Source organism: Emys orbicularis, chromosome 12, assembly GCF_028017835.1.
Source record: "Emys orbicularis isolate rEmyOrb1 chromosome 12, rEmyOrb1.hap1, whole genome shotgun sequence".
Lineage (NCBI taxonomy): Eukaryota > Metazoa > Chordata > Testudines > Emydidae > Emys > Emys orbicularis.
This window is the reverse complement of record NC_088694.1, coordinates 46,221,148-46,293,236: the sequence shown is the minus strand read 5'-3', so window position 1 is coordinate 46,293,236 and position 72,089 is coordinate 46,221,148. Positions and strand designations below refer to the sequence as shown.

The 72,089-nt window shown below is 49.3% G+C and overlaps 1 protein-coding gene across 1 annotated transcript; it reads left to right on the top strand.

Annotated features, from left to right (window-relative positions):
• Positions 1 to 39,405: 39,405 nt before the first annotated feature.
• On the top strand, positions 39,406 to 50,767 carry LOC135887127 (duodenase-1-like; the record flags this gene model as incomplete). The annotated part of the gene is made up of 5 exons (XM_065414905.1): positions 39,406 to 39,432; positions 47,993 to 48,111; positions 48,767 to 48,902; positions 49,992 to 50,279; positions 50,624 to 50,767. Coding segments are annotated over 5 exons (714 nt in total), but the record flags the coding sequence as incomplete, so codon positions are not given.
• Between the last annotated feature and the right edge of the window lie 21,322 nt (positions 50,768 to 72,089).

The following is a 72,089-nucleotide window of genomic DNA, read 5'->3' as shown; positions in this document are numbered from 1 at the left end:
AGACTCATCCTCCAGCCGGGGTCAGTCTGAGAGAAATTGGCTGGGGTCCCAGTCTCACTCGTCTATCGGGTGCCATTTCCCAGCTGGGTTCCTTACCCCTCTGGTGCAGCAGCAGCTGGTAGAGCCGGTAAACCCCCTCCCTGGCCTGCCGGCTGATGTCCTGGGCTGGGTCACTGATCAACAGAGCCAGCTGTGCCACGTGGTGACCCATCCTGGGGAATTCTGCTGAGTTCTAATGGAAGGGAGAGGGAGAGGGGACTCCATCAGCATTTTCCTGCCAGCTCCCAGTCCCCCGTGGGCCAGGACTCTCTTTTTCCCCTCAGCCCCTCTGCAGGAGATGCTAGAGGATAGAAGCTAGAGCTAGACCCTTAATTTCCTCTGCCCCCAAGGGAGCCTGGAGATTCATAGACTCATAGACTTTACGGTCAGAAGGGACCAATATGGTCATCTAGTCTGACCTCCCGCATGATGCAGGCCACAAAAGCTGACCCACCCACAACAGAATCTTCCAGCCTGCGACCCCTGCCCTATGCTGCGGAGGAAGGCGAAAAACCTCCAGGGCCTCTGCCAATCTACCCTGGAGGAAAATTCCTTCCCGACCCCAAATATGGCGATCAGCAGAACCCCGAGCATACAGGCAAGATTCTACAGCTGGACCCTCATTTTACCCGCGATGGCAAGTTAATGCCTAATTGACCAAAATCACGTTATCCCATCAAACCATTCCCTCCATAAACTTATCAAGCCTAATCTTGAAGCCAGAGAGGTCTTTCACCCCCACCGTTTCCCTCGGAAGGCTGTTCCAAAATTTCACCCCTCTGACGGTTAGAAACCTTCGTCTAATTTCAAGCCTAAACTTCCCCACGGCCAGTTTATATCCATTCGTTCTCGTGTCCACATTACTACTGAGCTGAAATAATTCCTCTCCCTCCTTGGTATTAATCCCTTTGATATATTTAAAGAGAGCAATCATATCCCCCCTCAGCCTTCTTTTGGTTAGGCTAAACAAACCGAGCTCCTCGAGTCTCCTTTCATAGGAAAGGTTTTCCATTCCTCGGATCATCCTGGTGGCCCTTCTCTGTACCCGTTCCAGTTTGAGTTCATCCTTTTTAAACATAGGAGACCAGAACTGCACACAGTACTCCAAATGAGGTCTCACCAGCGCCTTGTATAATGGAAGCAGCACCTCCCTGTCCCTACTAGAAATACCTCGCCTAACGCATCCCAAGATCGCATTAGCTTTTTTCACAGCCACGTCACATTGCCGACTCATAGTCATCCTGCGATCAACCAGGACTCCGAGGTCCTTCTCCTCCTCCGTCACTTCCAACCTATGCGTCCCTAACTTATAACTAAAATTCTTATTAGTCATCCCTAAATGCATCACCTTACACTTCTCACTATTAAATCTCATCCTATTATTGTTACTCCAATTTACAAGGTCATCCAAGTCTCCCTGCAGAATATCCCGATCCTTCTCCGAATTGGCAATACCTCCCAACTTTGTGTCATCCGCAAACTTTATCAGCCCACTCCTACATTCGGTTCCGAGGTCAGTAACGAATAGATTAAATAAAATCGGACCCAAAACCGAACCTTGAGGAACCCCACTGGTGACCTCCCTCCAACCCGACAGTTCACCTTTCAGTACTACCCGCTGCAGTCTCCCCTTTAACCAGTTCTTTATCCACCTCTGGATTTTCATATCGATCCCCATCTTTTCTAATTTAACCAATAATTCCACGTGCGGCACAGTATCAAACGCTTTACTAAAATCTAGGTAAATTAGATCCACCGCATTTCCTTTATCTAGAAGGTCTGTTACTTTCTCAAAGAAGGAGATCAAGTTGGTTTGGCACGATCTTCCTTTCGTAAACCCATGTTGTAATTTGTCCCAATTGCCATTCACCTCAAGGTCCTTAACTACTTTTTCCTTCAAAATTTTTTCCAAGACCTTGCATACTACAGAAGTTAAACTAACAGGCCTGTAGTTACCCGGGTCACTTTTTTTCCCCTTCTTGAAAATAGGAACCACATTAGCTATTTTCCAGTCCATTGGTACCACCCCCGAGTTTACAGATTTATTAAAAATTATCGCCAAAGGGCTTGCAGTTTCTCGCGCCAGCTCCTTCAATATTCTAGGATGAAGATCATCCGGTCCGCCCGATTTAGTCCCATTTAGCTGGTCAAGTTTGGCTTCCACCTCTGATACTGTAATGTCAATCGCCCCTCCTTTATTCCCCTCTGTCCCGCTCCCTCTATTCCTAAGCCCCTCATTAGCCTTATTAAAGACCGATGCAAAATAATCATTTAGATATTGTGCCATGCCTAGATTATCCTTAATCTCCACTCCATCTGCATGCTTCAGCGGCCCCACTTCCTCTTTCTTTGTTTTCTTCCTATTTATATGGCTATAAAACCTCTTACTATTGGATTTAATTCCCCTCACGAGGTCCAACTCTACACGGCTTTTGGCCTTTCTCACCGCATCCCTACATGCTCTGACCTCAATAAGGTAGGTTTCCTTGCCGATCCCTCCCCTCTTCCATTCTTTGTACGCTTTCTGTTTTTTGTTAATCGCCCCTTTGAGACGCCCGCTCATCCAGCTAGGTCTAATTCTCCTGCCCACTAACCGTTTCCCCTTTCTCGGGATACAGGCCTCGGACAGCTCGTGCAACTTCAGCTTGAAATAATCCCAGGCCTCATCTGCCTTTAGCTCTCTAAGTATGCTAGCCCAATCCACTTCCCTAAGTAGTTGCCTTAATTTATTAAAGTTGGCCTTTTTGAAATCGTAAACCTTAGTCACAGTTTTATTTCTGTTAATCCTTCCATTTAGTTTAAACCGAATTAGCTCATGGTCACTCGAGCCAAGGTTGTCACCTACAACCATTTCCTCAATGAGGTCCTCACTACTCACCAGCACCAAATCTAAAATGGCATCCCCCCTCGTCGGATCAGCTACTACTTGATGAAGGAATTCATCTGCTAGCACGTCTAGGAACATCTGAGCCCTATTATTGTTACTAGCATTTGTTCCCCAATCTATGTCTGGGAAGTTAAAGTCCCCCATGATCACACAGCTCTTATTAGTTTTTACTTCCTTAAAAACATTAAATAGTTCTCTGTCCGCATCCAGGCTAGATCCCGGCGGTCTATAGCACACCCCAAGCAGTATCTCAGGGGAGGCTCTAGTAGTTCTTTTACCCAGTGTAATTATTGCCCAGACAGACTCCGTCTTATCCATTCCATCACTTATTATTTCTTTACATTTTAGCTCATTATTGACATACAATGCCACACCCCCACCTTTACCTTTTTTCCGGTCATTCCTAAACAGCACATACCCTTCCATACCTGTACTCCAGTCATGACTACCATTCCACCACGTTTCGGTTATTCCTACAATATCAGGTTTCATTTCTTGGACCAGGAGCTCCAATTCCTCCATTTTGTTACCTAGGCTTCTCGCATTTGTGTATAAACATCTTACCGTATGCTGTCTATCCTTTCTCCCATTAGTTATGCACTTTGGAACGGACCCCGTAGTGTCCATCCGCCCCCTCCTTCTCATGTCCAATTCCCTACCCCTACCTATATCTGTGCTTATCTCTTCGCCCTCTTTTTCAGTGTTGGAATCTGGCGTGGAGATTAACTGGACATCTCCCAACCGTCTCCCCCAAGTTCCTAGTTTAAAGCCCTTTTGATGAGATGAGCCAGCCTCCCTCCCAGAAGTCTATTTCCTTCCCTACTCAGGTGAAGTCCATCCCGCGAGAACAGCTGTCTGTCCCCGAAAGCCTCCCAGTGGCCATACATCCCAAAGCCCTCCTTATAGCACCACTCCCTTAGCCAGCTATTTATCCTCACAATTCTGTCAGCCCTTTGCTGTCCTTCTCTAGGAACAGGCAGAATCCCACTGAAGATAATCTGAGCCTCGACTTCCTTAAGCGTCTTCCCCAGCCTGGCATAATCCCCCTTGATTCTCTCTAGCGAGAACCTAGCCGTGTCATTCGTTCCTACGTGAAGGACAATCAAGGGGTTCTTACCTGCTCCTTTTAGGATCCTTTTCAACCGCAGGTCCACATCCCGTATCTTAGTGCCCGGCAGACAGCACACCCTTCTGTTTTCCGGGTCCGCCCTGGTCACAGGCCTGTCTAACCTCCTCAGTAAGGAGTCCCCAATCACATAAACCTGCCTTTGCCTGGGGGCAGCGCAATCTACCAATCTATCCCCTGTTCCCTGCGGCCATAACTCCTGTCTGTCTCTATTTTCCCTTATAGTCCCCGTATTGCCATCCTGTATCCTCCCGGGGCCGAGTATTGATGCTGCTTCCATCAACTCCTCCCCCCTGTCTATTGGACTAGCCGCCCTTCTTTTCTTCCTCTGCCTCCCACCATCAGTTACCACCTGCTGCGTCCCCTCCTCGTTAGCCAAACATCCAAACCTGTTCCTGAGTTCTATTTCCCCCTCACTAGCCCTCCTTTTCCTTGGCCTGCTTCTCACAGTCACATGCTTCCACTGCTCTTGTTCTCCCCCCGACATTCCCCCCTCACAGACCATAGCCCCCGCTTCCATCTGCACCCCCGAGCATTCCCCTTCAGCCACCCCTTGCCTTTGCTCCATTAGCTGCTCAAACCCCCTTCTAAACTCCACCAGGGTTTCTACCTGCATCTCCAACCCCTGAACCTTTTCCTCTAACAGGGCAATTAGGCGGCATTTCATACAGACATACCTCTGATCAGGTGCACCTGCTAGGACCATATACATACCGCAGCTGCTACATGCTTTCATCTGCATTGTGTCCCCTGCTGCTTGGCTCATGGCTGCTGTGGTCTCTGCCTGCTGCCTCTGGGGAAACAAAGCACACCGACCACCCCACCCTCCTGCCTCCTCCCCCTGTAAACTCCCACTTAAACTCCCCTGTTAGCAGCCCTGTTGGCCGGCTCCTGGGGGCCGCTGCTCAGCCGTCAAAATGCCCTTAGCCTAAGAACGCTGCACTGGGCTTGGAAATGAGAGTTCTGGGCTCAAATATGCCACTGATTGTTTGTGTGCACTTCACAACCCTTAGCAGAGAGCACAGCCAGGTATTGTACAGCAGCAGGGTTAAAGCAGCCCAACTTTTACGTGGAGACAAGCCCTTGGTGACTTGCCCTAACTCACACAGCGAGTCTGTGGTAGAGCCAGGAATTGAGCCATGGTGCACGTCCCAGGCGAGGGTTCTAACCCCTGCCTCTCAGGGCTCTGTCTACGAAGCTGGCCACCCCCTTCCTTAGCTCATCAAGATCTAAGGCAGAGAACCAATGATTAGCTAGTGACCACTTTAAAAATAACACCGGCAATTATTATTTCCCTTCCTGCAGCCTGTCATTATTGACTGTCACCACCCAAACCCTGCTCTGAAGATGGAGCTATTCATTTCCTCATGGGCTTTCCAGTGATGCTCATCACTGCAGTGTCTGAGCCTCACAAATTGCCTGCCAGCTCTGGTAGTGTCAGTCCCATTTCCTCTCCGGTAGCCCGGTTTTTCAAAGAATCTTTTATCTTGCACAGGGGTGAAGCAATGGTGCCCAATCCTATGGGGCTGCAGACGGTCCCTTCCTGACCTGCCAGACAACATGCCAGTCTCTGTCTGTCATGATCTCCTTTCCAGTAATTCTGTATTTTTCTGTACTACCAAGTTCAGTGTGGATAGCCATTCTCAGGGTCTGGCTCCCAGTCAAGCACAGGAGGCTGTTCTCCACAGGAGTATTGAAATGGGCTGTGACCGAAGCCTGGGTAGCTGAGGAGATTTGGTTGTTTTCATGCTGCTGGGCCTAGCTCAGTACCAGTCCACTCCAGCCAAGCTGATCTTTATTCCCCAAGTCAGTTAAGGAGGCTGCACAAGTATGTTCCAGGGTTTAGGTTCCAATTGAACAGGAGAACTTTAACCACAGTCGGGAGAATCGCTATGACAGGCAAGTGCAGGCCCCTGTGATACACAATACAAGGGGGTCAATGGGAACGGTTCTAGTGGAAGTCTGTTGATATAGTTCATTACCAGCCAACCAGTGCTCTGTAGAACGTGCAGCATTTGTACTGGACTCTCCCCGTTTCTAACAAGTCTTTCCTCTTCTCTCATAGCGGCGCATGTTGCAGAGAGAGGTAAGGCTTTTTTATGGGAACTGCAGTGGGGGGTGGGAAGGAGCATCTAGAGCTTTGGAACAAGTTGCTGGTGCCTCCCAGGCAGCTGTTAGGGGATCTGATGAACGAATGCTCATCTTGGTGGTTATTACATGCAAAGCAGAGCGCTGCCCATCCTCCTTCTACCCGGCAAGTCTCTGCAATGCACCCCAGAGAGCGCCAAGGATGGCAGGAGTTTGCCCCACATGGACAGGCATAGGGTGTAGGCAAGTGTACGTTATAGTGACCCTTCACTCTGTCACTCACTGGGATGTCAATGAGGTGAAGGTGTTTTTCACTTCCTCCTAAGTTTATAACATAACCTTTATGTAGATGGTGGCTGGGGCAGTGGCTGGGAAAAGGTCAGTCTCAGAAGCAGAACTGTGAATTTCCAGCCTTTCTGACATCCTAAGCTTGTGTTTTGGTAAATTTTGTCACTAGAACATTATTTTATGGTTTGTTTTAATCACAGCCTCAAGTTCTGTTCTTGTTTTTAGGGAAACTTGTTGTTGACCTTGGTAAGTTTCATAACCCTCTCCCTGTTATAAACCTTGTTCCTTGTTCCATCAGGGGATGGAACCTTCCCTGATCCATGAACCCTCCTGACCTGACACTACACATCCCCCAACTCCCTCTGTCTCCCTCACCCACATCTCCCTCTGCCCTTCAATTTTCAGATGGTCACCACCAGCTGCCTGCCTCTGCCTCTACACTCTTGCTCATGAATCGCATCCTGGCCCATGACTCTTATTTGCCTCTCCACATTGCCATGACCCCCACAATCATTTCCCAGCGCCTCACCAACATTGACCCTTGCCAACTCCATGCACATCCACATCCCCTACACTTACACAAAACAAGGACATTCCAACACAAAACCATTTGTTTCCAGTTAAGCTTGAGCATTTCTATATAAATTCAAAGGCTGAGATCATAACATTCTGGCACTAACACAGATTGAGATCACGGTCATGTTGAAGGATCACATTTAGTATCAGAGACAAGTATGTTGTAGAACCAATGCCAAGATTTCAGTTCTCTAGTCACAAACTTTACTCCTATATTGACTTCTTGCTAGAGTTCAATTTGTTTGGGTGACTTAAGTATGGCTTTCAGTAGTTTTCTTTTTTAATATTTTTAAAAGTGGAACCATAAGTTTTAATTTCCACTATTTTAAAAGTTTGAGAGTTTAAAATACTTTCTTTTTAGGCTTTTTGGGGGGGAAAAGGCTGGTGGCACACCTTCTCAGCCTGGAGTTCAGGCTTACAAAGAGTTTGGGGAAGTTTTGTGTTTGTTGTAATGTTCTTTGAAATGTGCCCTACAGAATGGTATGCAAGATACAAGGAAGGGCATATTTGCATTTTTTGACAAATTGGAGTAAAACAAGCTCATAAGCTGATGGTCTCATAATAATTTTCAAAGAACACATCAAAATTCATCTACTTACAAAAACATAAAATAAAGCAACAAATACCTCTACATTAAGATATTCTAGCTTCTGACTGATTGTATTCTGACCTCCATAGAGAGGTCTATCTGTGTCACACTGTCAGTCAATCTCTTTCATAATCACAGCGCAGTTACATTAATTATCCCCAGGTACCTGGCAGCATGAGATCGCATCTTTTGCCCTTTTCTTTCTTTAAATCAGAAATGGAGATCGAGAGAGGTAAATGTTTCGGGCCAGTGGCAATGTGTTAGCAATTGTATGTAAATGTCTCCAAAGGGGGGGGGGGGGGGGGAATGAGAGTTTGTCTCTTTCTCTCTGGATGATGTGGTTAATGGGATGAGGGATCATTGGAGATCCCTTCTACTGATGCAACAACCTCATGATCCTGCCTAGAAGCTATAGCAGCAGACCTCACTGCCCGGCTGCAGCTGCTGCAAGCCCAGCTCTGTCAGCAGCAGGAGCAGTTCATGGGCTGGCAGCCAGAGGTGCAATTGGCCAAGCAAGAAAGGACTCGCCAGTGGAGAGAAGGTCTCCTGCGGCAGTTCACAGATCTGTCCTGAATGGAAATTTGAAGACCACTGAGGGGGGTCTCTTGGGTGTTTGAGGCCCAACCTGGCCAAACTGGCTTGGAAGATGAGGTGGAGGATTTTCTAAACACACCCAGGAAGGCTGCCAACCTCATTGGGAGGAGAGGGGCTGGGCTAGCTTAGTGATGCCCTTCTCCACCGTTGAGGCCAAGTCATACTCCTCTCTGACTCTGTCAGCAAAGGCACCATGAATGGTCTGGGCCGAACCCTTTCCTCCTGGAGTCTGTCGACAGACAGTAGCCCAGTGATTCCTGGACATAGTTATTTCCTGAGTTAAACCTTGAGTTTAGGACAATGAAAGAGATTATGGACACACAGTCCTGCAACAATTAGGGCTGGTCAAAAAATTTGCAAAAACATTTGCAAATGAAAGATGCCATTTCATTTAAATGTTTTGATGAAATGTTCAATAGGAAAGGGATGAAACGTGACATTTAAACAACATCAAAATGTTTTATTTTGACATCATTGTTTTGATTCGTTTTGTTTTGATTTTTATATTATATTAAAATATTATTTTTAAATTACATTGTATTTATATAATATGTATAGTATTATATCTATGCTCCATATTTAATATTTTAATATAATATACAGGTATAAATGAAATACCTGAACACAATAAACTTGAAATCAAACATTTTAACACTATGAAACAAAATGTGTCTGTATTGTTGAACCAAAATATTTTGATGCTCCTAATAAGAACATAAGAACAGCCTATACTGGGTCAGACCAATGATCCATCTAGCCCAGTATCCTGTCTTTCAACTGTAGCTAGTTCCAGATGCTTCAGAGGGAGTGAAGAGAACAGGGCAATTTATTGAGTGATCCAGCCCCTGTCATCCAGTCCCAGCTTCTAGCAGTCAGAGATTAAGGGACACCCAGAGCATGGGGTTGTGTGCCTGACCATTGATGGACCTGTCCTCCGGGAACTTATCTAAACCAAAATGGAACCAGATTGTTGAGCAGTTTTAAACTAAGGGCTGGGGGAAAGCCGACTGGTGCAGAGGAGCACGTCGATTGGACAGTGACATCCCTTAGGAGAGGATCTTCTAATGGAGATTCTCTATGTCCTAGTAAGGAGGAGAGGATGGAAGATGATAAAATACAGGTAGGATCTGATGAGAAACAGTCAAATGAAAAAAAGTCCCATTCAATTACATCATGTAATGGGAGACAGCTAAAAAGTGACAAGTTTTTAAAGTTCTTATATACCAATGCTAGAAGTCTAAATAATAAGATGGGTGAACTAGAGTGCCTCATATTAAATGAATATATTGATATAATAGGCATCACAGAAACTTGGTGAAATGAGGATAATCAATGGGACACAGTAATACCAGGGTACAAAATATATCGGAAGGACAGAACAGGTCATGCTGGTGGGGGAGTGGCACTATATGTGAAAGAAAGGATACTTCAAGTCTGCAGTACGGTCTACAACATGCTTTTGCCTCCTGTTCTTGTGCTACAGATAACCCCCTGTTTACCCCTTTTTGCAGATAATTTATGAATATGTTAAATAGTACTGGTCCCAGTACAGACCCCTGGGGGACAGCACTATTTACCTCTCTCCATTCTGAAAACTGACCATGTATTCCTACCCTTTGTTTCCTATCTTTTAACCAATTACCGATCCATGAGAAGACCTTCCCTCTTATCCCATGACTACTTACTTTGCTTAAGAGCCTTTGGCGAGGGACCTTGTCAAAGGCTTTCTGAAAATCTAAATACACTTATCCACTGGATTCCCCCTTGTCCACATGCTTGTTGACCCCATCAAAGATTTCTAGTAGATTGGTGAGGCATGATTTCCCTTTACAAAAACCATGTTGACTCTTCCCCAACAAATTATGTTCATCTATGTGTCTGACAATTTTGTTCTTTACTATAGTTTCAAACAGTTTGCCCTGTACTGAAGTCAGACTTACCAGCCTGTAATTGCTGGGGTCACCTCTGGACCCCTTTTCAAAAATTGGCGTCACATTAGCTATCCTCCAGTTATTTGGACACCAGTTCATCAGCCTGAACCCACCCCTGGATACTCTGGCCAACCTCCAGAGGAAAGTCCTGGAGTTCTTCTGGCTGGGGAAGCACTAGGTCTCTGCAGGTATCCTGAGCCTCCCTCTGGAAGAGGGAGGACAGGGCATGGCATGCGTTCTCAACCAGGTCCACACTTTCCATCTTGAGGCCCTGTAGAGTCTCTTTTATACTGAACATGGTCTGACATGGAGCACACCTTCCTCAGCCACCTCCAAGGACTCTGATATGACCGGCAGCTGTTTTATCTCCATTCAAGAGGTCTCCCTCAAGATCTCTCAAGGCTGATGGTCTTTCACAAGGACCTCCTCAGGACCTGGAAGTTGATCTCTGCAGCCAGGTCCATTGCAGTCACCGAGTGCGTAGGTCTCCTTGCTGAACCCCAGTTCATGGACGTATTGCTGATGCGGTTTTCAGACTCCCCTGATGTTTTTTATTGTGGTGAGATGGAGGCCTTGGCACATGAATACCTACAGTGCATCAGGTTGCAGTCCCTTTTCTGCCTCCTCCAGAACCTCTTGTTGAGGTTCTGGTTGCACTTTTCCCTGCACCTTTTTATTTATACATTTTCTATCCATGGCCCCATGAAGTTGTAGGACCTCCTTCTCAACCTCCTGTTGGCCATATATCAATCAGGGAGGAGGGGTTGGATGGAGGAGTTCCCTGCGACCAAGACTGTGGGGCTCAATTTTGTGCACTTGTCCATTCACATCTGCAGGCAGAGTTCCTCTGCATGGTATCAACTAGCTCCCTGGACTGTTTTGAGGACCAGTGTGCACTTTCCAATGTTCTCTGCTCTGTGTCTTCCCTCTGGAACCCTGATTGTAAATCTATGACCCGCACTTCCATTCTTGTTTTTTCGGTTATTGTTCCCCGGAATGAATTGATCCATGTGCTTTTTTCTGGTCCTGGAAGCCCTTTTGGTTTACATGGGGACTGAATAGGCCTGTGTATGGAATGAGACAGAGGTCCTGTGAAAAAGTACTATGTGATCATATAATTAAAGACTGTATGCATATGCAAAAGGGACCTGAATTAAAGTTGTACAAGGAAACTTAATTCTGGCATTTTCTAATTTTGAGTGCTTGACCTGGCAACCTAAATAACATTTCAATATAGTTTGTTAATATAATTTCATAGGTTTTTAGTTTTAAAAAAATCTGTAATTAAGATGTCTTCACCCCACATCATTAAATTTTGCATCCCAACCCTTTAATGCTGTAGTATCTCCTGCTACCATTTGAGCTATAGGACTACCTACATTAGAGGACAGCAGGTGTAAGCTGCTATTCCTCCCATGGAATAGCTATTCGACGAGTTCTACACATCTTCCTGTAATATATATCTATATAGATATAGAGATATACTTCTCTAGTTTGTTTTGAAAATATTAACCTTAACTTAAAGTTAACTAAGTTTTCAGTTTCAGTATCTAAGTAAAGGAATTCTTTATGAGCAAAACCATTATCAAAATATGGACTTACTTGAACAAGAGCTCTTTTGTAATTTATTAGATATTTCTTTTTATTTGCTTTTTAGGAACGCTCGAGGCTGAGCTTAGTAAGTTCCTTTTATCTTTAGTATAAACTCTGTAAGAAGTGTTGTCATACTCAGACTATCTGTGTTCAGGGGTGTTCTCATCTCTATGCTTGTGCTTGTTTTCAGGATGGAGAAAAACTCAAGTATATGGAGGTAAATAAAGCTGATGTTTTACCAATGTCAAAATCTGACCTGACCCCAATAGTTCTCTGCTTCCCCCTCTTTTAAAATGAATGAGTCTCACGTGAAAAGTAAAGGATTAGAAATAGGTAGTAATTTCAGTGGGGATGGGAAGAGACAGATGGTTCCCTAGGTTTTTTATAGACTAGGGATGTGCCCCTTTGGTAAAGTGGTGAGTAGCGAGAGGATATTTTTCCCTAGGCATTATGGGCCCAATTCTCCACTGAATTTGGCCATGTATTTTCAGGTTAGTCCTTGTTTTATGCCTAATATTGACCCTGTATTGACATTATCTAATCATTAAGTTGCTGAATATTCTCTTCCTAGTAGCAAGATTTCTATAACTATAGTTAAGGCCCTACCAAATTCATGGCCATGAAAAACACGTCACAGACCATGAAATCTAGTCTTTCCCTGTGAAATCTGGTCTTTTGTGTGCTTTTACCCTATACTAAACAGGAGATGTTTCTCAAATTGGGGGTCCTGACCAAAAAGGGAGTTGCAGGGGGTCACAAGGTTATTTTAGGGGGATTGCCACCCTTACTTCTGCACTTCTGCCTTCAGAGTTGAGAGGCTGGAGAGTGGCAGCTGCTAACTGAGGGCCCAGCTCTGCAGACAGCAGCACAGAAGTAAGGGTGGCAATACCATACCATGCCATCCTTACCTCTGCGCTGCTGCTGGCGGCGACTCTGCCTTCAGAGCTGGGCTCCCGGTCAGCAGCCACTGCTCTCCAGCTGCCCAGCTCTGAAGACAACACTGCCACCAGCAGAATTAAGGGTGCCAATACTGCACCCCCCAATAACCTTGAGACCCGCTCACAACTCCTTTTTGGGTCAGGACCCCTACAATTACAACACTGTGAAATTTCAGATTTAAATAGCTGAGATCATGAAATTTATTATTTTTAAAATCCTCTGACCGTGAAATTGACCAAAATGAACCGTGAATTTGGTACGGCCCTAACTATAGTGTTTTAAATGCCAGTTTCCGTTCAGGGAAATCTGAAGAAATTAAAACTGCTTCCCCCCCCCCGCTCCATATGGATGGGGAGCTGAATTCTGGTGGATATTGACAAGTTTCAGGCAATGTCATCCTCTCTTTTTATCAGATTATCATATTTTCAAAATTACATGGTAAGGTGAGGAGTAGCAGGACCTGGGGAATGGTGATGATGGGATTTGGAGCCCTTCAGTTGTAGACTTCTTCTCTAAACCCCAGCATCTGAGGGCTGATTTAGGGGTCTCTGTGCCATGAGCTGCTGGGCTGGTGAGAGTTCAGGGTCTAATAGACAGGTGTACACATAGGTCAAAATGATCACAGGTTTTGGGTGTACTCGGATACTAGACTTTGTCACTACCCTAATATTTGTTCTTTTCCTGCTTTGGGACCTGAATCACATGTGCTGACCTTTATACATGTGCAGAGTCCTGTTAACTTCACTGGGACTCCATGTAGATAGTCCACACTGACAGGCCTTTGCATAAAAAACAGATTGTTTTCATGAGAGGAGCTGTACAGAGAGCTGCAAACACAATCCTGCAATGCGCAGAACCTTATGGAGGGGAGATGCACGTCTGCCGGGATGTGCATACATTCACATCAGATGTGCTGACAACAGCTGCACAGTGCAGTTAAAGTTGCACTGTGCTGGGAAGGATGTGCCAGCATCTGCACCCACTACCTGTTCATAAGGATCTGCAACACCCAAAAGGAGGCATGTAAGGGGACACACTGGATGCTTCTATTGCAGTGGTACTAAGCCCTTACACACAGTATGCAAATAGGTACTCAGCACCCATTACCTTGGAGAATGGATATGTCTGCTAGGAGACATAGATAAGGCAGTGCTGTGTTGTTCCCTCCACAACCTCATTGGATGCTAAATTATATTAAATGACCCCCCCCCCAATGCATCATTTTCTGCCCCCAAGCAGAACTGAGCCCTGAGGTACTAAGTGTTTTGACTAAATCACTTAAGCATTTTGAAAACCCCTGGGTTCTTAACTTCATTCTCTGGGCCTAGTAGATTTTGGAGTTTGCCTACATGGTAACTGGAACCAAAATCACTCAGTCAGTTCTATATCACACCGTTAGTTATTCTGATGCAAATCTGTGTGTGTATGCCCATGAAGAAGGCACAACCATAGCTGCAATGTTTTGTGAAGCTTCATGTGTGAAATTTATACAAATTATTTCTTGTGCTAATTTGCATATCTACAAACAATGTGCACCTGGTCAGTACAAGAAATGGCAGCAGAAGGCAGCTCTGGAATGGCGCCAGAACACTCCAGAGTGACATTCAAGCACTTTTTTTGAATGGGGTTTCAGTGCCAGAGAAGCCCCATTCTTCCCCTCAAGCCAGGCAGGGATGCCTTTACCTCTGCACAGCCAAAGGGTCCTGGCAGGAGTGTAGTGATACCCCCACTCCTCTTTTGCTGCCCGTGAGCAAATGCCTGGACCAGTGTCAGCAGAGTACCAAAGGAGAAGATACAGCAAGGGAGGAGGGAGGCAGAGGCAGCTAAGTCACAGGACCTCTTCATCAGCCTCGTCCTGGCGCTGGCCAAGACAGCATCCATCACGTCAGGAGCTGGAAGCTGGACGGGGGCAGTGCTCTGTGACTGTAAGGCCTATTTACACTCCCTTGTCTGATCACGCCTCTGTCCACTGTCCACTGACTCCTGAGATGCCTGTGAGGTGCGGTGGGGGGGGGGGGGGTGCTGGCAGGGGTTCTCTGCTCGGTGTCCGCCTCCAGATCCCTCATTTTTTGCCTCACTCCTGCTCCTGGTTTCTCCTTTGTTGTCCCAGGTACTCAACAGTGGCCTGGGCTTAGTGGTTCCTCTCGGTTAGTTGAGTGGATGGGCCTTAGTCCTGGGTGGGCCTAGACCCGCCCATCCCAGACCTGCAAACAGCACAGCAGCAGCTCCAGGTACCTGGGCGGAGGGAGCTGCAATTAATCCTTACCCAGCCCTAGCAGTGTCCGCTCCTGGCAGCAAGACAGAAAATTAGGGGCTGTCCTGGCCAGAGCAGGGCTGCTAAGTCCTCCCCCAGAGCTGAGCTCTGCCTCTGATGCTTTGATTCTCTCTCTCAGAAGTGAAAGTGACTCTGGATCCATGCACAGCTCATCCTGGGCTCAAGCTGTCTGAGGACCAGAAGCCTGTGACATGGGAATCCAAACATCAGGATCTGCCTGACAATCCCGAGAGATTTGACGAAGTTTTCTGTGTGCTGGGTTCTGAGGGATTCACTTCAGGGAAAATTTACTGGGAAGTGGAGAGGATGGGGAGAATCTGGGCCATATGAGTCGCCAGAGAGTCTGTGAGGAGGAAGGGACAAATCAAATTTACCCCCGAGGAGGGGATCTGGGGGATAGAACAGTCCAGGGGTCGCTACTCAGATCTCACCACCCCTCAGGACCCCCTGCCACTGCGTCAGACACCCAAGAAGTTACGGATCTATGTACACTATAAAAAGGGGCAAGTGGCATTTTTCAACCCAGATAATGGTGATCTGATCGCCAATCTCACAGCTTCTTTCAATGGGGAGAAAATATTCCCCTTTTTCTGGGTCTGTTCCCACCTCACACTAACCACCTGAGACCTTTGGAGATCAGATGGATGGGTGGGTGGGTAGGGGGGTGTAACTTGTTCCATTGGAGCCACAGCTCTGTCTCCAGCATTCGCTGTGGCACTGGGGCTCTCCACTGGCCCCACAGCCACAGAAAGCAGGGAACAGCCCATGTCTCTGCTGCTTCTCTCTATCTCTGTGGGGCCTGCAGAGGCCCCAGGCCCAGGGAGTGACCAATAATCATGCTGGCTGTGTGGGGCAGGGATGGTGCTAAGTAGTGGAAACTGGAGAGAGGAAATTGGGGAGAAGGTGGGGAATTATTCTTAACTCTGACCCATGCTACAAACCATATGCTACAAACATACCAACAAGCTCTTTCAGTACAAATGCAGAACCACAACATTCTCAGCTCTGTCATTGGCAAAGCCTCCCCGTCAGAGTACCCACGTGCTTAGGGTGGGGTCTGGTGATTCCTCACCTTCTCCCTCCCCTTTACTGCTGGGATCCAGTGATTGCTTATCATACTGCAGGGACTTGATCCCAGTCCTAAAAGATGCTCTGTCTCGAAAAGATGCAAAGAGGGAACCAGATGACATTACCGCCTCCATGGCCATGTCCCGAGTTAATGCATGCTGTAGTCAAACCAGCAAAGTTGCCATTTGCACTGCAACCACTGAAGGGCAGTGTTTCTGCATGGTGACTTTACACTGTTATGCTGGAAGGTGTTAGTGACTGCCATCAATCACAGATGAGGGTAATGTCCATAGGTGTGCTAAATAAACTTATTTTTTAATGGTAGGCGTAATTAACCCCCTTTGTGGAGTAAGATAGCGGGAAACCATAGGAGACTAGTAACTGCTGATAGTAAGGGGTTTAAACATAAATTTAAAGTTTATGGTGGTTTCAAGGATTCAAGGCAGGTACTCATGAGACAAAGGAGTTTTGGTTTCTAGCGCTACTTTTCATAGAATCATAGTGGAAGGGACCTCGAGAGGTCATCTAGTCCAGTGCCCTGCACTCAAGGCAGGGCTAAGTATTATCTAGACTATACCTGACAGGTGTTTGTCCAACCTGCTCTTAAAAATCCCCAGTAATGGAGATTCCACAACCTCCCTAGGCAATTTATTCCAGTGCTTAACCACTCTGACAGTTAGGAAGTTTTTCCTAATGTTCAACCTAAACCGCCCTTGCTGCAATTTAAGCCCATTGCTTCTTGTCCTATCCTCAGAGGTTAAGAAGAACAATTTTTCTCCCTTCTCCTTGTAACAACCTTTTATGTACTTGAAAACTGTTATCCATGTTCCCTCTCAGTCTTCTCTTCTCCAGACTAAACAAACCCAATTTTTTCAATCTTCCCTCACAGGTCATGTTTTCTAGACCTTCGATCATTTTTGTTGCTCTTCTCTGGACTTTCTCCAATTTGTCCACATCTTTCCTGAAATGTGGCACCCAGAACTGGACACAATACTCCAGTTGAGGCCTAATCAGCACGGAGTAGAGCAGAAGAATTACTTCTCGTGTCTTGCTTACTGCTAATACATCCCAGAATGATGTTTGCTTTTTTGGGCACAGCGTTACACTGTTGACTCATATTTAGCTTGTGATCCACTATGACCCCCAGATCCCTTTCTGCAGTACTCCTTCCTAGGCAGTCATTTCCCATTTTGTATGTGTGCAACTGATGGTTCCTTCCTAAGTGGAGCACTTTGCATTTGTCCTTATTGAATTTCATCCTATTTACTTCAGACCATTTCTCTTTTTGATGTCATGTTTTACAATACTATGTAATAGCAGATGGAGACTGTTCTAAAACAGAGCTACACATGAAGAAAACTGATTGTATGTTTTGTACATGCATTCAAAATCTTAAAGAAAGTTGTCCTAATATATGGCTAGCATTTAGGCCGATTTGTACGTTGCTGGCTCTGACACTTGAGATTCTTTAAAAAAGAGCACTCACAGAAATTCTTATGCATTCTGTCATTTGCTTCTTTGATGTGCTCACTGCTACCTTAGAATAAAGTGCCAGAATCAGTCTTGTGAATAATATATCCCCAACACAACGCCAACACAACTGCAATACAGCTTTATAATTACAACCAAACCAAGTGAGGTTTTGATAGAAAAATAATAGTCCTATCCCTCATTCACGTTCCCAAGCACTAAGATAACAAATGATTTATATTAGCGCACTAGATGCATATTAATTTCATAGGCAGTGTCAAGGAATTTTCCTGATTCTCCTGGCAAAGATGCAAGCAGATCGTTAAACAGCACGGAATACAAGCATTGCCATTGGGATGAAAGCTCTGAATAATAGTAGCAGCTTAGCCCTCCAACGAGTTTATATTTCCCAGAAAAATTCCTGCAGCTGCTCAGAGATATGGTCGTTCCGCACTTTGTGCTTTAGAGAAATTCAATGGAAGATGGCTGCCAAGAGACATACACTGTCTCGCAGCGTGCAAGCAGGCAGCGAAGTACACTGCTATGCAGAATTTGTCTGGGGAGAGCGCACAGCAAATTGAGCAATAGAATGGGGACTTAGATTAGCAAGGTCTTGCTCAGACAGTGCGCAAAAATGTGTCATTGATTTGCTATCTAGCTGGCTTTGAACCCCTGCTAAAGTGAATGAGAATTATATGCCCTTGAGCTGCTATATCCCCATCAAACCAATGAGACAGCTAATCCACCTTTACTTCTGTATTACTTATTTAAAAAGACCAGCCATGGGCTAAAAATGTAAGAGACTGTTTTCCTGTAAAAGCAGCTATATAAATGGGGATACCAGGCCAAGACCCTTATTTCAGTGATCCATTACTCTGGTCTATTTCAGAGATTTGGGCTTAATTCTCTACTGTGCCCAAGTGGAAAGATCCCCCAAGGACCTTAAGCCAGCTGACAACTGGGTATATCAGAGCCTAGCTTTGCCTCCTCCCCTTCCCTCACATGCTCTGTCTTCTCCTTGCCTCCGAGAAGGCTTTGCTTTCCCTTATGCCATTGTAAGGTGGTTTTGGTTCATGGTTATATTCTGTTAGGAATGTTGCTGCAATTCAAAATGGAGATTAGCAATTCAAGATGGTGCATATGTTAGGGAGGGTTTCAACTCCATCTTGGTGCCCTTCTTCATGGCATTTTCCCACCAAAACTCTGTTTCCAGGCAGAACTTGAGGGACTGAGAACTGGCTGGAACCGGTTGGGGGCAGGGCCTGTCAGAGTGGGCCTGTCAGAGTGGGCCTCAGAAAGGCGCACCTCAGAGAGCGTATAAGGGACTGTTCGTGGTGACGCAGGGGCTGTGCAGCATCGAGGCAGCCACGTCCAGGTTCTTTGCACGGCATCAGATCAAGACTTCGGCTACTAACATCTGTCAAGGACTCGGATACTTACCTGACTCCTGTAATCCACCAAAGGATCCAGTGAAGGCTGTGCTGTCCGCTCAGATCTGTTGATCTCCTGCTTGGGCAGTAGAGAGCCAGATCCTCCGATGTTCCAGAGATCCTGAGACGGACCATCCGTTGCCGGTGTCCTCCACCTGCAGCTAGAAGAGAGACAGTAATTATTTTGGGGCATTTATTAGTTTAGCCAAGGGAGAGTTTCAGGGCCTGGGCTTTATGCCCCCTTGCTGGAATCTATTTGTGGGTATTTGTAGTGTTCCCCATAGTGACTTTTCCCCCAGTTGTATCTATCCCTTAATAAATCTTCTTTCTGTTTAAGGTTATATTCTTTCTATCCTTTATTTCAATGCAACATGTGTGGGAGGCACACAGATTTCTAATTCTCCCAGTTGATAGATGCTGGTAGGAGTCGAATCTGTTGTATATGTCACCTCTTTATTATTCCACACAGAGATTTGGGGTAACACCATGCAGTGGGTTCCAGCACAATAGATGGCTGATGCAGAAGGAAGCAGAACCATCACTGACACTGGGGAGATTCCTTTGGCTGTTTCAGGTTCACTCTGTGCTGCGTAAGCAGACAGCTATCCCTTTGGGTCTGTAATACAAGGGACGGATAATGGTGTGATCGTCTTAGACCAGGTTTACTTCTCCTTTCACCACTGACCTGCTACTTTCCGTTTGGTTTTGAGAGCAGAGCAGATCTATTGCATCTCTCCACCAGACACCAGGTTCCCCTTACCAGCCCCGCTTTTGGTAAACTACAGTACAATCCACACTTCGCTCACTCCCATTGAAAAAAACCAATTTTCTCCCCGCTTTTAGCAGACATCTCACTGTTGCATGCTAGGAGAAGCAGCTTGCGCAGCAGCGGCAGCTTCCCCTACTCTGCAAGCACCAGGGGCGGGGGGGGGGGTTCAATCCTCAGCCCGCCCACTCACCCCTTCCCACAAGCCCCCATCCTTGACCTGCCTCTTCTCCCCACCACCTCCTCCCCCTTTACTTTCCATGCTGCGTCCTCGCTCCTCCCCGCTCCCTCCCCTCCCTTCTAAATGCTGCAAGCCAGCTGATTGCAGCAGGCAGGAGGCAGGGGAGGGAGGGGGAGCCTGCACGCCGAGTCCTCGCTCCTCCCCCCTCCCTCCTGCCTGGGGCAATCAGCTGGCTTGTGGTGTTTAGGGGGCAGGAGGGAGGGGGGAGGAGCGAGGGCTGAGTGTGCAGGCTTCCCCTCCCTCCCCTGCCTCCTGCCCGTGGCAATCAGCTGGATTGCGGCATTCGGGAGGCAGGGGAGGGAGGGGGAGCCTGTGCGCCGAGTCCTTGCTCCTCCCCCCTCCCTCCTGCCCCCGAAACGCTGCAAGCCAGCTGATTGTCGCGGGCAGGAGGAGGGGGAAGGCGCTGATCCGCGGGGTCTGCCGGCAAGTGGGAGGCGCTGTGGGGAGAGGGGGCGTAGGGAGGCTGCCAGCTGTGAAGAAAGCAGGCAGCCAAACAAAGTAAGAGTGGAGCAATGCACAACTTTAAATGAGCATGTTCCCTAATAGATCGGCAACATAACAACAAAACAACGTTAACCAGGACGACTTAAAGTAAGGAGTTACTGTATCATGTTTTTCAATACAACCTATTTCCTAGTCTAGACAGGGTGGGTCAATGTCATATCCCCACATTCCATTCTTCCTTCAGGTGGGCTTTAAACAGGGGAAATTGAACTATTGTATAGCGAGCAGGGCTGTGGGTGTTTTCCAGCAACGTGTCTTTTGGTTTTCATTATTCACCCTCTCTCATAGCCTTGAGACAGAAGCAGTTGATGACCCTAGGCTCCTCAGAGAGCCACAAAGCCCTCTCCTGTTTTTGCTGGGAGTGTGAATTGTATCTAATGCTGGAAGAGCTGTACAGCATGGTTAGCTGATGGCCTCCTTTCACACTATGCCCTTAGCAGCACACTCCGAGGTGACCCCTCATTAGATTGGTTTGCTGTAGATCTACAGCATATGTGCCCTATTCCCAGAGTAGCATTTTGGTGGTCTTGCTATGTAACAAGAGAGCTCACATTGGAAATACAGAAAATAGCATTGATGGCAATGTTTTCACTGCATAGAGCTTGCCAAGAAAGGATAAGGACAAAGTGTTGTTAGCTGCTCTCTCCCACCAGCTGCAAAGTACACAACAGGTGTGCAGCGATCCTGAGTGACACTTTACTGCACCCATCCCTGCAGTGGCTGAATGTTACATGGATACTTCAATATTATTTCTTTACAATACGTGGATACCTCACAGGGGCTTATAAATTACAAGCTCTGAAAATACTGTATACAAAGTGGGATATTAGAAGGTGTGCTATACTGTATTGCATACAGTGAGGTATTGGAAGGTATGGCATATTGTTGCACTTTGAATGCTAGGGGTATAACTAATCCATTGTAATTCCATTGATTCCACTGATTCCAGTGAAATTACACCAGGGGTAAAATTGGCCTAGTAAATTGAATTCTTTGTCTGTACTGCTGCAAGAATATCTTATGGCTTACACTGTTCCAGAAATCCTCAGCAAACAGTTATTGTTTGTTCCCTGCACTTTAGTGTAACAAAAACTAAAATGAAAAGAGAAATTTAAGGCTTAAGCCATAAAGCAAGCAGGTCAAATGTATCATTGAAGTGACTGAGCAATGCAATCCAGGTCCTATTGGAACTGAGCACATGCTGTCCTAACCTTTCCAAAGCACATTTTGAATGTGTCTCTTGAGAAGGTAAAATACAAAGGTATATTTTAAAAATATAAAGGTATATTTTAAAAATATATACCGGGTGTCATTTAATTACACCAAATGGTACCTGGCCGATAGTCAGCAATTGAGCAATCTATCATTGATGAGTGTTATGAAAAAAACAATGCCAAAAACCCTAATAAATAATCCTCATAATAAATAACATGGCACTTTAGCCATATAGCAGTTTATTCATAGGAGTGCAACAGGCAGCGGAAGAAGCGTTGGTAACAGACACTGAGTGGGACAGATCACTGAATCACTCCGTTTAGCAAATTAGCGAGTAAGTGAACCAACAGAATAATCATAATAAACATTCCTGACAAAATGTACTTTATTCATTTATTTGGCGTCATTTTAATTATAGTAACTCCTCACTTTAAGTCGTCCCGGTTAACGTTGTTTCGTTGTTACGTTGCTGATCAATTAGGGAACGTGCTCATTTAAAATTGTGCAGTGCTCCACTCCATTCTAGGAAGCAAGCCGGCTAGACAGTAAAACATCAGAGGTGGGGGTGTAAAGTTGTGCAATGCTCCACTCTTATGTTGTTTGGCTGCCTGCTTTCTCCACAGCTGGCAGCCTACCTATGCCCCCCCCCCCACTCCCCACAGTGCCTCCTGCTCGCCGGCAGGCCCCGCGGATCAGCGCCTTCCCCCTCCTCCCCACCCTCCTGCCTGGGGCAATCAGCTGGCTAGCGGTGTTTAGGGGGCAGGAGGGAGGAGAGAGGACTGGGCGCACGGGCTCCCCCTCCCTCCCCTGCCTCCCAAACGCTGCAAGCCAGCTGATTGCCGCAGGCAGGAGGCGGGGGGGGGGAGGGAGAGGAAGCCTGCATGCCCAGTCCTCACTCCTCCTGCCTCCCTCCTGCCCCCTAAACACCCCAAGCCAGCTGATTGCCCCAGGCAGGAGGGTGGGAAGGAGGGGGAAGGCGCTGATCCACTGCGGGAGGCACTGTGGGGATGGGGGGGCATAGGGAGGCTGCCAGCTGTGGAGAAAGCAGGCAGCCAAACAACTTAAGATTGGAGCATTGCACAACTTTACACGCCCCACCTCTGATGTTTTACTGTCTAGCCGGCTTGCTTCCTAGAATGAACACTCATTGAGTGGGGTGATCCACAAGGAGTAGCTCAAACCTCCAAAGTGTCTGGCCAGTGGCAGGGCATTAGCACTTCAGGGGAGGGGTGGATGTGGCAGTGACATAACAAAGGCGTTTTGCAGGACCTCAGCCTATTGGTCAAAGGTGGTAGGGAGGTGGTGACCTCACAGAGAGATGCTGACATCAGCCAGGCAGGACGGGGCGCAGAGCCAGGGAAACCTCGGAGACCCCTGTGGCTTTGCTTCAGCAAGTCTCCTTCTCGAGGTCTCTCTTTGAGGACTGAGAGAGTATTAGGGTTCACGTATGTGAGCGCGAGGAGGAGCCTTTTTTGAGTTTTCTCCTTTCCTTTTACTAATTTTACTAGAAAACAGACGTCCCTGTTTAGAAGGTAAAAGCCTCCAAAAGGTTTTGGAACCTGCTCAGTCTGATCCATCTGGTGCCACCTGAATTCTAGGCATGGAAAACACTAGTTGAAGGTGGCAGAATTTTATTCCCCACCTGGGATTTTGTCCCGTAGAATCACTGGGGACATTAGGGTTTGTCCTTTTCGTTTTACCTTTTCCTCCATCCCTCCTTCCTTTCTCTTCATCTCTTACTTCTTTTGTCCTTTCTCCTGTTCCCCTCCCACCACCAGGAGGTGTGAGTGTGTGTGTGTGAGTGTGTGTGTTGCGTGTTGCGGGGGGTGCTCTGCATCTCCCACTGTGGGAGGTCCACCCAAGAAAGTGGGGCTGAAATAGTCCTTGGACAGTGATCCCTACCGGTGACCTGGGCCTTCCTTTGGGCTCTCTGGTGAGAACTCTCAGCCTCCCGCCCCTCAGTCTCTGCCCTGATTGGTTGAGCAGGGAGTTATTGAGAGGGAGGAGACTCAGGTCCTTTTTGTTCTCTTTTAAGAACAAGTAAATAAGTCATAACCAGTCATCTGTTTGACGAATTTTGCTGCTTCTCTGCATTAATTGTCTCTGCGCAGTTCATGAACTGTTGTTGGTCTGGAGCTCATTTGAGAGCACTTTATTCAGGCTCTGGCTTCGGCAGGGATGGGGAGGGAGCAAAAAGGCTGGTTAGTGAGAGGCTGCCTTGACCCCAGACTCACGCCTGCTCCCCGCTCGGTTCCAGGCTGTCCAGGCTCCTGAGGAGGTTCAGGAAGAAGGCTCTGCAGGTGGCCCCAGAGCCTGAGGGAAGCAGCTGCCATCTTCCCCAGGAGCAGAGCGGCCTCTCCGTCCCTGCTGGCGGGGAAGGAGCTCCCGGCTGAGCGAGGAGGTGGAAGTGCCCAGCCTTCTGGCAGAGGAAACCCACTCCCGGCACAGGCGCTGAGGTGAGAGAGCCACCAGCCAGGCCGAAATGGAGCTGGCCCCGGATGCGGCTGGGCAGGCAGGACCCAGCCCAGAAGGGGAGCCGGGCAGGGTGGCTCTGGGGCTTGTTGTGTGGGAAGCACCGGCCCCAAGAGCCCAGCCCTGATTCTCAGCAGGAGGCATCGCCCTGCCTAGTCCCTGAGAACCTTCCAGCCTCCCCAGGGAAGGAGGTGGAGGATCCCTGTCACAGCACCAGCAGCTTGGCCCGCTCCCCATGGGACAGCAGCAGCACCTGGGACTCAGGCAGTAGTGAGGCCGATGGGCGCTGCTGCTTTGTTCCAGGTGAGGAGCCAGGCTGGGCTCAGGGAGGGGTGAGGAGGGGGCTGTGAACACACTGGGCCACGCACTCGACCAGTACTATGGGGGCGGGTCCCCAGCCCAGGTGTCTGGTCTGAGCCACGTGAACCCCACTGACACTAGATGCTGCGATCCTGTGGCTTAGCATTAGTGTCTGGGATGACTTGGGGCAAGATCTCAACCTCCCTGCAACCCACTTCACTGCTGCCAGAATCCCTCCTGCCCCCCCTGCAAGAGCCCCCTCCCTGCCCTACCTGGGTGGGGCTGGAGGAGAGGGTTCTGAGAACTTGAGCTGTGGTTTGGAGGTGGATCAGCTGTCAAGGGCACTGAGGGGGAGGTGGCAGGAGCTCACCCTACAAGGAGGGGGTGTTACCAGATGTGCCCATTTCTTTGGGGTATGCTCATTTATTCGGGTTAGTCTTCTGGGGAAGGGGGTTCTGTAATTCTATCAATGTACTGCTTGTGTCACTTGTGTTTTCATATGAAGCTCTACTTCTCCCTTCTGCAAGTCCCCTCCCAATGGAGCTATCCTGCAGGACCTAGGCTCCCTAGGGCTGGGTTACTCCAGCCCCAGAACCGGATGAACACCCACACACCCACACATACATTAACAGAGCAAGTGTGAGCGGACCGGGTCAATCAGCACTGTCAAGCTGACCCCTTATATGTCTCTGGACTCACTGGGCTGGAGGAAGCAGCACTTTCAAGCTACCTCTCCTTATATGCCCCTGGGCTCCATGGACTGGGTCAAGCAGCACTTTCAAGCTGTTACCCTTATGCGTCCCAGATTCAGCACGTCCCTATCCCCACTCCCCCAACACAATTGTACTGGCAGTAACCTACTTGATGAGCAAACCCCACAGTATTTTGGGTGCTGCAGGGATCTTTAGCTTAGGTAAAAGAAGCGTTGCTGTAGAGTGAATGGGGGAAGCTAAAAACACAAACGAGTAAAGTTCAGCAAGAGAGAGAGAAGCAACCAAGTTAACCATAAAAGTTATTTATTGAATAATAGTGATAACTACACAAGGAGAGCTAAACCAACATAACATACATTATTAAAGGTTAATACCTAAGGTAGAAAGGAAAACACAGAGAGAGAAAGAGGGGGGATCTCACCCACTCCATGAGGCATGAACTGGTCGGGGTTCCCAGGTGATGGTGGTAGCTGAGGGTCCTGAATGTAGGAGACAGGCAGAGCCGCCAGCACGATCAGTCAGGAGAAGATGGAGTTCCAGTGGAACTGATGCATAGTGTGGATCTAAGCATCAAACCCTGACTAGAGGGTGAGTAGGGATTTTTGTAGAGAAATTACAATGGTTCAAGGGAGAACACTAGATTTGTTTATAGGTAAGCTGATGACTCAAGGGTTTTCTTTAGACTAGACAATAGGAACTGATCACTCTTGGCTATGGGTGGTGTTTTCTTCCAGGGAGCTCACAATGCAACTAGGCTACTTCAGTATTTGGATCTCAATTAAGGATTCATTACTACAATTGGTCTGATAACTGCTGAGCTGGGTGTGTGCAGCCATAGGTTCATTAGCATCTGGAGCAGAGATTCCCGTGATGCAGTGCTTCCCTGCTTTTTCTGGTCCCAGAATTCAGTGTGGTTCTCTGTTCTCCATTCTGTATGTAAATTGAGATGTCTTCCTGTCTCATCATTCATGCAGATGAGGCTAGGGGAGTTGTCTCTGCTCTCCATTCTGTATGCTAATGGAGATGTCTTAATCTTGTCACCCTTGTCAGGAGGGGTCTAGGTGTGTCACCCAACGCCCTTCACTGCTCTCTGCAAGTTTTTTCCTCTGATGGGTTTTAGTTTAAGCAGAGGTCGGGGGGGGGGGGTGTCTTTCATGAGTCAGGCTGGATACTGCACCCTGGTTCCCCAAGAACACAGAGGTGTCTGGTATCAGGGGGTTGGCACTGGAGGTTACTAGAAAGGACAACAAGACTCCATTCTGGGGGTCAGGAGGTGAATCCATCCCTCAGTGGTGGGCAGGTGCTGGGTGGAAATGCTGCTGGTTCCAGGTGCCCTTAATTCCCCCTGATTCCTCGGGGCGTTTGAGTCTCTGACAGGTTCTCGTTCCCTTGCAGCAGGAGGACGTTACGGCCAAAGTGATGCACCAGCTCCGCATCATCCGGCACTTGCGCCAGGTGCCTGAGGCACTGCAGGGGCTGTGCCTCTGAGGCCACCAGCAACTCCTGCTCCCTGCTGCAGGTACTGCTCTGGCTCACTGTAAATGGGGAGCTAGTGGAAGGGGAAATGGAGCCCCCTGGCACTCACTAAAAGGGAAAGTGGTGGATTCTCCATCTCTTGATGTCATTGAATGAAGACTAGATGCCTTTCTGGAATGTGTGTGCCCAAAAAGTAACTATTGTACTATACAGGAAGCCTATGATATGCAGGGGGTTAGATTAGATGCTCTAAAGGTCTCTTCTGGCCATAAAGTCTACTAATTTTGTTAAAACTGAGTGTAGCATTGGGAGCAGCCTCTGATGTTTTACTGTCTAGCCGGCTTGCTTCCTAGAATGAACACTCATTGAGTGGGGTGATCTGCAGAGAGTAGCTCAAACCTTCAAAGTGCCTGGCCAGCGGCAGGATATTAGTACTTCAGGGGAGGGGTGTGTGTGGCAGTGACATCACAAAGGCCTTTTGCAGGACCTCAGTCTATTGGTCAAAGGTGGTGGGGAGGTGGTGACCTCACAGAGAGATGCTGACATCAGCCAGGCAGGACAGGGGTGCAGGGCCAGGGAAACCTCAGAGACCCCTGTGGCTTTGCTTCAGCAAGTCTCCGTCTCGAGGTCTCTCTTTGAGGAGTGAGAGAGTATTATGGTTCACGTATGTGAGTGCGAGGAGGAGCCCCTTTCGAGTTTTCTCCTTTCCTTTTACTGATTTTACTAGAAAACAGACATCCCTGTTGAGAAGGTAAGAGTCTCCGAGAGGTTTTGGAACCTGTTCAGTCTGATCCATCTGGTGCCAGCTGAATTCTAGGCATGGAAAACACTAGTTTAAGGTGGCAGAATTTTATTCCCCACCTGGGATTTTGTCCCGTAGAATCACTGGGGACATTAGGGTTTGTCTTTTTAATTTTACCTTTTCCTGCATCCCTCCTTCCTTTCTCTTCATCTCTTACTTCTTTTGTCCTTTCTTCTGCTCCCTTCCCACCACCAGGAGGTAGGTGTGTGTGTGTTTTTGTGTGTGTGTGGTGTGTGTGTGTTTGTGTATGTGTATCTGGGGGTGCTCTGCATCTCCCATTGTGGGAGGTCCATCCAAAAATGTGGGGTTGAAATAGTGCTTGGACCCCACTGATATTAGATGCTGCCACTTTGGTCGTTGATGCTCCGGTTGGATGGGGGGTGGGGAAGGCACCTCCTAGGGAGTCCAGGATAGTGTGTGTGGGTCTCTTTGCTATGAGCTGCTGAAGGAGTTGGGGGCTGAAGGCATCACTGAGAGAGGGGAGTGTGGGCCCAATCTGCCCTGGGTCCCGGAGGTGGGAAGGGGGCACATTGCCCCACCATGCTCCTGTCCTTTCCCCAAGTGGCAGCACGCGTCACCCTGTCCCCTTCTCTCCCTGGTGCTGGGACCCCCAGGGACTCAGAGGAGGAGGACGAGGAATGGGTGGACGTGGCCACAGAGGAGTCTGCTCTCAAAAACATCCGAGAGCAGCTCCAGGGCCGAGAAAAGGTGCCAAGGCTTCCCCAGCTGTGCTGGAACCGAGATTGTCCTGCCCCTTCCCAGCACCCTGACCCCCTTCAGAGGGTCTTGTCTCTGATGATCCACCCAGCCCTAATGGGGACCTTTCTCTACCATGATCTGGGACCCCCAAGATGGGGGTATTTGTCACAAACCAGCTGGGTGTCCTCCCCCCACAGGTACTGTCCCAGGTCCTGACCCTGCTTGTGTAGGAGTTGTGGGTGATTTGGACAATGGGCGGGTCCCCACTATCCCCCATTCAGGCCTGAGTCCTGCAGCTGGTGTGGGTGGGGCAGGGAGGTCCCTGGCTAATTGACTCTCTCTCCCCTTACCCCACTCCTGGTGGGCGCAGGATGAGGCCTAGCAGCTCATGTTCCTGCACGCCATCCACCTGAGTGTCTCCCTGCACAGCAGAGAGGGCAGGACACATTGGAGCCGCACTGCTGCAAGGCGGCTGTGGTGGAGAGGATTGTGGTGAGTGAGACGCGGTGCCCAGCAGCTGGAGGGAGGACAGAGACATGGGAGGGGCAGGGGTCTCCCCGGGCCAATGGATGGGGGATGGCTGGTGCTGGAGGGGCAGCTGAGGGCAGGGATTACTGGGGCTGAAGATTGGGGAGAAGAGACAGGAGAAATTCTGAGATTGGTCACTAGTGGGCAGGAATCGGAGGAGCGGGAGGCAGGTGGGGGGATCCTGCTGGCTGTGTGGGGTGCTGCCTGTGTAATCTCCTCACTGGCAAGTGTCAGTGAGGCCCGAATCTCACACGCTCCTTTGTCTCCTTTGGGTCTCACAGGAGCTCATTGAGGCGTTGCCTGATAACTCTCCACCCAGCGGCGTCCTCGCTAACTCCCTGATTGCTGTGGGCAACCTCAGGTACCGAGACCCTCCCACCCGGTTCCCCTAACCCCGGTGCTGCTCAGGCCCAGGGCTGGGAGTCACTGCCCCTCCCACTCCCAGCTCACCTCCCAAGGGTGACACCTGTGGCAGAGGTGGTGGGAAGGTTCACTCTCTCCTGGCTGGGCTGTTCTTTTCACTCCAGTAACATTGCAATGGCTTTGGGGAGAGGCTCCCTCCCAGGATCAGATACAGGAGGGGCAGCAGGGTCCAGGGAACAGGCGCTATTCCTGCCCTGCCACTGACTGTCTGGGAAACCTTGGCCTTGTCATTGGTGCCTCAGTTTCCATTTTCGCCAGCCTCTGCCTAGTTCCCTGCAGCTTCGCGGCCGTGTTGGTGCCAGTCCCACCCCCACACTGCACAGTCTAATACCGGCTCCTCTCTCTTCCCAGCACCATGACACCTGCCCTTGAGCCAGAGCTAGAGACCCATCTCCTTCGAGCTGCCCTCCATGCTGTCTTCACCCTGGGCACGCAGAAGGACACCACCCAAGTCCAGGTAGATCATGCTAAAGTCATGCACTGAAGAGCCAGCTGTCATCCTGCCATGAATCCTGGCTAATTGCCAGCAGTGGGATGTGAATGTGAGAGGCCAAGATATGTTTTGGGGGGGTCTCACCAGTGCTTCCCAGGGACCCTCTTCTCATCCCGTGGCAGGTGTAGCCCCACTTTCCCTAACTCTGACCCATGGCTCTCCCTTGCTTTGCAGGATCTGCATAGGGTCTTGCCACACCTTGTGGATGCCATGCTGGGGAACCTGCTGGCAGAGTCCCCAGACACCGACAGGCTCCACTGCATCTTGGAGGTGAGCCCGATGAGAGGGGTGGGGGCAATTTGACCTTCACTCTTAGATCCATTTTCCAGTCTGTCCTCCTAGCTGGGTCCCCAGTAGCCTGTCCTCGGTTAGGGCAGTCAGTGCAATGCAGTCTCAGGCCCTTCCTCCTTGAAGGTCAGGGGAAGGAGCTGGGACTTCAAGCCAGAGCTCTGCCTGGTTCTGTTGAGCACTAACCACAGGGCCCCTGGCTGGCTTGGGGAGTGAGAGTCTGAACCCCTCCTGTGAGATCCAGAAGATGGTCCTCAGAGAAGAGTCACAGGCTCCTTCCTAGAGAAACAGAAGGACCCCAGAGAATCAGCCCTTCTCTCTGACGGGTCCTGAGATTCCTGGGGGGATTGTGCTGACACTCAGTCCGTTCACCCAACCAAGGACTCGAGAGGCAGGGAGGGGTGGGGATCTGTCTCTTTCCTGTTGAGCTGTTCAGGAATCAGGCATTCAGGGAGGATGGGACCAGCCCCGACACCGAACGTTGTTCCAGTCTACAGAGACAATTAACTCCACCAGAGAGGTCCTTTGGGGCCATCTGCCTGTCCGAAGTCAGGATAAAGGAGGAGGGTTGGGCGTGGGGCTAGCAACTCCACCCCGTAAAAAATCAACTTGCTACAGAAACGCCAACAATAGAGATAACAGAGACTTTTAGCCTGGAAAAAGAAGGGTCTTCAACTCGAAGACGCATGACGCTGGGTGGTGAAAGTCGTGAGGAAGCCACTAAGCCAATTACCCTTCTTGCAACCAGGAGGATTACCATCGGTACATGGAACGTGAGGACCATGTATGAGTCAAGAAAGACGTCGCAGGTCGCAGCAGAGATGAGGAGTAACAACCTGACCCTACTAGGCATTAGCAAGACAAGATGGACGCAAGCTGGACAGATATGGCTGTTGACAGGAGAGCTGTTGCTGTATTCCGGACATGAAGAGAGCGACGCACCCCACACACAGGGAGTAGGCTTCATGTTGTCCAAGCAGGCACAGAGAGCACTGATTGGTTGGGAGGCACATGGTTCCAGGATCATCACAGCATCCTTCAGAACTAAAATGAAGAGGATTAAGATGAATGTTGTACAGTGCTATGCTCCAACCAATGACAGTGAAGAGGGGGACAAAGACTATTTTTACAACAGACTTCAGAAAATATTAGAGATTCTCCCAGACAAAGACATTACCATCCTTATGGGAGATTTTAATGCCAAAATTGGACCTGACAACACAGGATATGAACAAGTCATGGGGACCCACGCTCTGGGAGAGATGAGTGAGAATGGAGAGAGATTTGTGGATCTGTGTGCACTTAACAACCTGGTCATAGGAGGTAGCATCTTTCCTCACAAGCGGATCCACAAGAGTACCTAGGTATCGCCAGCAGGCACGATAGAAAACCAGATCGATCATGTCTGTATTAGCAAGAAGTTCAGAAGATCTTTGCAGGACGTTAGAGTTAGAAGAGGAGCAGACGTAGCGTCCGACCATCACTTAGTGGTGGCCAGATTGAAGCTGAAGCTGAAGAAGAACTGGATAGATGCGTTAGATAGAAGAGCGAAGTACAACGTCAGCCTTTGAAGGATCATAAGATCAAGGAAGATTTTGGACTGACGCTGAAGAATAAGTTTTCAGTACTACAGGATCGGTCTGAGGAAGAGGAAGACAGTGTATACAACAGATGGCAGAAAGTGAGAGAGACACTTAGGTCAGCATGTCAGGAAGTGCTTGGAATTAAGAAATACCAGCAGAAAGAGTGGATCACAGCAGAGACCTTGACTAAGATAGAAGATAGAAAGAAGAAGAAGGCAGTAGTTAATAACAGCAGGACTAGAGCAGCAAAGGCTAAAGCGCAAAAAGAGTATGCTGAAGCCCACAGAGTAGTGAAGAGGAATATTAGGAAGGATAAGAGAGATTATGTGGATGGACTGGCAGCAGAAGCGGAGCAGGCAGCATACAATGGTAATATGAAACAGCTGTATGACATCACCAAGCGACTGTCTGGAAAGTTCAGCAAGCCAGAGCGTCCCGTCAAAGACAAGCAGGGAAAGTCTATAACAGAAATAGAACAACAGATGAATAGATGGGCGGAGCACTTTGAGGAACTCCTGAATAGAACAGCACCATTAAATCCACCAGACATTGACCCAGCCAACGAAGACCTTCCAATCAATTGTGACAGACCAACCAGAGATGAGATCAGAAAAGCCATCACTATGATGAAGAATAGGAAGGCAGCTGGACCTGACGATATTCCAGCAGAGGCCCTGAAAGTAGATCTGGATGTTTCAGTGGAAATGCTGTACCCCCTCTTTGAGAAGATATGGGAAGAAGAAGTGATTCCAGCGGACTGGAAAGAGGGATATATTATTAAAATCCCCAAGAAAAGAGACCTCAGCAATTGTGCCAACTACAGAGGAATCACACTTCTGTCGGTGCCAGGGAAAGTCTTCAACCGAGTCCTCTTAGAGAGAATGAAGGATGCCGTCGATCCACAGCTACGAGATGAGCAAGCAGGTTTCCAGCAAAATAGATCATGCACGGACCAGATAGCAACGCTCCGCATCATAGTCGAGCAGTCTATGGAGTGGAACTCCTCATTGTACATCAATTTTGTTGACTATGAGAAAGCATTCGATAGCGTGGATCGAGAGACTCTCTGAAAGCTCCTTCGGCACTATGGCATCCCAGCAAAGGTGGTCAACCTGATTAAGAACTTATATGACGGCACACACTGTAGACTCATAGACTCATAGACTTTAAGGTCAGAAGGGACCAATATGGTCATCTAGTCTGACCTCCCGCATGATGCAGGCCACAAAAGCTGACTCACCCACAACAGAATCTTCCAGCCTGCGACCCCTGCCCTATGCTGCGGAGGAAGGCGAAAAACCTCCAGGGCCTCTGCCAATCTACCCTGGAGGAAAATTCCTTCCCGACCCCAAATATGGCGATCAGCAGAACCCCGAGCATACAGGCAAGATTCTACAGCCGGACTCTCATTTTACCCGCGATGGCCCGTTAATGCCTATTTGACTAAAATCACATTATCCCATCAAACCATTCCCTCCATAAACTTATCAAGCCTAATCTTGAAGCCAGAGAGGTCCTTTGCCCCCACCGTTTCCCTCGGAAGGCTGTTCCAAAATTTTACCCCTCTGACGGTTAGAAACCTTCGTCTAATTTCAAGCCTAAACTTCCCCACGGCCAGTTTATATCCATTCGTTCTCGTATCCACATTACTACTAAGCTGAAATAATTCCTCTCCCTCCTTGGTATTAATCCCTTTGATATATTTAAAGAGAGCAATCATATCCCCCCTCAGCCTTCTTTTGGTTAGGCTAAACAAACCGAGCTCCTCGAGTCTCCTTTCATAGGAAAGGTTTTCCATTCCTCGGATCATCCTAGTGGCCCTTCTCTGTACCCGTTCCAGTTTGAGTTCATCCTTTTTAAACATAGGAGACCAGAACTGCACACAGTACTCCAAATGAGGTCTCACCAGCGCCTTGTATAACGGAAGCAGCACCTCCCTGTCCCTACTAGAAATACCTCGCCTAACGCATCCCAAGATCGCATTAGCTTTTTTCACAGCCACGTCACATTGCCGACTCATAGTCATCCTGCGATCAACCAGGACTCCGAGGTCCTTCTCCTCCTCCGTCACTTCCAACCTATGCGTCCCTAACTTATAACTAAAATTCTTGTTAGTCATCCCTAAATGCATCACCTTACACTTCCCACTATTAAATCTCATCCTATTATTGTTACTCCAATTTACAAGGTCATCCAAGTCTCCCTGCAAAATATCCCGATCCTTCTCCGAATTGGCAATACCTCCCAACTTTGTGTCATCCGCAAACTTTATCAGCCCACTCCTACATTCGGTTCCGAGGTCAGTAACGAATAGATTAAATAAAATCGGACCCAAAACCGAACCTTGAGGAACCCCACTGGTGACCTCCCTCCAACCCGACAGTTCCCCTTTCAGTACTACCCGCTGCAGTCTCCCCTTTAACCAGTTCTTTATCCACCTCTGGATTTTCATATCGATCCCCATCTTTTCTAATTTAACCAGTAATTCCTCGTGCGGCACAGTATCAAACGCTTTACTAAAATCTAGGTAAATTAGATCCACCGCATTTCCTTTATCTAGAAGGTCTGTTACTTTCTCAAAAAAGGAGATCAAGTTGGTTTGGCACGATCTTCCTTTCGTAAACCCATGTTGTAATTTGTCCCAATTGCCATTCACCTCAAGGTCCTTAACTACTTTTTCCTTCAAAATTTTTTCCAAGACCTTGCATACTACAGAAGTTAAACTAACAGGCCTGTAGTTACCCGGGTCACTTTTTATCCCCTTCTTGAAAATAGGAACCACATTAGCTATTTTCCAGTCCATCGGTACCTCCCCCGAGTTTACAGATTTATTAAAAATTATTGCCAAGGGGCTTGCAATTTCTCGCGCCAGCTCCTTCAATATTCTAGGATGAAGATCATCCGGTCCACCCGATTTAGTCCCATTTAGCTGGTCAAGTTTGGCTTCCACCTCTGATACTTTAATGTCAATTGCCCCTCCTTTATTCCCCTCTGTCCCGCTCCCTCTATTCCTAAGCCCTTCATTAGCCTTATTAAACACCGATGCAAAATATTCATTTAGATATTGTGCCATGCTTAGATTGTCCTTAATCTCCACTCCATCTGCAAGCTTCAGTGGCCCCACTTCCTCTTTCTTTGTTTTCTTCCTATTTATATGGCTATAAAACCTCTTACTATTGGATTTAATTCCCCTCGCGAGGTCCAACTCTACACGGCTTTTGGCCTTTCTCACCGCATCCCTACATGCTCTGACCTCAATAAGGTAGGTTTCTTTGCCGATCTCTCCTCTCTTCCATTCTTTGTACGCTTTCTGTTTTTTCTTAATCGCCCCTTTGAGACGCCCGCTCATCCAGCTGGGTCTAATTCCCCTGCCTACTGACCGTTTCCCCTTTCTCGGGATACAGGCCTCGGACAGCTCGTGCAACTTCAGCTTGAAATAATCCCAGGCCTCATCTGCCTTTAGCTCTCTAAGTATGTTAGCCCAATCCACTTCCCTAAGTAGTTGCCTTAATTTATTAAAGTTGGCCTTTTTGAAATCGTAAACCTTAGTCACAGTCATAGTTTTATTTCTGTTAACCCTTCCATTTAGTTTAAACCAAATTAGCTCATGGTCACTCGAGCCAAGGTTGTCCCCTACAACCATTTACACACTGAATGGAAGCCCTCTGGAAGAAGTGCAGTCCTTCACCTACCTAGGCAGCATCATCGACCAACTGGGTGGCACGGACGCAGACATCAAAGCAAGGATCGGTAAGGCAAGAGCAGCTTTCTTACAGCTCAAGAACATCTGGAGCTCTAGAGAGCTGTCTTTGGCAACAAAGATTAGACTGTTCAACTCCAACGTGAAATCAGTCTTATTGTATGGAGCTGAAACCTGGAGGATAACTAAAACAACCACCAGGAAGATCCAGACCTTCATAAATAGTTGCCTTAGAAGGATTCTTCAGATCCGCTGGCCAGACACCATCAGCAACATCTACCTCTTGGAGAGGACTCATCAACTTCCAGCAGAGGAAGAAATTAGACGGAGAAGGTGGGGTTGGATAGGACACACACTACGCAAGCAGCCAACCAACATCACTAGACAGGCATTGCGGTGGAACCCCGAAGGCAAGCGGAAAAGAGGCTGTCCAAGAAACACCTGGCGACGCGACCTTCAGGCAAATTCATTCTAGATTCAATTCAGTTGATGCTATTCCTTTCTAGATCTATCCACATCCATATAAGTACATGTGGATCAATTCTAGATCCTACCAGATCCTTAGACATCTATTCTAGTTTCCTTTAGAGCCCCATACATCCATATAGACCCATCTCCCCAACCCTGCCAGTGCTCGACCCACATAACCTGACTCCAAGTCCTGGCTGAGAGCACCCAGGAATTGCCCCTGGGGGAGGCAGAATGCAGGAATGGCTGGACTGGTGATGCTCCTTGCTCTGTATGTGTGAATCCCCCCCAGGGTGATGACACCTCCCTTGACAGGGCAGGGACCCCTTGGACAGTGTTTGAGGCTAAGCCCCCTTTGTAGGGTGATAGACCCAATGAGGCAGCAGAAATAGAGGAGGCGACTGGCTCTAAAAATGTACTTCAGAGGGAGAAGGTCAGAGACACACTGGGCATAATGTACACTATCCCAGAGGGCTAGTATCAGAGTGATCAGCCCCACCCCTCGTATATCTCACATATGGGGAGGATCAGGGTGTGTTGTTTCACCTGGAGTCTGATACTGATCAGTGTTACCCACCACCCATGTAATGAAGAGCCGGGGAAGGGCAAAAATAATCCTTTGGAACAGTGACAGCAACACCAAGTTGCCCTCCAGGGGAAATACCCCATGTCCCATTCCCCACCCCTGAGCCAGCCAGTCCCCATCTCTGAGGCCAGATCAAAGCCTGCACCCCCTAGAGGCTTCCAGAATCTGAGGCACCAAATATTGGAAACAGGAAGCCCAGTTGTGTTGGGCTCCAGATGTTGCACAGTTGTTACCATGGGGCTTTCCAAAGCATGGACTTTCCCCATCACTGACGGAGCTTGGGGCCTGTCCACTAAATCCCAGGGGATCTATTCTTCCCTTGATCTCCCAGTGCTGTCCTCATGGGTTCTCAATGGCTGCCTAACTCTGGGTTGTGGTGGAAAATGTCTTAAAGCTGAGACTGTCATAGCTGCCTGGGAGATGTGGCTTCCCCATCCCCAGTCATTTGAAACCAGGGGGTCCAGCTCCTAGGCAGGAAATGGGTCAATGCTATTGTTGGGGATTGTTGGGCATTGGGTTAAACCTTGTTCTGAGCTGTGGGCTCCCCCTCTCCCTTTGATATAGGATTACTGTAAAGAAGCCACTGTAGCCATTGTAGCTGTAGCTCCCAATACAAAGGCACATGGGAAAGCTGGAGTAGATGCCAATCCACATGGCTCCCTGGATTTCCCAGGGCACGCCTAGCAAAGGTTGGGGCTGGGGCTTTGCTCAGAGGGACAGCTGTTTTCCCTGTGCAAGAATTCTCAGTAAGTGGTGAGATGGCCGAGCAGACAGTAGCAGAAGTGCTCACAATGTGGCTACAGATGCTGCAGTGTGATGGCTGTCATCTTAGCTGATCCATCAGGGATCAAACCGGGGAACTCCAGAGCTAAAAGAATGAGCTGCTCTAGAGTCCCTGGCCCAGAACAGGTCCCTGTGGGACCTCCCTAGAAACCATCATCGATTCCCCAATCCAGCTTGTATTTTGCACTCAGTTGGTGAGCCAGTGATTAACCCATTGCACATGGGCAATGTTGATGTTACAGTTTCACAATCCAAAAAGTCATGTGGCACTTTGGCAAATGCCTTCTGTGCTGCTGTCCCCAGGGTGAAACCTGGACTGTGGGACCACTGAGTCCTCTGTCCCACCAATCTAGGCTGCCTCTCACACTGTGATGCTGATGTTTAGCTGGAATCGTCTGACAGGCACTGCACTTACACAGTCATCCACGGGCAGGGACACACCCAACTGAGATACATAAATGATCTCCCAGCCATTCACAAATCATCAATAGGGAGGCTCCAGCCAGTTCCACCGAGCTCCCAAGCCTGACACCCCAGGATTGTACCATCTTGCATTAGTCAGAAGCCTGGCCAATGTAAGTTCATTACCTAGTTCATCACTTCTTCATAGGAAAGTGGGCATGCACCAGCTATTTTAACCCGAGCTGAGATTTCCCAAGCACTTTAGAAAAACTCACTGGTAGGATAAAACATTAAAATAAGTTTATTAACTACAGAAAGATACATTTTAAGTGAGTATAAGTAGCAAGCATAGAGATCAAAGTTGGTTACTTAAGAAATAAAATAAATTTGCAGTGTAAGTTCTACCAATTAAACAGGATTTGAATCAAGCAGTGTCTCACCCTGACACAGGGTACAAGAAGGTTACAGATCCTCAATCCACAGACTGGGTCTCTTTTTCAGTCAGGACCACCCTTCCGCATTTCCAAGTCTTTGTTTTCCAGACATCTTTCCAGGTCTTGAGATGGGGTAGGAAAGGGAGAGAAGCCAAGTGATGATGTCACTTCCCCTCTTTTATACTTTCTTTCCAGCTTGCTGGAAAGGTCTATGATGCGATGTGGGTTGGTCAGCCCCCATGGCATACATGCCTTCTCAGATGGGCCTCTGTGATAGTGGATTGTGTGTTGATGAGCCAGTAACTCCATCTGGCCAGTGATGGCTACTCCTTTGTTGTCACTGTAACTGAAAGGCTGATTATGCCCAACATCACAACATATTTCAGTAACTCATACAGCAATACTTCATAACTTCACATACAATTATAGCACATACAATCCAACAGGATATTAATGTTCAACAGATCCAGATTTTTACAATGATACTGTGACCTTTTTGACATGAACTGTGACCGTATAGATCATTGTTGCAACCAGGGTCCTATGGCTGCACCAGGTCTTGTACAGAGGAGGTCAAGTGGGGTGTCTATGGAAAGGTTGTAGTTTGCTGGTTATGATTATGCTGTCTGTATGTGTGTATCATTTTTGTATTTCAAGTTATGAATGTTGGCTATGTACTTGTATCTCAATGTGTTTGATTCTAAGTAGTCTCAGTGAAGCATTTAGTCAACTTCTTGAGAAAAGACTATTCTCAGTAAGTGCCCAATCAAGAAACACTTAACTGACAATGGACTTTGGGAGACACCAATCCACATCTGAACTTTCCTGGGGACGCTCAAACTAACATGTAAACAATGGCGTTGGCCTGGAAAAAGCTGAATCATTCATGGACATGTGACTTGCCCAGGTGGCTACAAACTCCGTCTTGTTATTGTGACTTTGCACGGAAGAACAAAGGGGTTTCCGCCCACAAGAGAGATAATATAAAAGGCCCCGGAAGCCTCTCCATTTTGTCTTCAGCTGGCTCAAGAGATGGCCTCTCCACCCCCAAGAGATGCCTGAAAGAAACTGGAACGAAGGACGGTAACTACAGGGGTATGAGTGATTGCTGGACCCAGACTAGGAAGGAGTCCTGTCTGTGAAAGAAGCTTATTGGAACATCTCCTGGGGTGAGATTTCATCTGTAATCAGTTTCTTAATGAATTAGCCTTAGACTTGCATGTTTTGTTTTATTTTGCTTGGTAACTTACTTTGTTCTGTCTGTTACTACTTGGAACCACTTAAATCCTACTTTTTATATGTAATAAAATCATTTTTGCAGAGTAAGTAATTAACACCTGGGTGAAGAAAACAGCTGTGCATATCTCTCCATCCGTGTTATAGTGGGCAGACAATTTATGAGTTTACCCTGTATAAGCTTTATACAGAGTAATACAGATTTATTTGGGGTTTGGATCCCATTGGGAGTTGGGTGTCTGGGTGCTGGAGACAGAAGCACTTCTTAAGCTGTTTTCAGTTAAGTCTCCAGCTTTGAGGCACCTGATTCAGACCCTGGGTCTGTGTTGAAGCTGACTGGCATGTCTGGTTCAACAAGGCAGGGTTCTGAAGGCCCAAACTGGCAGAGAAAATGGGCTCAGAGGTAGTCTCAGCACATCAGGTGACAGTCACAAGGGGGTCTCTGTGACCGAACCTGTCACAGATATCTCACAAGACATACTTTGTACAAAACATATCAGAATTTTACATCAGTGATGAATAGGTGAGTTCCAAGGTGCTACTTTGAGGTAGAGAGTGTCACATTTCCCCCCCTTAGTTTACTGCAAGGGTGTTAGTCATTGACTAATGCAGAGTCATTGGGCCCAAGGTCCTCTTTAGGTTTTGACCATATAAGTCCCAATGTTGTTAAGCATTGTAGTGTTACACACATGAGCTCTTGCAATGTTCTGTGTACCTTTTAACACTGGTGGATCAGTCTAGTGATCTAAAAGTTAGTCAGTGTGTCTTTTCTGGGTTTCTAGAAAGCATCTCTTTGTGTATATGCAGCATTGTTAACACTTCTGCTATTCCAGCTGGTGTTAACACAATGCATATATTAATGTTTTTTAAATGTTTTCTTCAAAAAAACAACTAGATAAATTCATGGAGGATAGGTCCATCGGTGGCCATTAGCCAGGATGGGTAGGGATGGTGTCCCTAGCCTCTGTTGCCAGAAGCTGGGAATGGGCGACAGGGGATGGATCACTTGATGATTACCTGTTCTGTTCATTCTCTCTGGGGCACCTGCACTGGCCAATGTTGGAAGACAGGATACTGGGCTAAATGGACCTTTAGTCTGACCTAGTATGGCAGTTCTTAAAGTGCAAGTATCTTGGTATTTAATTATCAGTAGCATGATGTAATATGCCTCAGTTTCCCTTCCACTCAGCAGATCAGGTTAATTCTGGTTTCTCTGCTCTGAGAAGCTTCAAGCCTGTTTACAGATATTAGCTGAGAAGCAGCATTCCCAAAAGGCTTCTTAACATAGACTGTGTTCTTATTTACTACTCCTAGCATGTCGATAGGATTTACCATCAGTACCAAATTCTCTTTCATAAGGTTTACTATTAGCATCAAACCTTTTATCATGATATTTAGCCGTAACACCTAACACTTCACCACAGGTTGGCATTTCCAAGTGTTTTTATCATATCACAACTTCTGTTTTGTTCAGTTCCCATTGTGTCTTCCAACTGCTTCTTGAACCTTAGCATGTGTTCAGTTACTGGTTTTTACTTCCCTTCTGTGTTCCCTTCAGTGTCCCCTTCAGTGTGGGTCTTCAATCCAACCATGTCTTTGGGACTCTCGTACTCCAGAAGGTCAATATGTAGGGGGATGCTACATATAGGTTAGCACTCTGTGGATCTGTGTCCTGACCCCAGGGTTATGTATGTTCAAAAAATCCACTTCCTCTATTAGGGTTACCCTTTGATCTCCCCTCTCAACACTGGGACCTTCCCCATCCCCTTTTCTTAGAGCGTTGTGATCTGTGCTCTCTGGGTTAAGAGTGTCTACTCTTTAGTCAGATGGACCTTGTCTCTGCCTGGGGAAAGCCTTCCTCCCCTCTGCCAGCTGTGTCATTTGCAATCTCACAGACAACCATTTCTTCAGTAGAATCTGCCTCTTGTCTTAAAGAGACACAGTTGATTCCACAAGCATGTCAGGCCCCGTGTCCTGAATAACTGGGAGCTGGATTGGGACCTCTGTCACCCCTTTCTCCATCCCCGAGTGGTCAGCTATATGACTGCTCCCCTCTGGGAGAGCAGTTACACAGTTCCCTCTCAAAACATGGATCATGGGCTGAGTGCCTGGGTGTTCAGATGCCGACTCAGACATTCTGTCCTGGGCATCCTCTCCCAAGTAACCAGTGAGGAGACATTCATGTACTCCCACTATTCCTTCCCCGGTTTTGTTCTCCCCATCTAGGACACCTCTCTATGCTCTCTAGCATGGGAACTGTCCCTTGTTCAGGTGCAATGTGCTGGCAGCTAACAACCTGGACAGTTCTGTCACTGACAGGCACCCTGCCCAATTTCCTTCCTGAAGAGGTGTTGCCTTCAGCTGCAGTGTAGGAGCTGGTCTCAACCTCCCCCACACCTGGGAGCATGCTGCTTCTCCTTGCTGCAGAGGAATCAAAGAGACTTTCCCTCTTTCCCTCACCAGTTCCTGGGACTTTACCCTTTCCCTCAGGGGTCCCAGAATAATACTCCTTCTTGCTGCGGGTAAACACCTTAACAACCTGGACTACTAAGAATGTCACTGGGAATATGTTCTACTATTTCCACTCTTGATATACTTTCTAAACCATCCGTTTCTATTGGCATTTTGGCTAAAGGCACAAGAATCCTGAAACCTACTACTAATAAAAGCGCTGCCCTTTGTCCTGGCAATGTCACCTTGAATTGCATTCTGCTTAACCACAGAAATTTCTGCACCTGTATCCCCCACTCCTAAGTATTCCATACCATTACTACATGCCTGGTTCCGCAGAGGCTAATCCCACAAAAGCAATATGATGAGTCTCAATTGCCTGAGAGGTTTCTGCGTTAAGAACAGCAGAATTAGCATGGACTATTTGCTGCCTGCTTCCTCCCAGCACAGGGCATTTATCCCTCAGGTGATCAGTGGAATTACAGTGATAGTACTTTTGGGCTCTTCTGTTTTCATGCGAAATTTGGGATGGGGATTAGAGGAATGGTTTGTGGGAGGTGAGTGCCCAGCATTCCAGCCACCCTCCTTTTTCCCAGGGGTAAAATGGGATCCCTGCATCCCACTAGGTTGAATCCTCTCTTTCTGTGGTTCACTCTCAATAGATGCCTGGTTTGCTGAAAAGCTAGAGACCCAATCTCCTCCACAGTTCTCATATTTTAGTCCCATAGACACTGTTCCACATCATCTTTGCACATGCTTGGGAAATGCTCCTGAGCAACACGGTCAAACATTTATTTAAAGCTTGCAACCCCCTTTCCCCTCACCCTTTTCCCCATCATATCTTTCATCTTGTTTATATATTCCCCATTACTCACAGCAGTGTGTGAGTAATGGGGAAAGATCCCCAGGGTCTTTTAACTCACCAGCCTGGGGTCCCTCTCACACTGTGCTGCTGTGACAAGCTGCTCTGACTCCTTCCTTTTGTTAGGATCAGGAATTCTATATTTCAGAATCACTTCCACCTAAATTGCCTTCCACCTTGAGATTGGCAACCAATTTCTCCTAGTTGGTCAGAATCAAGTCTAAAATGCCCCTCCCTTCTGGAATCTTCCTCCACCTTCTGAAACAAAAAGTTGTCCCAAGCCATTCCAGGCACTTATGGGAAATATTAAGTTTTGCCTCATTACTTTTCCAGCAGATGTCTGGGTAGTTAAAGTCCCATTCCCTCCCAGCCATCTGACCACTTGTAAAATTCACAGACTGGCTTGTGTCCTCTGGAATCAACACAGAGTTTTATGAAATCCTCTCCCTGTGAATGTTTCCTTCCCTCCTGGACCTCTGTCAGCCCCAGCCACTCAGTGATTAAACCCAGCAGTCTGAGCTGTCTGTCAGACCAGGGCTGTCGGAAAAACAAATCACTAGGATCCAGCCATTTTATATGGATGTGCCTCTGCTGTCCGTAGTGACGGGGAATGGAAGATGGGGCCTTTCCCCTCTAGGGGGCTTTGCCTCCGATCAGGACCCAGGTCTGGGGACTGACTGGCTCAGGGGGGCAGGGAATGCTACAGAATCTCAGCTGAGGCCTGGAATCCACAGGCCCAGCCCTGTACTTAGTTGCTCTTGGTAAATCCCCACCTGCATCTCCAGCCTGGGCTGCGTCCCCTCCCCTTCACCTCAGCTGGAGAGCATCAGCCATAGAATCATAGAACATCAGGGTTGGAAGGGACCTCAGGAGGTCATCTAGCCCAACCCCCTGCTCAAAGCAGGACCAATCCCCAACTAAATCATCCCATCCAGGTCTTTGTCAAGCCAGGCTTTAAAAACCTCTAAGGACGGAGATTCTACCACCTCCCTAGGTAACCCATTCCAGTGCTTCACCACCCTCCTACTGAAATAGTGTTTCCTAATATCCAACCTAGACCTCCCCCACTGCAACTTGAGACCATTGCTCCTTGTTCTGTCATCTGCCACCACTGAGAACAGCCTGACTTCATCCTCTTTGGAACCCCCCTTCAGGTAGTTGAAGGCTGCTAACAAATCCCCCCTCTCTCTTCTCTTCTGCAGACTAAATAACCCCAGTTCCCTCAGTCTCCCCTTATAAGTCATGTGCCCCAGCCACCTAGTCATTTTTGTTGCCCTCCGCTGGACTCTCTCCAATTTGTCCCCATCTCTTCTGTAGTGGGGGGACCAAAACTGGACACAATACTTCAGATGAGGCCTCACCAATGTCGAATAGAGGGGAATAATCCCTTCCCTCCATCTGCTGGCAATGCTCCTACTAATACAGCCCGATATGCCATTGGCCTTCTTAGCAACAAGGGCACACTGCTGACTCATATCCAGCTTCTCATCCACTGTAATCCCCAGGTCCTTTTCTGCAGAACTATTGTTTAGCCAGTCAGTCCCCAGCCTGTAGTGGTGCATGGGATTCTTCCTTCCTAAGTGCAGGACTCTGCACTTGTCCTTGTTGAACCTCATCAGATTTCTTTTGGCCCAATCCTCCAATTTGTCTAGGTCACTCTGGACTCTATCCCTACCCTCCAGCATATCTACCTCTCCCCCCAGCTTAGTGTCATCTGCAAACTTGCTAAGGGTACAATTCATCCCATCATCCAGATCATTAATAAAGATGTTGAACAAAACTCTGGGGCACTCCGCTTGATATGTCGAGCCATTGATCACTACCCGTTGAGCCTGACAATCTAGCCAACTTTCTATCCACCTTATAGTCCATTGATCCAAACCATACTTCTTTAACTTGCTGACAAGAATACTGTGGGAGACTGTATCAAAAGCTTTGCTAAAGTCAAGATATATCATATCCACATCCATCCCATATCCACAGAGCCAGTTATCTCATCATAGAAGGCAATCAGATTGGTCAGGCATGACTTGCCCATGGGGAATCCATGTTGACTGTTCCTGATCACCTTCCTCTCCTCCAAGTACTTCAAAATGGATTGCTTGAGGACCTGCTCCATGATTTTGCCGGGGACTGAAGTGAGGCTGACCGGTCTGTAGTTCCCGGGTTCTCTTTCTTCCCTTTTTAAAATATGGGCACTATATTTGCCTTTTTCCAATCGTCTGGGACCTCCCCCGATCGCCACAAGTTTTCAAAGATAATGGCCAATGGCTCTGCAATCACATCAGCCAACTCCCTCAGCACCCTTGGATGGATTAGATCTTGACCCATGGACTTGTGCATGCCAAGCTTTTCTAACTAGTCCTTAACCTGTTCTTTCACCACTGAGGGCTGCTCACCTACTCCCCATGCTGTGTTGCCCAGTGCAGCAGTCTGGGAGTTGACCTTGTGTGTGAAGAGTATTCATGGGTGAGGATGTGAGGGAGTCTTCACGTCTTCAAGTCTTCACAGATGAGGATGTGAGGGAGATTCCCAAACCTGCTGGAGGTACCGCCCCCATCCTATCCCCCTGCCCCCAGCGACCTCACACTGCTACAGGTACTGCCTCCATCCCATCACCCCACCCCCAGTGATCTGACACTGTTGCAAGTACCCCCACATCCCATTCTCACACCTTCAGTGACCTCACACTACTGCAGGTACTACCCCCATCCCATCACCCACCCCCCGTGACCCCATGGCCCTGCATTGGCTGTAATTTCTCTCTTCTTGGATTGGGACGTCTCTGCCAACCTTCATATTGACCCTGGTTCTTGTGTCCTCTCTTGTTTGTAGCTGGGGTGCAAAGCACGGCTCAATGAACATGTCAGACTCATACCCCTTCCTGTTATACTTATACAAAGCACATGAGATCTTTTATAGGAGAGAAGGCAGCACGCCGTATTTATTGAAGATACAACAATTAGCATATGACTTTCAGTCTCTCTCTCTCTCTCTCTCTCACACACACACACACACACACACACTGTCCCGCCAGTTATAGTTACCAATCCGGATCAACCTAGTGGCCAGCTAGGTTGATCACTGGTAGGGAGGAGCCGAGTTCCGTCAGTCGTGACACGATGCTCTGGGGAAGTCTTGGCAGGATGAACCCAAAGTTTCATGGCAAGGCACCCTGTTTATATAGTGATTTTCCTTCATTGGGACCAATCAGTTTTGCTCCATCATTTTGTAATCAACTGTTGTTTGACGAGTGCTTGTTTTCTTAAATTGTCCTTCTCATTCTTATCCCCCCCCCCCCATTATCTCATCCCCATTGATAGGTGCCTGTCTCATCACCTCTGGGGCTCTTTTTACAAACTGGCATCACATTAACTATCCTCCAGTCATCTGGTACAGAAGCTGATTTAAATGATAGGTTACGGACTACAGTTAGTAGTTCTGCAATTTCACATTTGAGTTCCTTCAGAACTCTTGGGTAAATACCATTGGGTCCTGGTGACTTACTGCTGTTTAATTTATCATTTTGTTCCAAAACCTCTTCGAATGACACCTCAGTCTGGGACACTTCCTCAGATCTGTCACCTAAAAAGAATGGCTCAGGTTTGGGAATCTCCCTCATCCTCAGCCATGAACACATGCACAGAATTCATTTAGTTTCTCCGCAATGGCCTTATCATCCTTGAGTGTCCTTTAGCACCTCGATCGTCCAGTGGCCCCACTGGTTGTTTAGCATGCTTCCTGCTTCTGATGTACTTAAAAAAAATTGCTATTACTTTTTGAGTCTTTGGCTAACTGTTCCTCAAATTCTTTTTTGGCCTTCCTAATTGTATTTTTACACTTCATTTGCCAGTGTTTATGCCCTTTTCTATTTTCCTAACTAGAATTTAACTTCCACTTTTTTAAAGGAAGCCTTTTCATCTCTCACTGCTTCTTTTACTTTGTTGTTTAGCCACGGTGGCTCTTTTTTGGTTCTCTTACTATGTTTTTTTTAAATTTGTGGTTGTAGCGGGGTGGACACCCGCTCCGTCCTGGGAGGGCTGGAAAGGGCAAAAGTTCTTTCAAAGTACATCTCCTCTAGCCCTCAAGCTCCTTTGACAAACTGTTGTTATTTATGAGTCTATCGATGTTGCAGTCGGGCCTCAGAGAGAAGATCAGAGGACAGGCCCTGCTGTGCTCGGTGCTGTACAAAAGTATGGGAAATAGCTGGTCTTCTTCCAGGGCAGGCAGAGACCAGGTGTCTGCCAGGGACAGGAAAGTGTGATGCTGGGAATGGCTGCACTTGCGGGGGTGCTGCTGAGACCTGTTCATTAACCATCTCTTGTTTTATTTCACAGGATGACTCTGGGGGCTCCCTGGTGTGCCAGGAAAGAGCACAGGGCATCGTCTCTTGGGGATCAAAGGATGGGACCCCCCCAATGGTGCACACAAGAGTCTCCACCTTCATCCCCTGGATAGGGTTCTCCTTCCTTTTTGGGGGACACAGGAGTGTCTGCCCCAGAGGGGAGCTCAAAGGGGAATTTTAGGTATACTGCCTCTGCCATGGACAGTGTCCAAGCCTCTGGTAGTAAGTTTGGGAGGAGGGTGTGACGTTGCACTCTATATGATTTTATATAAATGTGCTAATGTGTGAATATAATGTAACTGGAATATGCTTCATGCAAAAGGTCTCTTGTAAGGTATCATTACAAAGCTTATAATCTACTGAGTGTGGTCATCCTATTTGTATAAATGTACCACTTTTGTATCTGAAACTAGAAATATGAAATATAACTCTGAGGTCCTATTGTAATTATGCAAAGTGTGCGCCATTAATGGTGGCTTGGAATCTTGATGGCTCCCAGGACAATTGGTTGTAAATGGCTCTGTTTACTTGTAAGTCTTCCTGTATACGTGTGTGCTGGCAAGTGGGTAATGAAGTTTTACAGTGACATGTGATCATGTCACCTCAACTGGAATCCATCTTTAACCTGGTGCTTTTCCATTTAGAAGGATGGGTGGGAACCCAGAGAGGGACAAAGGATTCCCGCCTTGTGCAAAAGATATATAAGGGGGTGGAAGAGAACTAAGGGGGCTGCACTCATGAGAAATCCCCTAGCTACCACCTGAGCTGGAACAAGGACTATACCAGGGGAAAGGATTGGGCCCAGACTAGGAAGGAGTCTAATCTGTGAAAGAAGCTTATTGGAACATCTCTGAAGATGAGATTTACCTCATTTCATTTCCTACTGTATTAGGCTTAGACTTGTGTGGTTTTGTTATTACTTGGAACCACTTAAATTCAGGTTCAACAGGTTCGAGATGAGGCTTTCTGAGAAAAAATGTCTTTAGTAAGCAAACACAATTTTCCATTGGACCAAACATTTGGTGAGTCAGTCTTGGAGGAGCCCTGGCTGGTCACTGTGGGCTGATGGAGAAGGAGAAGCATCCACAAAGACTTGTCAATGACCTTCCAGGGCCTGTCTGGCCTCATCTGGGGTGATGCTGGCCTAGGGTTCCAACCCTCCCGGTTACACTAGGAGTCTCCCAGTATCAGGCTCTATCTCCCAGAGCTGACTGAAGCCAAACTAGGAGATTTAAGCCTGCTAAAAGTCTGGCAGCGCAGCAGGTCTAAGACTGGCTACCTGTCTGCCCTGGCCTTGCACCACTCCTGGAAGCAGCCAGCACATCCCAGCCCCACTCCAGACCCTACATGGCCTATCTGGATATACAATGCAGAGGGAAAACCTATATCTGTGGAGGGTTCCTGGTGGCGGAGAACTTTGTGCTGATGGGTGCTCACTGCAATGGACAGTAAGATCCTCTGTGCTGGGGATGTCAGGGCAGGTCAGGCACTAGCAGGTGATGGGAGAGACGGTAGCTCTGGTGCCATTGTAGGTTGCAGGGAAGGAGCAGTTAGTGTGACAGGCTGAGAGAGCAGAACCCAGGGATATGATCTGCTCAGGGGGTGTCGGCGTGTCTCTAGGGGCCTCTGCAAACTATGGTCCAGATCCAATGCTGGGTAAATCAATGGAGCTACAGCCATTGACACCAGCTGGGTTCTGGCCCATTGACCTGATCGGGGCAGGGAGAGAGTCACAGCCCCAGGACAGCTCCGCAGGGCTCTGGGCTGGGAGGAGCTGGCATATTCCCCTGTCTGGATCTAGCCAGGGGGTGGGGAGGAGCTGAGACCCAGGGGGCAGGAGGACTGCAGGACATGAAGGAGCTCAGAGGAACACCACAAGGGGCTGGTAGAGACATAGGCTGGGACCCCAATGCCACTGGGTAGGGTTTGTGTGCTTCAGCCAGGGTCTCCTAGAGGGGAAAAGTCCCCTGTGCTATTTCCCGGCCCCAAAGAGCCCTGTCCTCCCCATATCACTGTTCATGAGTCAGACCCACATGTGCCCCTCCCCCTCCTCACATACGCTCCTGCCCCTAACGCCCCATGTATTGCTCTTGGCTTTTACAGTGAGATCTCTGTCATGCTGGGAGCCCATAACATTAGAGAACGGGAACAGAGCCAACAGAAAATCTCCATGTGCCACCGGATCCCCCACCCGCAGTGCAACAAAGAGACAACAAACAATGACATCATGCTGCTGCAGGTACCATCCCCCATCCCATCACCCCACCCCCAGTGACTTCACACAGCTGCAGGTAGCGCCCCCATCCCATCACCTCACCCCTAGTGACCTCACACTCCTGCAGGTACCACCCCCATCCCATCACCCCACCCCCAGTGACCTCACAGTCATGCTTTTGTGTGTCTCTGCATCCTTGGGTGTGACCCTCACTTTGATCTTCATCTTTCTTGTGTCTCAGCTGGCAGACCCCATCCTATCTCCCTGCCCCCTTGACCTCATGCTGCTGCAGGTACCACCCCCATCCTATCCCCCTACCTCCAGTGACATCACAGTCGTGGGTTTGCATGTTTCTGGGGATTGGGGTGTGTAGAGGGTCCAGACTCACCCCTGTGGCGCCTCCTGCTGGTCGTCCAGGGAATTAGCTCACCAGCCTCTGGAGCGCCCTCTGCAGGGCGGTGATCCACCTTGTCCCCTGCACTGGCCCTCGTGTCCCTCCCAGGACCCCGGTGCCCCTTGCTCGGGGTGCTGCCCCCTGGCAATACCCACACACACACTAGGTCTCCCCTCCCAGGGGAACCCCCACCCACTAACCCCACCTCACCTCAGGATAAGGCCACTGCCAATCACCATCTAGCCCCCACTCACTGGGGCAGACTGCAGTATAGGCCACTCATCATTGGCAAGGTTGGGTTTGGACCTGCTGCCACCGCCTAGCCCTGGGCTGCCCTCTGCAACCCCCAGTATCCCTTGGCCTATTACCAGGCCACAGCCTGGGGCTATCCAGGCTGGAGCTCCCCAGCTCCTCAGCCTTTCCCCAGCCCTGCTCCACTACAGGTACCCTGTCTAGCTCCCTGCAGCCAGGCCCTTCTCTCTCTGAAGGCAGAGAGAGACTTCTGGCTCCTAGCCTCTTATATAGGCCAGCTGAAGCCTGATTGGGGCATGGCCCCAGCTGCAGCCACTTCCCCCAATCAGCTCAGCCTTCACACTGCCTGCTCCCTGGGCTATCCCAGGCCCTTCCAGGCAGGAGCAGGTATCCACCCTGCTACAGGGTGTCTCTCTGTGTCCTTGAGAGTGACCCTCACATTGATCTTGATCGTTCTTGTGTCTCAGCTGGCGAAAAGGGCGAAGCTGAACAGACGGGTGGATACCATCGCCCTGCCCCGCACCAGCAAAAAAGTAAAGCCAGGGGCCATGTGCAGCATCACTGGCTGGGGCAGCACTAGCAAAGAGAGCAACTCGACCCCAGCCACGCTCCAGGAGGTGGACGTGGTGGTGATGCAGGATGCTGCATGTCCGAGGAATCCTAACAGGCCATATCGTTACTATAACGCCTCCAGCATGATGTGTGTGTGTGTGTGGGGGGGGGGGGATCCAAAGAAGGGAAAAGACTCTTGGGAGGTGAATCTGCTCCTGGCTTCAAGCATCCTTGATAAATCGTTATTATTAATGAGGCTGTTGGTGTTGCAGTCGGGCCCACGAGCAGCGATCTGGAATCAGGCCCCACTGCACTAGGTGCTGTACAAATGAATGAGAAAAATAGCTGTTCTTCTCCCAGGGGAAGGCACAGACCAGCTCTAGGGGTGGGGACTGGGGGCTGAGACCAGCTGGGAGCCAAGCAGAGACCAGGTGGAGATTGAGGGGTGACACTGAATCCAGCTGGACCGGGAGCTGTCACTGAGCTGTGCATCAGCAGGAATGACTCACTGAGCCTTTCTCCATCTGTGGCTTGTTTTGTTTCACAGGGCGATTCTGGGGGCTCCCTGATGTGTGGGAAAACAGCCCAGGGCATCGTCTCCTGGCGGCCACCCACCCCTCCCGGGGTGTACAGAAGAGTCTCCACCTTCATCCCCTGGATACGGGCAACGATGAGGAGGCTGCAGCCCTGAACCATGTCAGGAATTGCTACAGGGGCCGGAGCTGCATTGCTTCTGTCTTTTGTTCATGCCTAGATGTAGGGCCTGCTTTGCAGAGGGGCAGAGCCCCCTTTCCCCAGGTTAGCCCCCCCCCAGCCATTGCTTTGCTCAGGTAGTGCCCAACCCATGAGCATCAAGGTAGTGAGCACAGGGGAGTTAGGAGCCAGGTTCAAGGCAAACTCCCATCGGCTCCCTTGGCAATCCCAACCCAGACCCTTAGGCTGCCTCTTTGCTAGGGAAACAGCTGGTTTATTTCCCCTGGGGTAACAGACACGAGCCAAACCCTGGGGCACACCAGCAGTTTGTAGCTCTCCCCCAAGTCAGCTGGTTGAGTGACCATTTATGGGAGATCCCCTCTGTTACCTGACCTGCTATCTCCTGTTAAAACTGCAGCCTGCCCTGACCTCACTGGGTCTTTTCCATGGGTTAGTTACCGGGGTGGCCACCTCCTGTTCCAAACACACCTGTTCCCAGTGCCGGCAAAGCCAGCAGGAAGGGAGCTCAGCAAAGGCCACGCTGAACTGATTGCAGATCAGTCCCCAATGCTGATCGCCTCCTTCCCACCTCCTCTCCCCGACCTTCCACGCGGCCTGCTGCATTTCACTCCCTGCTTTGTAGCCAGCAATGAATAAAAATGAAGTTACAAAAAAAGTGATTCTGGGAATGAGTGAGCAACCTGGGCTGTGAAATCCAGAGCAGCTGCTGCACCCGCCAGGGCCAGGAGGGAATTGACCCCTACAAGGGAAGGCTGGGCTTGAAGTCAATTCAGTGGGCTGGCACCTAGGACAGATCACATGGATTATTTCCTACACATTATAGTAGGTGCGCAAGGAGCCAGCCATCCTTTCTCCAAGTGTGATGTGATGGACTATAGCCGACACCAATTAATACCCTCCCTTGTGCTTTATCTGGTAGAACATTGCTCCATAAGCATCCAGGATCATTTTCTTCTTCTGTCGGGGCAGGTCGGGTGTTAGCAGGTGATAGGGGAGCCTTTAGCTCTGGTGCCGTCGTAGGTTACAGGGAAGGAGCAGTTAGTATGAGAGGCCGGGAGAGCAGAGCCAAGGGGTCTGATCTGCTCAGGAGCGTTGGCGTGATATGGAGGGGACAGGGCAGCCTCAGGTTCTCAGGCTGAGATCTCAGGCTACGTCTTCACTACGGGGGGGGTCGATTTAAGATACGCAAATTCAGCTACGCGAATAGCGTAGCTGAATTCGACGTATCGCAGCCGACTTACCCCGCTGTAAGGACGGTGGCAAAATCGACCTCCGCGGCTTCCCGTCGACGGCGCTTACTCCCACCTCCGCTGGTGGAGTAAGAGCGTCGATTCGGGGATCGATTGTCGCGTCCCGACGAGACGCGATAATTCGATCCCCGAGAGGTCGATTTCTACCCGCCGATTCAGGCGGGTAGTGTAGACTTAGCCTCAGATTCAGCTTCTGACCAGCTCTATGCACGTTGCCAACTCTAATCCTGCCCCAGGGCTGGAGACTGGCTGGCTGGGGGTGGAGGGTGGGAAATGGCATAAAGGGCCTTTCCCCTCGAGGCAGCGTTGGCTGCAGCACAAAACTCTTGCCCAGTGGCTTTAGGGTCCCAGCTGGTGTCTCCACCAGCCCCTAGTGCTGTTCCCCTGAGCTGCTTCACTCCCCATTGTCCTCCCAGACCCTGGCGCTCAGCTCCCCTGCACTCCAGTAATCTCTCCCTAGCTAGATCCAGACAGGGGTCTGTGCCCAGCTCCCCCCATCCTGGAGCCCTGCAGAGCTGTCCTGGGACTTCGAGCCCCTCCCTGCCCTGATTTGGGCAATGGGCCAGATCCCCAGCTTCTGTGAATGGCCATAGCTCCATGGGGTCAATGGGGCCAGACCCCCAGTTGCTGTCAATGGCCATAACTCCATTGATTTACCCAGAGCTGGACCTCGACCATGGTTTCCACAGGCCCCTAGAGACACACCGATGCTCGTGGGCAGATCAGACCCCCAAATTGCTCTTTCCCTGTAACCTAGGATGGCATCAGAGCTCCTGGCTCCCCCATCACATGCTAACACCCAACCTGCCCCGACAGAAGAGCCGGTCTGAGGAGAGTGAAAAAGCTGGGCTGGATTAGACGCAGGCTGAGTTGGGGTCTGATTAATCTCAACATTAGACGTGTGGAGGGTGGGGAGTTTGTGGAACATCATTCCACCTTCTATGGGGAAAAGAGACTATGGAGTTTGGATGGCCTTTACCTCAGGAGAAGGGGGACCAATCTCCATGGGGACAGGCTGGCTAGAGGAGTGAGCAGGGGGTTAAACTAATAACCAAAGGGGAGGGTAAGAAGAGGGAAGTCATGGGCTCTCAGCACAAAATGGAGAAATAAATTAATCAAGGCACCAACAGATGTGAAGAGAAGAAATTCTGGACTTGCCTCTGCACCAGAGCGAGGAGTCTGGGGAACAAACACGAAGAACTGGAACTACTCCTCTAGGAGCATCACTTTGCTCTAGCTGGTATGACTGGAAGCTGGTGGAATGATTCTCCTGAGTGGATGATTAAAATCCATGATTACCAGCTAGCCAGGAAGGATCAAGTCAACAAAAGAGGAGGGACGTGCACTCAACATCAAAAATGGCACCACCTGTTGCCAAGTCACTGGTAACAGAAGAAAATGATCCTGGATGCTTATGGAGCAATGTGCTACCAGAGAAAACACAAGAGAAGGTATAAGTGGTGTTAGCTATAGACTAGCACATAACACTTAGGAGGAGGATGCCTGGCTACTTGAGCACCTGTCTATAATGTGTAGGAAAAAATCCATGTGATCTGTCCTAGGTCCCAGCCTCCTGCATTAACCACAAGCCCAGCCTTCCCCGTAGCGGCTAATTCCCTCCTCAGCTCTGGCAGATGCAGCAGCTGCTCTGGATTTCACAGCTCGGGTTGATCCCTCATTCCCAGAATCACTTTTTTTTGTAACTTCATTTTTATTCATTGCTGGCTACAAAGCAGTGAGAGAAATGCAACAGGCCGCGCGGCAGGGCAGGGAGAGGAGGTGGGAAGGAGGCGATCAGCGTTCGTGATTGATCTGCCATGAGTTTGTCTAACCTGCTCTTAATAAGCTCCAATGATGGAGATTCAACAACCTCCCTGGGCAATTTATTCCAGTGCTTAACCACCCTGATAGTCAGGATTTTTTTTCCTAATGTCCAGCCTAAATCTTCTTTGCTGAAATTTAAGCCAATTACTTCCTGTCCTGTCCTCAGTGATTAAGGAGAACAGTTTATCACCCTCCTATTCATAGCAGTCGTTTAGGTATTTGAAGACTGTTATCATGTCCCCTCTCAGTCTTCTCTTCTCCAGACTAAACAAACCCAATTTTTTGAATCTTTCCTCATAGATCATGTTCTCTAGTCCTGTAATCATTTTTGTTGCTCTCCTCTGGAATTTCTACAATTTCTCCACATCTTTCCTGAAGTGTGGTGCCCTCAGCTGGACACAACATTCCAGTTGAGGCCTAATCAGTGCTGAGCAGAGCAGAAGAATTACTTCTCATGTCTTGCTTACAACACTTTTGCTAATACATCCCAGAATGATGTTCGCTTGTTTTGCAACAGGATTCCATTGTTGGCTCATATTTAGTTTGTGGTCCACTATGACCCCAGATACTTTTCTGCAGTACTCCTTCCCAGGCAGTCATTTCCCATTTCGTATGTGTGCAACTGATTGTTCCTTCCTAAATACAGAGATTTGCATTTGTCCTTATTGAATTGTGCCCTGTTTACAGGGCCGGCTCCAGGGTTTTGGCCGCCCCAAGCAGCCAAACAAACAAAACAAAAAAAAAGCCGCAATCGCGATCTGTGGCAGCAATTCGGCGGGAGGTCCTTCGCTCCGAGCAGGAGTGAGGGACCGTCCGCCGAATTGCCGCCGAACAGCTGGACGTGCCGCCCCTCTCCGAAGTGGCCGCCCCAAGCACCTGCTTGGTAAGCTGGTGCCTGGAGCTGGCCCTGCCTGTTTATTTCACACCATCTCTCCAGTTTAAGATCATTTTGAATTCTAATCCTGTCCTCAAAAGCACTCACAACCCCTCCCAGCTTGATATCATCCACATACTTTATAAGTGCACTCTCTATGCCATTATCTAAATCATTTATGAAATTATTGAATAGAACTTGATCCGGGACAGATGCCTGTGGGACCCCACTCGATATGCCCTTCCTGCTTGGCTGTGAACCACTGACAACAACTCTCTGGGAACGGTTTTCCAACCAGTTATTCAGCCCCCTTATAGTAGGTTCATCTGGGCTACATTTCCCTAGTTTGTGTATAAGAAGGTCATACGAGACAGTATCAAAAGCTTTACTAATGTTGAGATAAATCACATCTACTGCTTCCCCCCCATCCACTAGGCTTGTTACCCTGTCAAAGGATGCTAGGTTGCTTACAATCTGAGTGTTGGATTATTTGCTCCATTCTCTTTCCAAGTACCAAAATAAAGATGACTGGTCTATCATTACCTGGGTTCCCTTGTTCCCTTTTTTATAGACAGGTACTGTCTATGCCCTTTTCCAGTCTTTGCCCTTTTCCAGTCTTCTGGGATCCCTCCTGTCATCCAAGAGTTCTCAAAGATAATCACTAATAGCTGAAAGAGAGAGAGAGAGAGAGAGAGAGAGAGAGAGAGAGAGAGAGAGATGGGGTTTATGGGGATAGATAGATAGATTAGATAGATAGATAGATTCTGGACTTGCACTGCTGCTGAGATCCCTGTCGGCCTTTGGGAGCTGAGCATAATTTAAGCCCTGTACTTACCGTTTCTCTTGGATGCAGAGGTTGCTGAGGGATTTTAATGCCGCCTTCCTCATCCCCGGGGTGCCCCACACCCAAACCCAAGAGAACCAAGATCCTTCCTAAAGCAGCTTCTCTCCCATCCCAGCTGGTGCGGAATTCTCCAGCAAAACATTATTTCGACCTGGCAAGCCCCATGAGCTCCCCGTGCGAGGAAGCGGCACAAGGGCTAGTGCCCTCCTTGGCCGTGTAAACAGGGCCGTGGTGAGCAGGAGCAGGGAGTGCTGTTTCCCTGGGGATACTGGGATCCTGCACCAGTTCTGGGGTGCGCACTTGAACGGGGATGGTGACAAACTGGAGACGGGGCAGGATGGGGCCAGGGCAATGACTGGGGGGCTGGAGAAAGCTCCTGGCAGGGAGAGACTGAAAGCGCTTGCTCTGTTTGGCTTCTTCACACATCATGGGGAAGGCACCTCTACACATGGGTACAAGGACCTTCACAGGGAGACAGAGCCAGGTGCTGGGGGCTCTTCAATCCAGTAGGGAAAGGCAGAGAAAGATCCATGGGGGAAACTGAAGCCCGACCAAATCCAATGGGAAGGGAGGCCCCAGTGTGGGACAGGGAGGGGGATTAACCAGGGAACCAGCTCCCTGGGCAGGGGGGTTTCTCCGTCTCTGGCTCGTGTCAGACCCAGCCTGGCTGCCTTGCTGGAAGAGGCATTCACAGAACACCAGTGACTGGGCTCAGTCTGGGGGAGCTGGGCGAGGTTCTCCAGCCAGAGTCACTCAGGAGGGCAGATAGACCCTGCTGGACTGAACATCTGGGGATCCAGGTATGCAGGGGCAGAACAGATATGGGGGATTCTTCCATCTGCAGCTGTGAGGCTTCAGCGGTGGCCATGTCCCCTGCCGGCGGCACAGAGGGCACCAGCGCAGGAAGGAATCCCCCACGATGCCGGCGGGACATGGCATGAGGCTTCCTCTCTGGGAATCTCCATCCCTGAAACATCGCTGCTGGGGAATTTCTTGGTGGGTGGGGACATGACCCTGCGCTTCCCGGATCATCTCTTCCAAGGTCCCCTCCCTGCCTCCGCTCTATATAAACCCCGGGGCTGAGACAGACCCACCAGCCCTAGCCCCTGGATTTGCATCAAGGGTGCTGCTATTGCTCTCCACGGCCTTTCTCCCACTCACCGCGGCCTTTGTCCTGCCCCCGAGACCTCATACGAGTGAGTGGAGCTGAGAAACTAGTTTACGTCCCAGCCCCAGGGGGCTCACGGTCAGAGTGGGGCTGAGTGAAATGCTGAGTTTTTGGTTCAGGGGCCCAATATCCAGGCAAAAGTGGGGTTCCTCCCCAAATTGATTTTTTTTCTCACTGAAGTGAAAACCCTACAAAGACATTACGCCTAAAAAAGCAAATATTTTTTTTCATTTTTTCCATTTTCTTTGGAGTGTTTTCTTTGACCTGAAACAAAATTTTATTTTTTTGTTTTTGGGTTTCATTTTGGGGCCTGTTCACGTGTTTTTCCCTTTTATTTTCTTTAATTAGCTGAGTTTTGAACCAAAATTCAAGTCTGAAGCAAAAAGTTGATCCTGAACCCATTTTTTTTTCTTTTTCATTTGCTTTCAGGTGCTTCCTTCAATCCCCCCCAAAATTTTGGGGTGTTTTTGAGGGTTTTTTTCACTGTCTTAAACATTTATTTTAAAGAAATACTTCACTCCGTTTCTAAACAAAACAACATTTCAAAACAAAAAAAGGTGAGATGTTCTGTTTCCAAGTTCCCAGAATGAAAATTGCCTACTTTTTCCAGAAAAAACAACAACCTTTTTTTAGCCAAAATAATCCTCAGAATTCCACTAGAATTTGCAGGTTCTTTTGATGCCCCAAAGTTGCATTTTTGGCAAATTTGCCAATTCCTTAAAAACTTTTGCCCAGCTCTAGTGGTGAGATTGGGGAGATCGTGGCCCATGGGCAGCGCAGCCCACACTAGGGACAGAGGGATAGAATTAACCGTCAGGCTCAGGCGAGTATCAGGAGATAGGATATGGGGGTCGGGGGGTGAGAGGAATCCCTGGCGTAGTTCTCTGAGTGCAGACTGATGAAGGAGAGAGCAGAGAGCAGAAAGCCTGGCTTAGTTAAAATCTAAGTTATGGTTCCTTGAGGTCACACTAGGCTGAGAACAGAGTCAACACGGAAACACCCGGATACCGAGATTAAAGAAAGACAAAGAGATACAATCTCTGCCATGAAGTCTCACCACTTCTCCTCTTGTCCTTCTAACCCTGAAGGAGGGAAGGGTCTGTGCAGAGGTGCTGGGCCAAGCATCTGGGAACCCTTCTAGAATTCAACATTCTCTGATGCAATCAGCAAGCTCTCTTATCCCACATACTGACTGACCTCTGTCTCCAGGGTCATTTGCAAAGGCAGATATGGGCTTCTTGCTACTTCCAATTCTACCCAGTAGATGGCGATGCTGCATAAAAAAACTCTTTGATCCTTTTCTTTTAGGTATGTTTCATTCACTCCAGCCACCTTATTTCTGTGTCGGCCCAGCCTAGGCATCTGGGATTCCCCCGCTTTAAACAATTTCTTTTCATATTTCAAAGTTACACTCAGGATAGGGCTTTACACCTTTCCATGTGTGTTTTGTGTTTTCCTTCTTCTGTCATGCAGTTCAATGATTCAGAGATTCCAAGATCATTGTGATCATCTTGTGTGACCTCCTGTAGAATACAGACCAGAAAACATCCCCAGATAATTCCTTTTGATCTATAGCAGATCTTTTAAAAAATGCTATCTTCATAAATTGCCAGTAATGGAGAATCCATTACCCTGTTAAAAATTCATACCATGAAACAATCCTTTAGAAAGAAAAACAAACGAAATCCTTTATAGTCCCTCTGAATTTGAATTTGAAAACAATTGATTTTGACTTTCTCATTATAAGGCGAGTTTTCCAATCTTTTGATCATTCTCATGGCTCTTCTCTGACCCCTCTCTAATTTATCAACGTCTTTCTTGAACCATGGACACCAGAACTGGATGATAGGTCACCCTGAATAGGACACTAGTCCGTTGGTCAGTCTTTTGGGGTCTCTTTGGACAACCAAAAGGTGAAGGAGGAAGTTCATCCATACGTAGGTGCATAAGATGGTCTCTGTGTTACTCAGTCACACAACTTTAGGTGGAAATCTGCACGGGCCAGGAGCACAGCTGTGACAATACCACCCCACCGTTTAATGCCCTCATATTCTCCCCTGGGCTTTTCCAGCAACATCTTTGTCTACCTGGGAGTCCAAGACTTCATGAAGCCAGGACAGAACTGGCAACAGATCCAGGCCCGTCACTGGGTCCAGCACCCTGGCTTCAACGATGAGGATTTTCACAATGACATAATGCTGCTGAAGGTACTGCCCCCAGTGACCTCACACTGCTAGTGTACTGCCTCCCTCGCATCACCCTGCCCCCAGTGACCTCACACTGTTAGTGTACTGCCTCCCTCCCATCACCCTGCCCCCAGTGACCTCACACTGCTAGTGTACTGCCTCCCTCCCATCACCCTGCCCCCAGTGACCTCACACTGCTAGTGTACTGCCTCCCTCCCATCACCCTGCCCCCAGTGACCTCACACTGCTAGTGTACTGCCTCCCTCCCATCACCCTGCCCCCAGTGACCTCACACTGCTAGTGTACTGCCTCCCTCCCATCACCCTGCCCCCAGTGACCTCACACTGCTAGTGTACTGCCTCCATCCCATCACCCTGCCCCCAGTGACCTCACACTGCTAGTGTACTGCCTCCATCCCATCACCCTGCCCCCAGTGACCTCACACTGCTAGTGTACTGCCTCCATCCCATCACCCTGCCCCCAGTGACCTCACACTCACTCCCTAGATACACATCTGTGCTCTGGCTGGGTGGTGCTGCCCCACAGCAGCTCCAATCCCTGTGCTGATTCGGGTCCAGTCTCTCTCTCTCGCCCATGGCAGCTGTGACACAGCACAGAGCTGACGGAGTGGGTGGTGCCCATCCCCCTGCCAGAGACCAATCACCACGTCAGCCCAGGCTCCGAGTGCAGTGTGGCTGGGTGGGGTTGGACCGGAGTGAACACCACCACCGACAGGCTGCAGGAGCCGGAGCAGGAGGTGGTGTTGCACGGCCTGTGCAAAGAGCGGTACCGACATTACAACCCCACCACCATGCTGTGCGCTGGCAGCCCCCATGTTAAGAAATCACCGTTTCAGGTAAATATTCCCCCCACACACACCCGCCCAGAGACAATGGAGGTGCAGCAAGCTGCTCCAGGGCAAGGAGCTGGTGGAAACCTATATGTCCATACCCCTTTTTCCCCACTGCCCCAAAAGGGGAGCCCATGATGCATCATGGGAGACGCAGCCCAGGCAGGGAGCCAAGCCCCTAGGACGTCTCCAGGGATGAATCTTCAGTATAGTGTCCTGGTGCAAGATGCTGGTGGAAACAGGCTTAAATTTAACATGGGCTCACACACTTAGGGACAAGTAACAAGAATTGCTGTTCTGAGCCAGGGGCTCATCAGCTGGAAGCAACAGAGAGGGAGGGAATCCTGGGTGTGTCGGTCAATCGCAGGTTGACTATGGGCCACCATCAGGCCATGGGCAGGAAAAAGGCCCATGCGATCCTGGGATGTAGCAGCCGAGCTGTCTCCAGTAGAAAGAGGGAGGGTTTAATGCCAGTGGAGAAGGCTCTGGGCAGAGCTCAGCTGGAATCTAGTGCCCAATTCTGGGCAGCTCTGTCCGAGTGAGAGGGATCCCGGATGGAGCAGGTGCCGAGAAGGACTGGTGGGATGATCAGGGGAATGGAGAGTCGGTCTGAAAAGAGGGGAATAAAATACCTGGGCAAATTAGCCTAAACCACAGGCTGAGCGGGGTCTGATTGCTGAGCTCTACAAATACATCTGGATGGGGGGGAACACAAAGGAGCGAGATGACCATTGAAGCTAAAGGACAAATCAGGGGTGGGGATCAATGGAGGCTGGAGGTGAGGAGAAGTTTCTAACCATCAGAGGGGGAAGGTTCTGGAACAACCTCCAGTGGGAACAGTTCGGGGTGGGGGCGAACAACCTAACCAGGATGCCAATGGAGCTTGATAAGTTTATGGATGGGATGATACAATGGGGCTGTCTGGGATAGGGGGGACTTGACTCCATGACACAGTCCTGTGTTCCCACAAGGGCATGAGGCACCTGAAATACAACTCCCATGATTCACCAGGATTAGACATTTTTGGGCTTCAATTTTTTAGCAAAATGTTCCAGGAAAAATGCTGATGAAAAGAGCCACCCCCTCCCAACCCCGCCGCATGCCCACCAGATGTTCTGACCCTCTCTAGTCTTCACCATCACCTGGGGGTCTACTGGTGAACTCAAACCTGAGGCTACTCAACAGGCAGGACTCTGGGTGAAATCCTGGTCCCATGGATGTGGATGGGAGCTTTGCCGTTGATGTCCATAGGGCCAGGATGACATTGGAGCTGAGGGAGAATCAGTGTTCCCATCTCACAGGAAATGGCAACATTTCAATCTTTGTTTTCCAAGAAAAGTTGGCAGAATGGAAATTCCAAAAGGAGAAATGTTGACTCAGAAATGTTGAAATGTTTTATTGCAACATTTTCAATCGAAATGCAATATGCTGAGATGTGAACAGATTGAAATGCTTCCTTCCATGTGAACAAACTGGAGAGAGTCCAGAGGAGAGAAACAAGAAATAATAAACAATCAGAGGTTTAGAACAGCTGGCCTAGGAGGAAAGGCTGAAAGAATTGGGCATGTTTAGGCTGGAGAAGATGAGGCAGGAGGGGGGATGTGATAACATATCTTCAAATATGTAAAGGGCTGCTATAAAGAGGACAGTGACCAAATGTTCTCCATATCCACTGAAGATAGGAGAAGAAGTAATGGGCTTAATCTGCAGCAAGGGAGATACATGTTGGATATCAGAAAAAACTCTCTAACTCTGAGGGTCCTTAAGCTCTGGAGCAGGTTAACTGGGGAGGTTAAAATATTCCCATCATTGGTGGTTTTTAAGACCAGGTTGGACAAACATTTGTCAGGGATGATCTAGATTTATTTGGTCTGGCTTCCAAGCAGAGGGTTAGACTAGATGGCATCTCGAGGTTCCTTCCAGCCCAACATTTCTATGAATCTAGGATTTTTGTTGTTGAGCTCGCCCAAAATGCTTCATTTCAAGCCAGTTCAACATTAAGCTGCGGTTCTTTATCAGCACATTGCCTTCTGGGAGCTTAGTTCAGGCCTCTATTTTCCCTTACATAGCCCCTGCCTGGCCTACATCTCCCACAATGCACTGACTCATATGATTCCCATGATGCCATGCATGCATCTGACGAAGTTGTTGCCGGCACAGAGGCCCGAGGACAGCAACAGCGGGGTTCGTTGCCCGGCATGCTTCGCGCCAATAAACATACCGGGGTGGAGAAACAATCAAAGTTTATTTGAGATCTCAAAGTGGTGCAAGGAGACAGGCAAGTCTCAAATCAAGCACACCAGCAAAAAAACAGTTTCTCTCTTCTTATACTTTTTACAACTAAGCCCCCCCCTCTCCCCCTCTACCTCCCCCCTCCTCTACTCCTCCTCCCCTCTCTACCGAAGGCATGTTTATACATTTAAGCCGTTAAATCATTCTAGGGCTATAAATCTAGCTTGTTAGTAACACTCCTCTAAACAGTTATTTGGTTCTGTTTACCCTTAGTTTATTACTCCTTCTCCAGCTAGAAACATGCAAACCTCATCATTATTGCTTGGTACCTGGTATGAGCAAGGTCGTAATTGGTAACTGGCTATTTACACATTCCAATTTCTGTCCTTGGCTTTTGAGGTCGATTAGAGTTAAACATGGAAGGACAGAGTTTAAACATGGAAGAACTCTGGTTCATATATATAGGCCTAATGATGTCAACAATTCCCTCCTTTGAGAATACTCAACAAGCTTTTGGCTGAGTTTTCTCATATTCTGTAGACAAGATACGATTGAGTGCCATAGAGCTGGGGTTCTCAATGAGAGGGTATGCTGGGATTTCTGGGGAACCGGGGGCACAAAGCTTACGGAGGAGCAATTTAAAACAAGCAATCAGGAGGAGGGTGACCAGGCACAGTACCACACCTGTGAGGAGGAGACGCACAAGGCTTTTCCCAGTCCTCCTAGGTTGGACAACCAACTCCAAAGGGAAATCAAAAACTGTGGCTTCCCTTTCCTGAGCCTTCCACTGCTCAAAAGCCTGTTCGGCTGACAGGACGTGCTTGTTAATGTCCTGTGAGTTTTCTGGGACATAAGTACAACATTCACTCCCAATAAGGACACACACCCTGCCCTGGGAGGTTAAAACATAATCTAAGGCCTGTCTGTTTTGCAGGGACAGCAACCGGAGCTGGTAAAGCTCTGAATTAAGGCTTTTCTCTATGGCCAAGGTCTCATTGGCATACTTGGTGAGAAACACAGAGAGCCTACGATAAAATTGAGCCAGTCGTCCCACCCCATAGGATGGGAGAAAGATCATACCCAATCTGTCTCCTTCTGTAATGGGCTCTGGGGTGGCATACAAAGATCTACGCTGCCTAGGGCGGCCAGGGGGCAGTTTAGGGAGGACACGAAGGGGAGGGGCAAGATATCCTAGATAGCAGCTTCCATACCACCGATGCGGTAGCCACTTATAGGCAGAGGTACCGCAAATATAAAAGGAGTGGCCATTTCCTACCAAGCCATTATAACCGCTACTCCCCCTATTTGCTTATCTGTCATTAAACGATCCGAACCGGGCGGTAGAGTCGGATTTGCCGTTAACATAGACAGGGATGGAAGCGTCACTGTCAGGGGATAAATAATACTGACAGGTGCTATTCCCAGCAAACCAGGTGTGATTGCTGGACTTAAACTGTCGATAGCACACCAAACCAGGGGCCACTGGCCGCAACCTAATAGGGGAAGGGATATACATTGAGTTGGCCTGCGGCTTCCAGGGGTCGTCCCTTAACGCATACTGGGACTCCATGGTACAATTCTGCGACAAGGGGGTACCCGAGGCATTTTCCCCCCTACTGAACCATCCCCAACAGATATCTGACCAATTCTGGGGAACTACCCTCCAGGGTAACCCTGCAGCATGGTGCGGGATTTGGGAGCATACCCAGCAGTTAGAGAGGTTAAACTCTTGGGCAAAGCAAACCTTCAGGGACTCATATGTATTTGTCTCTAAGTTAGTAGGGATTCCTTTCCATCCCGCATGTGCCTGGGGGGAAACGGGAGTTAACAAGAGCAGTGTCTCTATGGCAAAGAGCACCACTGTGGCAGACCCTGGACCTGAACTCATATTGGGCAGGTGACCCTAGGGCCTAACAATCACAATTCCCCCAAATACCCACAAAATAACAATTACCAATAGCAAGCAGATTAAAAACAACAGGGACCAGGCCACCAGGTTAGGCCGGCCCTGTGAAAATAAACACAACCAACGCTCAGAGGTCTCGCGGGGAGTGCGCTGTGACTGTCCAAAGAGATCACAGGGCATTCCCAGCAGACACTATTGTCGCCTGAATAACAGCTTAAGTCCCAGCTCGTCGCTGGCAGTCTTCTCTGCAGGCTGTACGGTCCACCGTTCAGGAGCAGGCACTGCTTTCAGGCAAGAGTGATGAATCCAGTTCTTGTGTCCCTCGACCTTTGCTGCTGTGTGGGAGACCAGCAGGATGGTGTGAGGTCCCTTCCACTTCTCTTGGAGAGGCTCGTCCTTCCAAGTCCGAAAGAGTACGGAATCGCCTGGCTGCAAGGAGTGGATCGGGGCATCCAGCGGGAGAGGCTGCAAATCTTTGGTATACCTGTGGAGAGAACAAAGAACAGCAGACAGAGAGCACATGTACTGAGATAAGAAGCCACACCCCATTTCCCACTCCCCTGCCAGAACCGGTGTACCATTCATAGGCCATGCCCTTCCAAACATAATCTCGAAGGGACTGAGCCCTAACCTGCCCTTAGGGAGAGCGCGAATGCGGAGCAAAACAAAGGGCAAAGAACCAGGCCACTTAAGGGAAGCCTCCTGGCAAACCTTTGAGAGGTGCCGCTTAAGAGTCTGATTTGTACGCTCCACTACCCCAGTGGCCTGCAGTCGCCATGGTGTGTGAAGCTTCCAGGGGATCTGTAGGGCATCCGATATCTTCTGAACGACTTGGGATGTAAAGTGTGTTCCGTTATCAGATTCCATCCACTGGGAGAGCAAACTGAGCCTTACTCTGTGCTACTCGATATCCTCGGAGTCCAACAAAGTTCAGGAGGCTCACAGTGGCTTTAAGGCAAGAGGTTAGACCCACAGCAGCAATTAACAAGTCATCCACATATTGCAGGAGGAGGACTTTGTCCTCGTTGTCCCACTCCTCCAAGTCTCTAGCCAGGGCCTGGCTGAAAAGGGTGGGGGAATTTTTAAATCCCTGAGCCAGCACTGTCCAGCAAAGCTGCTTTCTAACCCTCCTTTTGTCCTCCCACTCGAAGGAGAAAATCTCCTGAGACTGGGGGTCAACCGGAATCGTGAAGAAGGCATCCTTTAAATCCAGGACTGAAAAATGGGTGTACTGCCCCCCTATAGAGGCCAACAATGTATACGGATTTGGAACAAGGGGGTGTAGAGTCTTAACCCGCTCATTAACTGCCCTCAGGTCCTGGACCAGCCGATATGTGCCATTGGGCTTTTGTACAGGCAAGATAGGAGTGTTCCAAGCTGACTGGCATTCTCGAAGTATCCCGCACTTTAGGAACTGGTCTATAGTTTCCTGCAGTCCCTCTCTGGCTTCCCTTTTGATTGGATACTGCTTGATTCACACCGGACCTTTTCCTGGCAAGAGCTGAACAGTAATAGGAGTATGATGGGCTGCCTTTCCTGGGATCCCTGATGCCCATACCAGAGGAAAAACCCGCTTCTCCCACTGACTCCACTCTGGGGCTTGCATAGCTGAGGGCTCAATTGCAAGTGTCATTATCCAGGCATTCTCTGGGGGTAAGGTGAGGCTTATTTCATCTTGGGTGAAATGCAGGGTGGCACCTAAGCGACAAAGCAGGTCCCGTCCTAATAGTGGCGTTGGACAATCGGGGAGGTAAACCAGTCTGTGAGATAGAGTTCTGTTTCCCAAAGCACATTCCGCTGGGGCATATACTGGGCACTTAGTTCCTTTCCCTGTGGCTCCCACCACAGTGAGGGAATCTGCCACAGGCAGCTGAAGGGGTTGGTTTACAGAGTCTATTAAAAAGTCTATGTCTGAATCTCCCACCCGCATTTTTACTCGGGGTTCCGGGGGCAGGATAGTCTGTCTCCCCTGACACCCCTATTCTTGATCCTCTGCTGCCATCATAGGGGTACCTTCCCTTTCGGGGCACTCATTTTTCCAATGTCCCTCCTTTCGGCATATGGCACACTGATTGCGACCCAGATGTCTTTCCTGTAAGCCAGGGCGCCCACGCCCACGTCCTCTCATTCCCCGGCCCCTTCCACCTTCCTGAAATCTTCCCCTGCCACCAGCCTGTACTGCTGCAACCATCATTTTCACTTGCCTCTTTTCCTTTTCTCCCTCCCTAAGGCTGTAAGCCCTGTTTGCAGTTTCCAGAACCTGTGCCATTGTCATGCCCATCAAATCCTCCTTTTTCTGCAGTTTCCTTTTAATATCAGGGGCAGCACGGCTGGTAAAGATACCCTTTATAATTGCCTCAGTAGCCTGATCATCGGGGTTTGCATTAGTAGTTTGCCTGATGTCTAAGCTGTGCCTCCTCCCGTGCCTTAGACACAACCTGATTACGCTCCACCTCAGACAGCAGGGTCCGCATAAGGATATTAGTCATCCCAGTCAGGCTTATGGCTAGCCAGACACCCTTCAAAGACCGAGATAAACTTGCTTGGATTCGTAGAAAATTCCCCTGCCTGTGCCTTAAAAGCTGCGAGGTCCACTGTGTTAAAAGGCACATGGGTATAAACCTGCATTGTAGTGGCTGGGCGATTTTCTGCTCCAGGACGGGCTATCCGAGTCTCAGTAATCAATGGATAGAATCCCACCGAGGGGGCAATCTCTGGGACTTGAGGCACCCTGTCTTTATATGGTGGGGGTGTTGGAGCCGAAGGGGACACCGACTCTGCCATCACAACCGGGGGAGGGTTCTGGGGACTAACAGTAGTTACTACCGAACCTGTCGGAGTCAAATTACACCTTTGCAAAAGATCTGACCTATTTCTTAACAACATAAACAACTGTGCATACATATGTTCATTCCCTTTACCCGTACGCTGACAAAACAAAAGCAATTGAAGGATCGTATTATAATTAAGTGATCCCTCCGGTGGCCACCTTTTCTGGTCCTCTAGCTGATATTGAGGCCAGTCTACTGTACAGAATCTTTTCAGTTTACTTTTAATCAACGGATCCGATCCAAACACTTTCCAGTTCACCAGAATGCATTCTAAGGGCGTACACCTTGCCCTGCCTGCAGTACTCTGCCCCTGCCCCATACTCTAGGGAGACACTGGGCGTCCCCAGGTCAAAACAGGTAAAGTCCCCACTGGACTGTTCCTACCTTATCCAAGGGTCCGGTTCTGCACCGTCGCCCGCAGCTGCTTCTCCACTAATCGAGCGCGTTGCACCGTTGAACCCTCAGGGGTCGACCAAACCACGTCTCCGCCGAGGCCCCCGATGAAATCACCGGTGCGCCCTGGGCATCGGACGTCGCCGCAATCCGTCGACCTCCGAGAGGGGTCCGGGCAAGGCTAAATTTCAGCCTCGAGCCCACCCAGGGACGCCAAGACTGTTGCCGGCACAGAGGCCCGAGGACAGCAACAGTGGGGTTCGTTGCCCGGCGTGCTTCGTGCCAATAAACATACCGGGGTGGAGAAACAATCAAAGTTTATTTGAGATCTCAAAATGGTGCAAGGAGACAGGCAAGTCTCAAATCAAGCACACCAGCAAAAAAACAGTTTCTCTCTTCTTATACTTTTTACAACTAAGCCCCCCCCTCTCCCCCTCTACCTCCCCCCTCCTCTACTCCCCCTCCCCTCTCTACTGAAGGCATGTTTATACATTTAAGCCGTTAAATCATTCTAGGGCTATAAATCTAGCTTGTTAGTAACACTCCTCTAAACAGTTATTTGGTTCTGTTTACCCTTAGTTTATTACTCCTTCTCCAGCTAGAAACATGCAAACCTCATCATTATTGCTTGGTACCTGGTATGAGCAAGGTCGTAATTGGTAACTGGCTATTTACACATTCCAATTTCTGTCCTTGGCTTTTGAGGTCGATTAGAGTTAAACATGGAAGGACAGAGTTTAAACATGGAAGAACTCTGGTTCATATATATAGGCCTAATGATGTCAACAAAGTGGGCATTCACCCACGAAAGCTCATGCTCCAATACATCTGTTAGTCTTTAAGGTGCCACAGGCCTCTTTGTTGCTTTTTACAGATGCAGACTAACACAGCTACCCCTCTGATACTTGTTTGAACAATTCCCTCTACCTTTTCCAATACTGGCCTGCAGATTGGATGTTGTCTGTGTGAATGATCCAGGGCTGGGGGAGGATAATGGGTGGCGGGCAGCATGCAAGTATGCTGGGTTGAGCCATAAACAAATACATGAGACCATCTAAGCCTGGATCCTCAGATGTGTTTGGGTGCCTAAGTCCCATTGAAATCAGCAGGAGCCTGAATACCTGTGAGGATCTGGGCCCCAGGCTCTTCCCATCAGGGGATCTCTAAGTGCTTTACAAAGGCAGTTGGGATCATTAGCCCCAGATGGGGAAACGGAGGCACGGAGAGGGGCCATGACTTCTCCAAAGTCACCCAGCAGCAGAGCTGGGAACAGAACCCAGCCATCTTGAGGTGCAGGTGACCACTAGGCCACACTGCTTTCCCCCAAATCATTAGCATCTCAGTCAGGCAGTCCCAGGTGCCGCAGCCCCACAGCCCCTCCACCATACTGCTTGTTAATTTCACTTCCTGTCTCGTATCCTCTGCAATCAGTACAGACCTGATATAAACGTCTCCAGCCCTGAATTCCCGCTTGACTCGTGGTATCTGGGGCAGGTGTTGGGTCCACGAGGGCAGGTCAGGTCTCTGGTTACAGGTTGTGGGGCTGTAACCCCTACAGAGCTGGAATTATGCCCAGCCCCACCCTGACACCCAAATCCAGTAGCTGAGGAGCAGATACAGACAGAATTGATATGTGTGTCTCCACCCTCCCCTCCATCTGGCTCTCTCTGTCTGGTAACAGGTGCAACGATGGCCAGCGCTCCCCAGTACCAGAAGATGCCGTGTTGCTGACTCTTGTCTGGATAAAGGCCAGATTTGTCTGACCCAGAGGCACAAGAGAGATTCCCAAAGCTGCCCTCAGATGCCCTGGGTCCCTCCACTCTGACCCGCTGCAATAAGAGATCAACATTCTTTGGACAGATTCATCCATTCCCAAGCCCAGAAGGGGCCATGGTGCTCATCTCGTCTGACCGCTGCGTATCCAAACTAGAGCAGAGCTGTTGCAGAATGTCCCAGCTTGAGTTACACGTCACCAGGGATGGAGAATCCAGCCTGGCCCTTGGCAGCAGCGTCTCCAAGCCTGACACTGGCCCAGCCACCGAAGGGATTTGAATGGCCAATTCCCAGACAAAGTCATACAGATCCCCTGGGCTGGGCGCTCCGGCCCACACAGTACGGGAGTGCAGAGGAGATGGTCTAATGGTCCCCTCTGGCTGTCACTTCTCCGGCTCTACAAACAGCTCAGCATCGACATAATAGAAACCTTTTCACCCTCACGGTGTTTCCTTCTCTGTATTCAGGGCAATTCCTGTTAAACAGAGTCTGTCTCCAGCCATGTAACAAACACCGGGGGGTTCTCCCACCGCTTGGGAGGGGAGACCCCTAACCACTGACAGTTACACTGTGGGTTATTGCATTGCTATGGCCCATTGACCCCAGCTGGGATCTGGACCCATTGACACCAACTAGGGATATGAGCCATTAGGTTGGTGATGGGGCAGGTTTAGGGACATGTGGCTTTTCCTGTCCAGGCACTGCTGTCGCTGATCTGGCCCCACGGTGGGAGACTGGCTGGCTGGCTCAGGGGGGTGGTGAATTGGACTTGGGGCCCCTTCCCTCTAGGGGCCACCAGCTCTCATCTGTCCTCAGGGATGAGAACTAGCTGGCTCAGTGGGTTGTATTTTCCCAGACTCAGCAAGGTAGGTGGGAGAGGCCCTGCTATCACCAATGCCTTGAAGTGCAGTGTTTGGTCTCTCTGACCTCAGCCCCTCCCCCCGTCTCTCTTGTGATGGCGGGAGATGTGAGAAGGATCAAAGGGCCAGGTTCCCATCCACAGCTGAGATGAGTTCGGGTTAACCACAGCCCCCACTACAATAAGCAGGGAGAGACTCTAGTGTCTCTAGTGTTAGCAGCGAACTCACGTCCCCCAGCTCAGCACCAGATGTGCATGGAGACAGAGGCTGCAGGACCCCAGCTGGGCAAAATGGGGCATGGGCCAGCCCCAGCTGTGCAGGGCTCCACGCACTGAGCATCCCCAGAAGATGCCCAGCTGTGCAGACTCAGCAGGGCCTGACCCTTCCCCCAGCCCATGCAGGGAAGTCTCCAGAGAGCCAGTTGGCAGATAGTTTGATGTGAGGTTTCCTGTCCCCCCCAGCCGTGTCTATAAACCCCAGAGCTGTGTGCGAAGCACCTTCACCTTCTGGATCAGAGGATGCTGCTGCTACTTCTTCTCCCTAGGGCCATTCTCCTGCCCCCCAAGGGCTTGAGCTGGTAAGGGGGGGCATAGGGAGCAGAACCTGCACATGGCTCAGTGGAAGGGCCTGGGGCTGCTTCCCCAGTACAGCAATCCTTGGGGGGCTGTGAAAGGAGGCATGTTCTCCTCACCATCTCCCCAGCCCCCTTGTGGGGTGCCCCAGGGCTGAGGCATCTGCGGGCCAGTGAGGTGGGGAGTAGAGGGGGGGGAAGCTGTTTCCACAGATCCGTGGGGATCCTGTCTGCATTAGGGAAGCTTCCCACGAATGAACATCAGCCTCCGATCGTGGGTGTATGATGTCCCCTGGAGGCCACATGCAGGGTAACAACCTCCTACGGCTGCTGGCTAACTGCCTCGCCCCTTTAGATCAAGGGCTGTGCCCCATGGCTCTGGTCAACCACAGAGCTGGGAGGCCATTGCATCAGCACATTTGGGAGCCCACCCAATTTTCCAGCCCTGGGTGGAGACCGGCTCTTCCTGCACCAGTAGCCAGCACAGGAGACCTTGGGGCTGGCCTAACCTGTCTGTGCCCTAAGGAGCCATTCTGGTAGCTGGGCAGAGCTGGGAACCTCCAGGGCTTGATACTAATCTGCTGCCCCCCATTTCTAGGCTACCAGGGGCCCCGCCAGAGCGATTGCACTTACAGATGATTAATGGGGCGGATGTTGCAAGGGCAGGGTGGGTCTGGAAAGATCAAAACCCTCATGGCCGGTGGGTGAGGGGCAGGTCTGACCTGGGACATGTGGGTCAGGGTTACAACAGTGCTCCAGAACCACTGGCCTCAATGGGATTCTCCAGTGAACTCAGTGGGGTGGGAGGGGATTGTCAGTGATCTTCTCCTTAGCTGGGTTGAGGGGCCAATCCAGGAGGAGGGGGCAGGGAAATTGGGCTGGCTGGATTGAGGGGCCGGTCATGGGGCAGCAGAAGGCTGGGTTGAGGATGAGGGGAGGGATAGGACAGGAGTCCTTTGTTAAACACTCCAGCCTCATGTTGTCCCAAAGCAGGTGAGTTTTACCCCTCCCCATCTCTCTGCCACGGGAGATCATCCGGGGAAAGAAAGCCGGGCGTCACTCCAGACCTTACATGGTCTTCCTGAAGATAGGGACGGGCGGAGATGGAGAAAGACGCTGTGGAGAGATCTTGATTTTGGAGGATGTGGTGATGACAGCAGCTCATTGTAACTGCAACCTGGTGTAAGAAACATGCCATCCCCCATCCATGAGCCAGTCAGGCCCTGTCCTGGGGCTGGATCAAAGCCAGCATCCCTAGAAGGGAAAGGAGCCATGTCCCATTCCCTGCCCCCTGAGTAGAGGTGAAAGTTGGCTGGTATGGGCCAGTACGGTGTACTGGTAAGAAGTGGTCACTGGTAATGGCCCTTACACAGCCAATGTACAAGATTGCTATCCCTTTTGCCCCCCCCCCCCGGGCCACTGAGAGGGGGGCAAAAGGGGCAGTGACTTTAAGGCTCTTCACTTTAAGGACCCAACCAGCAAGACCACTGATGGGGCAGCTGCCCCAGGGTCTGGTGATTGAAAAGGCCCCGCGGCTCCTGGCCACCGCCACTGCTACTGCGGCAGTGGCCAGAGCCCTGGGCCCTTTAAATCACTGTTGGAGCCCTGGCCAGCACCGGCCAGGCAGCGCAGAAAGTCTGGCTGGGGGAGGCTGACCCTCAGCCCCGCCCCTTCCACCTGCGGCACCAGACCTGTCCTTAGGAAGGCCAAAAAATAATTTGAAGAACAGCTAGCCAA